The 72,089-nt window shown below is 38.1% G+C and overlaps 2 protein-coding genes across 2 annotated transcripts; both read left to right on the forward strand.

The window, feature by feature from the left end:
- Positions 1–20,599: 20,599 nt before the first annotated feature.
- Positions 20,600–35,327, forward strand: LOC134801839 (homeobox protein six1-like). The gene is made up of 7 exons (XM_063774474.1): positions 20,600–20,768; positions 24,794–24,905; positions 27,064–27,502; positions 28,494–28,651; positions 29,798–29,927; positions 30,823–30,945; positions 35,102–35,327. Exons 2-7 carry the CDS (start codon positions 24,809–24,811, stop codon positions 35,223–35,225), a joined length of 1,071 nt encoding a protein of 356 aa, XP_063630544.1. The 5' UTR covers positions 20,600–20,768; positions 24,794–24,808; the 3' UTR covers positions 35,226–35,327.
- A 12,194-nt stretch (positions 35,328–47,521) lies between these two features.
- LOC134801999 (beclin-1-like protein) lies at positions 47,522–49,070 on the forward strand. Its single transcript, XM_063774616.1, has one exon. The coding sequence runs from the start codon at positions 47,719–47,721 to the stop codon at positions 49,000–49,002; it is 1,284 nt and encodes a 427-aa protein (XP_063630686.1). The 5' UTR covers positions 47,522–47,718; the 3' UTR covers positions 49,003–49,070.
- Positions 49,071–72,089: the final 23,019 nt, after the last annotated feature.

The following is a 72,089-nucleotide window of genomic DNA, read 5'->3' on the forward strand; positions in this document are numbered from 1 at the left end:
GTTGTTTTTGAAAATTCTAGGATAGTAACAAAGGGTTCCTTACTAGATATTCAAATGCTATAGTTCGTGTTTTTAGCATTAGAAAAAAGGTAAACAATCTTAATGTGTCTTTTAATTGAAAAACACGTGTTAAAAATAAGTCACGGCAAATATGTCACAATTATGAATTTAATACGAACATTTATACTCTTCTGCTTTCATAAGTAATAGTTACTGATTTTTAAAAAGCGTTTCTAAATTAAAAGACATGTCAAGATCGCTTACCTTCTATCTAATGCTAAAAAAAACGAACTATAGGAATGTAGGTATATACAGTTACAAAACACGTTTAAGATATTATTGAAGGTACCTATTACATACTACTTAAGTGGAATAATAATTTAAAAAATAGTCAAAACGTATAGGTATTACATATTTTAAAACCCATCCGGATGTAGTACAAAAATAACGTTTAACCTTTAATTGGCGCGAGGGCGCATGCGTGATAGATTTATTGCCACAAAAACTACTAACTTTCTAGACAGCGTAGTGTGGACATGTTTTTGACTGGGTAAAGTGGTATCCAGACGGGACTGATCATATCGGTCGATTTGATCAGAAATGAATTTGGCGGCCATCTCCCATTTTATTAGATTTATGGTGATATTAGAGCCCTCTAAATTGAAAAAAAAAATGCCCCAGAACGAAACTACTGGCGTCACAAATTGGTATTCTTGCGTCCGCACCTCATTTTATCGGTAATATCGGTCATTAGCGGCGGTTGAATTCGGCGAGCCAAATTGGCGTTTGCGTCCGCACCTCCTGATTCGATCGGGCAATTTAATCGGATTGGCGAAAAATTGACTAATCTGGATACGCCTTCAGTGTGTAACGTCTCCGATTCAGCTACACTAGGGCATATCTATTAAATTCTTAGAGGATATAACCAAACGGAGACGCCATGTCTGTAATTTTCGGTACAAAATAGTCTGCCGATTTTTGCGGGGGACGGGCACGTCAAATGTACGGTATGTAGGTATGCGTAACGTAAAAATAGCCATGTCAGGTAAACGTCACTCCATATAATGTGTATGACCATTGGCCGCCTATTTTCGATAGAGGGGAACGCCTGTTAATGGCTACTCTGTTTGGTTATATCCTCTAAGGTTAAATTAATCACTTTTAAAACGCTATATGTCAAAATAATCCATTTTATTCCAAAAATGCCTTTCATCATTTTTGAGAAGAGCATAGGTACTTTTCAAATTGCTTGATCGATTTCTATCAAACATAGCTAAAGCCCCCTCCAGACTATGCGCGTGAATCGCGGGCGAAGCCGCGAACGCAAGTGTGGAGTCGATTTTCGCAGACAGCGAAATCGACTCTACACTCGCGTTCGCGGCTTCGCCCGCGATTCACGCGCATAGTCTGGAGGGGGCTTAAGAACCACCGCAAGGAGACTCGCTTAGGTACACGTTAAAAAACCGCATCGAAATCGGTCCATCCGTTGGAGAGCTACGCCGAGGCCACAGATAGACACACAAACAGACAGACATTGGCTCGGCTTTGTCTCTGCCGACATTTCATAGTTTACTGCCCTAGGTATGTAATCACTACACCTTATAAAACAAAGCTCGCCGCGTCTGCCTGTTTGTGTGTTTGTTTTTGTTCGCGATAAACTCAAAAACTACTGAACCTTTAGACCTAAGATCAATAGAGTGATTCTTGAGGAAGGTTTAGGCGTTTAATTTGTTAAGGTTTTGTGTAACCTGTGCGAAGCCGGGGCGGGTCGCTAGTAGGTATTATAGGTACTATAACAGCGCATATCCTCTTTAATCTCATCATTGATAACTTTCCACCCCATTCCTAAAAAACATACCCAGTAGCTATAACGAGGCATCGGTGTCAAATGTCAATAAAACACAAAAATACCACAAAAAGAGTAATTTCTCCAAAAAGGGTAACTTTTTGTACAAATTCCTAAAGAATCCCCAAGTCATGTACGGAATGCGAAATAGCGTGTTAGTTTTTTGCTAATTTGTCTCAAGTTTTTGCTGCCATTTTGAAATTGTCTTAACACCTCATTTCTGTCACATATTTGGAGTTAATTATGATTAAAATGTTGGGAATATGTTTTGAAAATTGGTTTTAAATTTTAGTGGTTTTGCGTTGAATACCTATGATTTATTATTTTGTAATACTTTTTCATGTCCCTACTTACCTACGGAGCAATCGATTGCACAGAAATACATTGTAACTCTGAAAAGTCTAGATGGTCCATGGTATAATAATATACTCCGCCTGGTACTCTATTCCGAGATTCGCGTATGACCTAACTGACACGGGCCTACGTCATCATGCTGTTTACAGGTTCTCAAACTTTAAAATGTGGGAGAATTTTAACCAACGGTGAAAATTATTTTAACGGCAACAATTTTAAGTTATTCATGTAGAAACATAGTAAAATAAAACAAATCTAATGTATTAAATTAAACTTTGTTTATCTATACAAGACAAACGTTTGAAAAACTAATTCACAGTTACACATTAATTACCAAGCTTACAGCGTGAAAAGTTTGGAAAACACTGCGACTGCTGACACTGAGCGAGAAGGAAATAACAATTAACACGCGTTCGACAAGGATGGCGGTCAGGGCATGAAGTTATCTAGATCCGAATTGTCAAATGTGACAGCGCTATCCTGTGTTGTCAGTAGTGTAAACAGAATTACCCGAACGTCTGAAATTTCTGTCGTGAATCGGAAGATATTGCTAACGAATAATTAAAAATGACGTGTTATTGTAAAATTTAAGATAAAATACATATAAATGAATATTTTAACTTATTAACCATAGGTATAATGTACCCATGTAACATGTTATGTTGAAATAAAGTGGCAATGTTATTGTGACGTAGGCCCGTGTCACTCTGGGAATAGAAGACCATGTTTTATTAGACCATGAGATGGTCAAACCAATTTGTCAGTTAGTAAAAGCCAGGAAAACTATACTCATCCTTTTCTTTTGGGTGCTAGTACTAGTGTAAGACGAAGATAGTATGATTATCTCTGTCTATGATTAAAATGAGACAGTCCTTTGACAAACTATATGTACATTTTAGTAGGTAAATGTTTTTATTTTGGTATTCATGTGACAAGGTGTACACCCACGTCTGTCGTGTTTTAAAAGTTATCAGACTATTCAACTCAAAACCTACATGATTATAATTTATAACACTATGTAGACTAGGGTTCCGTACCCAAAGGGTAAAAATGGGACCCTATTACTAAGACTCCTCTGTCCGTCCGTCCGTCCGTCCGTCTGTCACCAGGCTGTATCCCGTGATAGCTAGGCAGTTGAAATTTTCACAGATGATGTATTTCTGTTGCCGCTATAACAACAAATATTAAAAAGTACGGAACCCTCGGTGGGCGAGTCCGACTCGCACTTCTCCGGTTTTTTTATATAAATTCAGTGTAATAACTAGATTCATCTTCGTTGAGTGAATCGAATAGATGTACCTTCTACCTACCTACTTATAGTAACAGCACCAGTCATGGGACATTTAAGAGGAAATTTGGAGTATTTATGATATTTCCCTTGTACATGTAAATGGTCTTCCGTTTAGCGTGTTAAAAGATGAAAGTCCTATCCGCCTTTCATGTGTTAGGCGTGTTGTATCAAAGATACTGCAATGAGTTTCCACATAATTAACAAATTAAAACTATGCTTTTTTTCTCCAGTCATGTACACCAAAGCTCCAGTAATGGGCCCCCGGTAATGGACGTGGATCCAGTAATGGGCCCCCTATAATGGACATTGCTCTATCAGTATAAAATTTTGAAATGGGGAATAAGTTATGGCAAAAAAATCAATTTTTGGTATAAGCTTTTATCGCTGAATGTATTTTTCTTTCCACAGCCAATTATTATTGTATTAGATTCATCGAGACAATTCTAATATACCCAAACACAATTAGTTAGGGTTTATTGCGATAAAGTTCCCATGGCCACCTCCTGTCTCCATCATCAGATCAAGTCCATGTTATCATAATATTGCATTATCATCCGATTTGCATACTTAATTACGTACTTACACAGAATTTCAACTGAATCGGAAATCGAAAAGTGGGTCAAATTCAGCTACCAAGATTTGACCCACACTAACTAACAAGGCAAGTTAAATAAAAGTTTGGAAAAACGATATTAATTTATCCTAAGTCCGAGAATACCTCCTGGTTGACATATTTCGTAACTACATTTTACTTCTGTATTGTTTAAACATGAAATTATGGCATGCCAAGCATCATTATGTCAATTGTCCCATCATAGGAGGTATGCAGTTTTACAGCTCCTATAATGGGATTGGGCCAAATACCACTATTTTTGTATATCTGTGGAGTCACAACATAGTGTGTTGTATACCTTATCTCATGGTAAATGCAATTAACAAAACACATTCTAGTTTTCATCAACTAACTACTACTACTAAGTAACTCACCTCTTTTAGCGAAGTTGTTAAGAATTTTTAGTGATATTTTTTTTCAGTGGCACGACAACTTTTGGGTTGACGCACATTTCTTAAAAAATAACCGAATTTAATAAAAATTCAAACATAATCAGCTCTAGGACTCTTATTTATGATAAAAATATATCCAGTGTTTATAAACTACTTTTATATACTTATTTTAGAGGAATTGTGTTTTTTTGTCCCATTACTGGTTCCGTGTCCATTATAGGGTATACTACTATACAATGGGTAGGTTATTTAATAGGTATTTAATTTTAGTTTAGTAAGTACCTATCCACTTTTCTATACCTACCTACAGCTATTATAGCGACTCGGGTGTTAATGTTAAGTTGCGGTACTGTGTATTTTGTCAAGTGTCGTCATTACAAAACATTGAAACTATAATTAACTCCTAACATATTTTAATTGTTTTTTAAATCAATTATTAATAGCTTGTGTCACATGTCAAACGATTTTGACGGGACAGTTGCATTTCGCGCGCCGTCGGCGGCCGGTGGAGCGTGAACCGGATGGTCTATTATTCTCGTGTCATGACTAATAACATTGTTAGGAAATAGGTCGACAATTTGTTACAAGATGATCATCTCCGTCCAGACATCTCACAAAGATCTGGGGTCCCCCTGGCAACAATCTCAAAAACCCAACCAAGTGTGTGTCGCATCAGTATCACGCATAATAGAGGGTTTCGTAACTTCATACAATACAAAAAGCCATACAAAAGAGCGTATCTTTGCGGCACTTACGTCGTCATATTAGAAGATCAGTTTTTTGAGAAAAACCCAACCGATCATATTCGAAAGAATTTTTATGGAAAGTAGGTATTTATTTTTAAAGTTTTTTCGGTTCATAAGTTGGCTACGGACCCTCTAATAAACTATAGATTAACAAAGCAGTTTGATTTGATAGAGTATTTTTGTCGTGTTTTGCTGTTTTGACGCGTAGCCTTTGAGAGGTACCGCGAAAACCGAAATTCGTAAATTGCGGAGATCTTTCTCTTTTACTCTAATGAAGGCGTAATTAGAGTAACAGAGAAAGATGCCCGCAATTTTGCGAACTTCGATTTTTACGCTAACTGTATTCATAATTTTTTTAGAATTTAACTGCTTATCGTTACCGCGTAGTTATTTCTTATCAATAAAACGAACTTTATATTTCTAGCGTACATACTTAGGTACTCGCACATAAGTATGTAATTATGTATGTATATATAATACGAGACTTATGTGAAGATTCTTCAAAGCCAGTTAGATACGGAATTCACATTGTGTAACTCAACACCCCGATAAGGCAGTTTCACATGGCGTCATTTCACCAACCATGTGAACAGTGTAACTTGACCTTTATATCGAATCATAATCACTGAACCTTATGTTATTACCAGGAAATAAGGTTGATTTTGCAATGGAAGTTATATTCTCTTGTAAAATGGTATGAGTTTAGTGAAATTAGTTGGTGGTCTTTGTTTTATGCTGATGAATGATATTGTTTGAGTAAAGCCGCATGTTTTGCTGTCTGTACGAGAACATATTTTATTTGTTTCCTATATTCTGTAATACGATATGAATGATATAAAATCTGACTGCGGCAAGAAAAAAGGACACGATTCTGCATTATTTTTCGATACGATGCTTATGTTGGTACATGACCGCCATGTCACGAATTGTATTATTTTAATATCTATATTTTGATGCTCTTTGAATGACATTAGACATTGCATCAGTGATATTGCATGGTCACTTTTAAGAGAAGTGTCGAAAAAGTCGTCAAAATCACTGGGTAGGTATTATACTTTAAATTCTGATATAGATTTCTTTAAAATGACCTTATGCACGGATAGTGGGATAATAGCTCGCAAGACCCCTAAGTCACTTGTTCAAAATACTGAATACATTTACTGACCCGAATGAAATAGAATAATTCTGAACGACTTAATCCACTAAGAATCCAGTGATCTCTATCGAATGTTCCGAAAGATAGCGCAAATGCGCGCTAATCTCTGCAAACATTGTAAATATTCGATTGTTACCTTCTGCAATCGATTGCATTTAAATTGCAATCTAAAATACACTTTAAAACTAACTGTATAAAGCTCTGTTTTCGATTTCAACTTATTTTTATAGTAGCAAACTTAACAAAATTACTATTGCAGCTAAATAACTTGTCACCACTCTTTATTACATACGAAACAAGCGTCAACATTGTTTAAACTCAACCAACTTAGCTGCAGATATAAATTTACTATCGATACCCATTCGCTCAGTTTGAATTTGGAATAGTTTTTTTTAAGATTAGGGGCAAAGGCGCGACTGTTAATCCTCAGTTACGAGTATCAGACAAAGGGACAATGGTTCGGGTGAAATGAACAGCTCTTTGTGAACTTGAATGAATGCGCAATAGTAGTTTAGGGACACTTGGGCTGGTGAGTGGTGAAACGGTGTAGCTCGCTTTTTGGTGGTAAGCACTTTAGTACAAGTGTTTCGGCTGTTCTCTGTTTTGGTTATGATTTGTAATAGTAACTTTAAAACCTCTTTAAAGTATTTTATGGGGATTACAACGAGTTATTATCAGCTTAAATTATAATAAGGTAACACTAAGGGATAATAAAATTCAGCGTTTCAAAAAAAAATTAGATTTCTGTCATTTTTGCCAATAAAGTATTTATGTAAGTATACTAGTAGGATAGTTAGCAAAATACGTAACCTAATTCACTTTCATTGTGTCAATAAAAAATGAACAAGGAAAAAACTGCTAGTGTTTTATTTTTATTTTTGAGTTCTGTATTTGTATCTTGTGTTTTGCAAGATGCAAGTGTCTATGATATGGAATGATCGAACGAAAATATAGTTTCTTAAAAAAAACTATATGTAAAAATTAATCATAAGTTTGCACATAGTACAGTCGGTTCCCTTTTGTATAGAATTAGAATGGCAACTTGGGTACCCACTTAAGTTGTGGCACCGATCGTACTTACATTTCTAACTAAACTTCGCAGATAAACAAAGTTGCAACCGCATACCACTCACCCAAAATGGCCGCTCAATTTGTCAATTCCACAGACACAATATTGCGCATTTCACCCCCGTTGCGGTGGCAACAATGGCCCAACAATGCGTTTTGTGCGCGTCAACACGCCCTAATGCAGTGCTTGACGTGTAAGAGATTAACTTGCGAGTTTATTGAGATATTTCATTATGTTGACATGTGTTTCGTGGGTGTATGGTGCGTAGATTTTAACACGATACCAGGCGTGGCTCACTCCGCGATTTCGTCGCGTCGCAACAAGTAGTTACAAGTACATCCGTCCCACACCAATTTTGGTGGCTAGCCATAAGCCGCGCGTGGCGCTTGCGCCACCTAGCGGCCATATCTGTCCTAATCGTAACAGACGCGTTTTGTTAGAGAGTGAATCTTCTGTACCTAGTACTATTATTTATTCTGTGACGATACCTAAATAGTTATAGAAATTAAAGATTTTTCATTAAAAGTAGATACAGTAAAAGCTATCTGGACAAGGTTGAGTACTAATTGCACAAAAGTATCGAATAAAGTAAGGAGTGAATTATAATTGAAGAGCACAATATATTAAGGAAATATGTACCTGGAATATTTCCAGGTACATTTGATCTTATTTGTAGAGCTATAAGAGCGTGTCATATGTTTTTGCGGCCTTCGAAGAGTAACATATTATTGCAGGTGACTGTAAGTACCTACCTAATCTTTTGGTCTTGAAGTTGGCTGTTAAACTTGCTATCGGTTCGAAAAAAGAACACGTAATTTAAAAACCGGGCAAGTGCGAGTCGGACTCGCGCACGAAGGGTTCCGTACCATAATGCGAAAAACGGCAAAAAAAACGGTCACCCATCCAAGTACTGACCCCGCCCCACGTTGCTTAACTTCGGTCAAATATCACGTTTGTTGTGTGGGAGCCCCACTTAAATCTTTATTTTATTCTGTTTTAGTATTTGTTGTTATAGCGGCAACAGAAATACATCATCTGTGAAATTTTCAACTGTCTAGCTATCACGGTTCGTGAGATACAGCCTGGTGACAGACAGACGGACGGACGGACGGACAGCGGAGTCTTAGTAATAGGGTCCCGTTTTACCCTTTGGGTACGGAACCCTAAAAATCCCGCTATACTGTGTAGGCGCTACTTCCCATAGAAAATTTGAATTTCGCGCCTTTTTCTACTGACAAGTTGCGTGCTTTTCAGTATAATTAGGTATTTAATGTACGTGTTGTCTTTAGGAATTTCGTACTTAGGATATTTGATTTTAGAAGTAATGCTACGGACCCAATATCTGCACAACAAAAACAACACCAAAAACAGATATAATCACCTAATCCTCTAAAAGATAAACAGCAACCAGAAAGCTTTACACATTCGCGGATTATTCGCCTCTCCACACTACATTATCTTTCTACATCTTTAGTGAATATATTCGTTCTCACGAATGATTTAGCATTTTGAGATAGGAAAAGGAAATAGATTTGGGTGATATGTGTGACAGAACATGGACAGAACATGCATTTTACAGATTGGCCCAACATAACGTAGAACAGCGGTCGGCAACAGGCGGCCCGCGGGTCCATGCGGCCCACTTGCGGCCCGCGAGCCCCCCTGGCTATTCTGTATGTAATATTGTTAAAAGACTGTCTGATAAAGTCACACATATTAACAAAGTGCGGCCCGCGTCAACTTCGTTAACTACTATGTGGCCCCTTGGCTGCTAAACGGTTGCGGACCGCTGACGTAGAGGCTCCAGTGCCCGACACAGCTCCAATAATCGACATTTTCAATCATAATGTCATAGCAATAAAGTTGACAGCAGGGTGTCGAATATTGGGTCTTAACATGTCGATTATTGAGATGTTTACGCTAAATTGACAATTCTTCTTACTGCGGCATATTGTTGTTAATTTTAAGAAACATTTGCGTTTCCAAATCAAATGAGTGTATTTTGAACATAATAAGTACCTACGTTATGTTTTGAAATTTTTATTTATAATGACATTTTGGAAAATTTGGTGTATCTATAAGTAAGAAAAATATATGTACCTACCTAAAAATACTTGGCAACGTATTTTTGGGCAAAGCTGTACAACCAAGATTCAAAAGGTTCTCAAATCAATATAGTGAAATTGTCTGTACCTTTGAAATGCTTTAAAATTTTTTGAAAAGCTTTAGAGTCAGACAAACTCCATGTAGGTAATGTGCACTGACAAAGTGTGGCAACGTCGTTATTAATGTCAATTCCTATGAAAATATGACGCTTATAATGACAATGACACTCTCAGACCTTGTTCTGTTCTAGTCAGTGGAAAGTTAGATGGACCCTACCATTTTTAGGGTTCCGTACCCAAAGGGTGAAAACGGGACCCTATTATTAAGACTCCACTGTCCGTCTGTCTGTCACCAGGCTGTATCTCATGAACCGTGATAGCTAGACAGTTAAAATTTTCACAGATGATGTAAATACATCATCTCTGTGAATACAGAAATCTGTTGCCGCTATAATAACAAAATATCTGGGAGACCGAGCTTTGCTCGGAAAGCATTTAAAAACTCAAAAATGCGCGTTTTTCCTAGCTAGATCGATTTTCGCCCTCGAAAACCCCCATATAGCAAATCGTTAGAGCCGTTTCCGAGATTCCCGAATATACCTATATGTATAAATAAACAAGAATTGCACGTTTAAAGGTATTAGATACCTACTAAAAAGTACGGAGCCATCGGTGGGCGAGTCCGACTCGCACTTGTCCGGTTTTTTCCTTAAACAACAGTAAGCAGCAGTCACACCTTCAGACAAACGATTTTTTTTTTAAAGATCCGCTTGAAACCTAACACCTATAAATGCACACCTGACCGTCGCCGGCTCCTAATTGGTGGAAATGCCGCGAGGGTGAGAGCGCCGCGCTCTGATTGGTGGAGCCCAGACGGGGGTGGATCGGCTCAAATTACTCGTTATTAAGCCAGATTGGAGTGATTTAGGGATTTTGTGAGGGTGTAGGGTTAACAAGGGGTGGAATTTCGGTTTGAGTTATTTAATTTGTTTTTCTTAACAATCGTTAATAACCTTAGTATGCAGCTGGTGGCAGTTTTTAACACATTCACTGCCAGCGACCCGCTAGGCTGGTATACAAATCGCAGTCACTTTTCGCTACAAAAGGGAAAAACCGTGTTATTCACTACGCTGGTAGTGCGTAGCACGAGGGCCGGATTATAAGGTCTTTGGCTTTCCCGTTAATTTTGAACCCTGAATTAACGGAACCAGTGTGAAAACCACCTTAATTTACATGACTTCCTCAAAAAAAAAAGTATTTAAAGGAAAAAGGAAAAAAATCACACCTTCGAACGAAAAGGAAACTCATGACCTTTTGTACAACCCCTCACTCACTCTCTCTCTACCCAAGCGAGCTACCGACGAATCTTCCTCATTTCGTTTGCGACAGTATCTCATCCGCGAGATAGACTAGCCGTCTCTCTTTAATAGGGAATATTACGCAAAACTCTGCGTAGAGGGCGTCACCAGCACAACCGCTGGGTCTACCGCGAAACCAGAAAATCGAAAGTTCTGTTTCTGCCCGTATCACTCTTGCCTATTCGATATATTAGAGGTAGATAACGAAATTTCGATTTTCGCGTTTCCCGGTAGGTCACCTGTAAACAAACCGCCTTGATGCATCAATGTCATACATAATAGTGAAACCTTGTCAAAAAACTGTTTAAGGCCTAATAGTATGTATAAGTTACTCTATGGTTTACTAGGTGCACTAGTGGTGCACTCTGGCGGCAGAATATTGCAGTATTTGTAGTAATACTCTCTATTAGGTAATATACAGTTAGTAAAAAACCGGCCAAGTTCCCACCGAGGGTTCCGTACTTTTTAGTATTTGTTATTATAGCGGCAACAGAAAAACATCATCTGTGAAAATTTCAACTTTCTGGCTATTACGGTTACAGTTACGGAGATACAGCCTGGTGACAGACAGACGGACGGACAGCGGACAGCGGAGTCTTAGTAATTAGGGTCCCGTTTTTACCCTTTGGGTACGGAGCCCTAAAAACGGGTAGTCTATCCCGCGGGCGAGATACTGTCGCGACATTCGCGACCCTCCTTTGCTTGCCTACTGCTTAGTACAAAATTAATACTCTATTCATTTCTAATATTATTATGTATCTAATTTTAAAAGCCTCGGTAGAGAGTACCATTTTGTACCATTTGGAGTTGAAACTCTAGGTCCATGGGGTCCCAGCGCGCATAAGTTGTTTGTAGAAATCGCGAAGCGTCTGGTTGACGTAACTGATGACCGAAGGGCTGGCGGCTACCTCGCACAATGTATCAGCATTGCGATACAGCGAGGAAATGCCGCCAGTATCCTTGGTACTCAGTACAATGCCTCAGGGGCCTATTTTAGATTTAAGCTAGTTAATAATTTCGTTTAGTAGTACCACTGTATATATTTGTATGTAAATAAATTATAAATTTTTTAAAACGATCACTTATCGTATCGACAGGTATTAATAGGTATCAAGTGGATCCCATATAAAACAGTTGTTGACATAACACCGCGGCACGGGGCTGATCGAAAAGGAGCGACGCCGCGGGTGGCACCAGCGGATTTGGGCAGGCGCCATCTTCATAAAGGCCGCTTTAGATGTGGCTAATTTAAACGAAAAAGACGGGAAAAAGCGAACTATTATGAAAATATGATATTTCATAATGACAATAAATATGGTAAAATGTAGGTACCTGCTGTATTAAATTAAATATTTAAAAACCCCTACGCTATATTATATTATTGCCAAACAATTTATTTCATGTCATAAATGCCTTACATCTTTTTGGAAAAGTGCTGATACTTTTCAAATGCTGGATCGATTTCTATCATACATAGCTAAGAACCACCGCAAGGAAACTCGCTTTCACGTAAAAAAACGCATCGAAATCGGTCCATCCGCTGGAGAGCTACGACGAGATCGCCACAGACAGACAGACATTGGTGTCAAACATATAACACCCCTCTTTTTTGGTTAAAAACAAAACAGTATTAACCTGTACCTACCTACTTACCTAAACCGACTGCATTTTCATCAAAACATAAGTATTACGAAGCAAAACTGCAGTGTCATATGACCGTCGCAAGTTCTTTGATATTTGAACGCGGATACCTACGTAACTAAAATAAAAACGCAACAAGATTAGGTATATAAGCGCAAGAAACGGAAACCGACTTGTTTACAATAAACAATAAGTATAATACCTACTAAATATATTATATCAATATTATAACAGGCCTTTATCATCTGTGTCAGATGTTTTAAGTAGCATCCTGGTTACTGAAATCTGTACTAATATTCAATGCCAAAATAACATAACTGTCTGTCTGTAACTTCTTCACGCTTAAACAACTGAATCGATTTTAATAAAATTTGGTATGGAAATAGTTTGAGGACCGGGGAAGGACATTGGACAGTTTTTGACAATCATCACCACTCCACGCAGACGATGTTGCGGGCAGAATCTATTACCAAAATAATACCCAAAATTTAAAGGCCTAAATCTTAAAACATAAGTAGCGGTTTACTTTATAAAAGTTACCAAAATATCGCTACTCTGTTCTAACTTAACTACCTGTTTTCTAACTCAGCGTCATAATTTGTTCTCTTTTAAACTAGGTACCAAGTAATATTCCATAATTTTAAATCTAGGTTAAAATTAAAAGTCAACAAGTGTAGTTCATTCACTTCTCTAACCTCAATAACAAAAGTAAACAAATTCATTCATAAAGAAAATAACTCCGTAAACGTAAATTTACGTGTGATATTTCGAAATAGAAGAAATGCATACAAACAATACCTACTTATTTAAATAGGTACCTAACTTATGTAGGACGAATTGCGTGATGTAGATTTACGATAGGTACAGCCCTAGTGCATAATTATTTTCCATCGTATTTTCACGCAAACGTACGAACGTGTCTTGCTATTTCAGACAATCTCGGCACAAAAATTCACAGATTTCGTGCCTCACACGACTATCGAGCACATTGGAAATGAATCTACGGAATTCGAAAAAATATTGTCGCTGAGCGACGAGAAAGTCTGGATAAGGAAAAAGATACAAAATAAAACTACAACGTTGAATGATAATTATTTTATTCTTAGACTAACACAAGTAGTAGGACATAACGCATGTGAACAAACAAATTGCAAAATTTCCACACGCGTATCCAAGTTTGAATAATTGTCGCCGTGGCGCATAAGTATAGGTACATATTTCATTTTTCGATTAATAAGCAGGATATATTAATGTTCAAAGTACAAGAAAATTATTACACGGCAAATCCGTAGTCAACTCGAGAAGTGGTGATCGGCAGCGGCGCCAGCGGCCCATTTGCTGCAAGATATGAAATTTTCTTGACAGCAGTTTGACGCGACGAGAGATGACCATAACAGCGTTTGTCTATGTTGCACCAAACCTGAGTTCCAATAGGTACCACCAGGGTTCAGCATCAGCTATCTTGGGTAATGCTCATCATGACGAATCGGGTGTCCAAAACAGCGTGTGCCTATGTTGCACCAAACCTGAGTTCCGCTAGGTACAACCAGGGTTCAGCATCAGCTCTATCTTGGGTACTACTCTCCTAAGTGCTCATCAAGACGAGTCGGATGACCAAAACAGCGTGTGCCTATGTTGCAACAAACCTGAGTTCCTTTAGGTACAGCCAGGGTTCAGCATCAGCTCTATCTTGGGTACTACTCTCCTAAGTGCTCATCGAGACGAGTCCGATGACCAAAACAGCGTGTGTATATGTTGTATTAAACCCGAGCTCCACTAGGTACTGCCAGGGTTCTAGCATCAGCTATCTGCTAGCAGTCGCCAGCAACATGCTGAGGTGCGACCATTTCGTGGCACTTTTTCTTTTTTATGTTTCTCTGTATAAGTTTTTAATTTGTGTTCTCCCTCTCCCTCTCCCTCTCCCTCTCCCTCTCCCTCTCCCTCTCCCTCTCCCTCTCCCTCTCCCTCTCCCTCTCCCTCTCCCTCTCCCTCTCCCTCTCCCTCTCCCTCTCCCTCTCCCTCTCCCTCTCCCTCTCCCTCTCCCTCTCCCTCTCCCTCTCCCTCTCCCTCTCCCTCTCCCTCTCCCTCTCCCTCTCCCTCTCCCTCTCCCTCTCCCTCTCCCTCTCCCTCTCCCTCTCCCTCTCCCTCTCCCTCTCCCTCTCCCTCTCCCTCTCCCTCTCCCTCTCCCTCTCCCTCTCCCTCTCCCTCTCCCTCTCCCTCTCCCTCTCCCTCTCCCTCTCCCTCTCCCTCTCCCTCTCCCTCTCCCTCTCCTCTCCCTCTCCCTCTCCCTCTCCCTCTCCCTCTCCCTCTCCCTCTCCCTCTCCCTCTCCCTCTCCCTCTCCCTCTCCCTCTCCCTCTCCCTCTCCCTCTCCCCTCTCCCTCTCCCTCTCCCTCTCCCTCTCCCTCTCCCTCTCCCTCTCCCTCTCCCTCTCCCTCTCCCTCTCCCTCTCCCTCTCCCTCTCCCTCTCCCTCTCCCTCTCCCTCTCCCTCTCCCTCTCCCTCTCCCTCTCCCTCTCCCTCTCCCTCTCCCTCTCCCTCTCCCTCTCCCTCTCCCTCTCCCTCTCCCTCTCCCTCTCCCTCTCCCTCTCCCTCTCCCTCTCCCTCTCCCTCTCCCTCTCCCTCTCCCTCTCCCTCTCCCTCTCCCTCTCCCCTCTCCCTCTCCCTCTCCCTCTCCCTCTCCCTCTCCCTCTCCCTCTCCCTCTCCCTCTACCTCTACCTCTACCTCTGCCTCTATCTCTATTTCCACCACCACAAGAATGCATAGATTGTCGAATAGTGCGTTATCTACGCCCGTCTCAAACAGGATAGATAGAGTTAGACCAAGAAAAATCTGCAGCGATTTTGAAAGCCCACGCAGTGCAAGTGTTATTCTGCCGTCATAATCCCGATAATTCACAACAAACACCGATAACGAACTCTGCGAAACATGAAGTCATAAATGTCCTGTGAAAAATGTCGTTCTACTTTTTGACTATTTTAAGGTTAGGCTACAGGGCAAACCCTTAACCCGATCGTCTTTGTTTTAGGCTCAAATTGTAGCTGACTAAATTGTCCAGAGCCGTTTTTCTCAAATTTTTGATATCATTCTTCGTTTCCAAATTATCGAGCACCAAAATCAAAAATTCGGAAAAAATTGAATTTTATTTTCACTATTTCGACCATAACTTTTTTTGTTTTTGACTTTCTCGAATAATTATTTTTGCACCTTACAGCTCTCGTGATTATGCGTCTTTTGAGCCTATTTTTAATATCATATCTTCACAACTTTCCGAGATATAAGGGGATCGCACTTTTTCGTGAAATCGGACCGTATACTGGAGCGAACGAAAAGACATTTCCAATGTCAAAAGTACCTACTGAGGTTCACTGAGGCAGCATGTCAAATACGAATGTTTCTGAGAAAATACGATGGAAAACAATTATGCACTACTTACATATGTAATACTTCCATAAAACGAGTCCTCGGACACAAGAACACGCCATTTTACCCGGTCCTGCGCGGATTCACGCCAGTTTTCACTAGGTAACTTATTTTCCTAACCTAACGTAACCTAACCATTACATGTAAATATAGTACATATCTATCCAATTCTACATATACTAACACACTATGGACCACAGACAGCAATCGGCTGACGCAAATATGCTCTCTTTACAGCACGCACGATCTTTTCCCGGCTTCATTATGACTTCTTCAATACCTAAATAACCCCACCATACCTTGTATATAGTCTGTATCTTTAGGTATTTAAATAAAAGTAAGCAAACGATTTGTAAATTTTCGGGTTGTTACAAGATTTATTGGTTAACTAACCAAATACAAAACCGCCTGGATCTGTCACTGTCACTGAACGACCTGACTTTAACCTACATTATTTGATCATGTAATGTTTTCATTTACCCTCAACTGGCTTAAGGAGCCATTTGAGGGTAGATTTTGTTTACATTTATTGAAATACCTAAAGATACAGACTATAGGTATTTTCCACTTTAAATTCCTGAAGTTCATGTAGTTTCGTATAACACATTGCTTTATTCGTTCTCAGGCGCTTCCACGTAGCCGCCTGTTACGTAAACTTGACACCGGAATGATGCAAACAAACTGTTCTACAGAACGGGCTGGAAATTAGGGCTCGGAAACCGTTTTATTTTTCAAACCGGTTTCCTTCATTCACCCAGGAGCGAAAAGTATTTCGTTTCCGTTTGCGGTTACCGGTTAAAGAACTGTTCTATAGAGATACTGATTAATGCCAAATCCGCTCGCCTTCCGTTTTCGTGGAACGAAATTAACCGGTTAAATTGAAAATATCGAAGCGAGATATAACGAGTAAGTATTGCTATCTCTTTCATGTATGACAACGAGTTTAACCGAGAGTCTCCGAAAGCCAAGAGTAACCAGTATTATATCGTTCCATGCGAACCATAAAATTTCGTTCCCTCTTGTTACCGGTTAGTAGAGAGAACGCATTTTTTTAGTTCGCGCTCCATCAATTAACCGGTTTTTTAATAACCGAAATAATATAACGGTTTTGGAACGATATTAACAGGTATTTCAATACCGGTTCCGAGCCCTGCTGGAAATTCAGGCGTAACGCCTATTACAGTACATAATGGTGCTACTTTAACGCCCTAGAGCGGGATTAAGGACAATACGTGCCTATGTCAAAAATTTTAAGGACCACATGTCCTGTAAAACGTTGTACAATACACGCGCGAAAAGGTAATTTGCAACTCGTGTCGATATAAAAAACTCCCTTAGGTCGCGCGTGTTTCAATTTATCGCCACTCGTTGAAAATTTCCTACTTCTTGCACTTATACAAGTAATGAACTATTTCAATACACCAGTACGGATATGACGGTGGTTCTTGTCTACGTGACAGCGTGATAAAACGGTGTCCGTCACTTTCTATCCCATGGTGTTAAACAGTGACAGTTATTTTATCACGTGGATAAAGATGGATAAAGCTATCCATAATACGCCGGCAGCTCGTATAGACTCTTTTATTCGCCGAAAAATTATGAGAAAGTTTTGCATTTTATCAACAAGAGTCTCAAAGCAGTTAGATGCAAATTTGAGTTGTTTCCTCAGGTTGGCTGGTGGAATTGACTTTATAAGTGATGATTATCAATTAAAAATATTTAATCAATTTTGATATTTAATAGAAATATTTAGAAAATTTAGATTAGATTTGTAATATTTTACAGTTAGTATTTTCCTCGCGTTGGTGCGTTGAAAAATGTTGTGTTTCAATCGGCAGCAGTTTGTTTAACCTTTGTGCCTTGAAACCCTCGCAACGCTTAAGACTCCACATTCAAAACACTCGCTACGCTCGTGGTTAAGGCGGTCGGCTATTGGGTCAAATCAAACATAGATTTCGAGATGAAATATGCAACACAAATCAAATTATTGTAATTAACATACAAGATATATACAGTGGTAACTAAACGAAATTAATAACTAGCTTAAATCTAAAATAGGCCCCTGAGGCATTGTACTTAGGATGCTAGCGGCATTTCCTCGCTGTATCGCAATGCTGATATGTTGTGCGAGGGTATTTGACTACTATTCAAATCAGTTCCTTTTTAGGGTTCCGTACCCAAAGGGTAAAACGGGACCCTATTACTAAGACTCCGCTGTCCGTCCGTCCGTCCGTCCATCCGTCCGTCTGTCACCAGGCTGTATCTAGTGATCTGTGATAGCTAGACAGCTGAAATTTTCACAGATGATGTATTTATGTTGCCGCTATAAACTAACTAAAAACAGAATAAAATAAAGATTTAAGTGGGGTTCCCATACAACAAACGTGATTTTTTTGCCGTTTTTTGCGTAATGGTACGGAACCCTTCGTGCGCGAGTCCGACTCGCACTTGGCCGGTCTTGTTTCGAACTGTCAAAACGATTTTGCTACTTAGGAATTTATATGAAACACTAGCATGTGACGTCACAATAAAATTACCTACCTACTCTTTATAGTTTTATACGGGTTTTAAAATATAAATTGTGTCTAAAAATAACTGCTGTCTACGTTTCTCTATTAATGATCTGATGCTTAATTTATTTCATGCATAGTCGAACGAGCGAGCGAAGCGAAGTGAAGTTCTTACATTCGACTTTGAACACACGGCTGGCTCCAGGGGCACGTCCCAGCATTTCGATGTTTTTAAGCTGAACTATCAGAGGATAGTTTGATACTCGATAACTTAAGTAAAAATGTTCTAATTTAAATGAAATTGGGTGAACGTATAGTTGAGGGCATTATATTGTAGTCATTAAATTTTGAGCTGGCTCGAACAAGAGGTTATTGAGCTAGAAGAGCTGAAAATGCTAAAAAGCTATTTGTGAGGGGTCTTGCTATTCTGGTCATTTTAATTTCAAGAAAGTATGGTCGAGTTTGGTATCAAATGAAAGTTTACACATTTATTATTTTAGGTTGTATTGTAGGAACAATTGCTTCATAAGTCAGAAACGCGCATGTGACACCCTTAATATATAAACATCCATAGACTACGAAAACCGCTCAGCGTTACTTGTTAGTCTCTATAGGCTACGGTGACTAAAATCGAGAAAAAAACTGTTTAAAAATTGAATTTAGCAAGGAGCAAGTACCAGAGCCTCATGAGTTACGAGGAGGTGTCGTTGACCAACCCGCCGTGGGGCGCGGGGCGCGGCGGCTGGGCGCGTACCAGTATGAAGGTATCGCGGCTATATACTCGCGTATCTTAGCTGTATACTTTTGGTTTGGTTTGTTTGTATGATTCTACTAGTTTAAAGACTTTAAAGTATTATTTTTGTTGACTTGTAGAAAAAATATTGTATACAATAGTGATGTAGTCAAGCTTTTCAGTCTCGTGACTACTTGGGCAACTCAGCAAGCTTCGTTGCCTGAACACGGTGCTCGACTGAAGAGATCTCTATTATATCGCGATTGTATGAAATACTATTTTTTATATGAAGATTTTTTCTTAAATGATTAAAATTTTGGAATCCATGATGGCGGCCATGCATTATGTCATAAAAGTCGTCATGGATGTCGTTTTATAGGTTTTAGGGGCCCCGATTTCGAAAATGATTACTATTTTGGAATCCAAAATGGCGGCCATGCAGTATGTCATAAAAGTCATTATGGATGTCGGCTTATAGGTTTTAGGGGACTCCGATTTCGAAAATGATGACCATTTAGGAATCCAAAATGGCGGCCATGCAGTATGTCATAAAAGTCGTCATGGATGTCGTTTTACAGGTTTTAGGGGGCGCAGATTTCGAAAATGATGACCATTTTGGAATCCAAGATGGCGGCCACGCATAATGTCATAAAATTCGTCATTGATGTCGTTTTATAGGTTTTAGTGGGCGCAGATTTCGAAAATGATAACCATTTTGGAATCCAAAATGGGGGCCATGCCATGTTTTATGCATTAAATTCGTCATGCTCGCTTTATAGGTCATCGTCATCGTTTTCGAAATCTGCACACCTGTTTCAAATAAGGTATAGAAGCATTCTAGTAAATCAACAACATCTATATTCTATATCTACTATCGAAATGTACTTTTGATAGTAGTAGTATGAAATGTAATCTGAAAGGAATCAAGTAATGCATTCCTGTAATGAGGAATCGACATTGATTCCAATTACTAGTAATTGTAATATTTGAAAAATATATTACTGATTCCTCAAATGGAATTGTACTTAGTAATTCGGTATTGTTAGATTACAAAGTAATCTGGGACTCGGTAATCAGATTGCAAAGTAATTTCAAGTAATCGTGGAATTAGGAATCAATTACGAAATACCCATCTCTAAGACTAAGTAGCACTGCATTCAATAAAATTGATCTTTTTGGCGAACCGCGAGTTCTCAGTTCGGGGCGAACTACTAGTTAAAATAATTTATTTTAAATATAGTCAAATACCCTATAAAATATTGTTCTTAAAAAAATTCGAATGGTCAAACTGGTCAAAGCACGATTCTCTTCAAAAAGGCGCGAGGCGGGACCATAGAGGTCATTAAAAAAAGTTTATTTTTCATCGCGCATTCAGCCAGCAAGGCCCCGCCCCGCTCTTGCCGTCTCGCTCGCGGCTTGAAAGCCTACACCTTGTCATTTGACCCTCAGTGCTCGCTGTGTGAGGGTGTGTGACAGTTATTTTTGTGTTGAAAAGTGTTTGTGATTTTGTGCAAGATAATAATAGTGTTTGAGGTGAGATTGTTTTTATTTAAATTTGGGGTTTAGTTAATAGGGTTTTTTTCATAAGAAATTAAAAAGTTATATTTGTTTGTAATTTTAAACTAAAATAATTTATTATCATATTCTCTTTATTTATTTCTCATCTTAAGTTAGGTTATTTTATAATATGAATATAAAAACACTTACAAAACAATAAAAATTAATATAAACACATTATAAAAAACCTAACCTAGGGTGCCGCCACCAGATTATCATATTATTATTATCATATCAATATTTATTTTAATTCCGTTTTATTGGTCGCTACCGCATTAAAAAAAATTGTACCTTCACGGTTTTTACACGTTTCTGAATTTGCACGATGAAAAGATTTTTTTTTAAATAACCTCTTGCACAATCTAATATTTTGGCCCTAATCTGGACGAAATGAACGGTAACTATCACCTTTGCATTCATTTAATAGAACTAGCGACCCGCCCCGGCTTTGCACGGGTTACACAAAAGCTTAACAAATTATACACCTAAACCATCCTCAAGAATCACTATATTAATAGGTGAAAACCGCATGAAAGTACATAGTTATAAGTCTCAATTAAACAAAAAAAACCGGGCAAGTGCGAGTCGGACTCGCGCACGAAGGGTTCCGTACCATAATACAAAAAAAAAACAAAAAAAAAACGGACACCCATCCAAGTACTGACCACTCCCGACGTTGCTTAACTTTGGTCAAAAATCACGTTTGTTGTATGGGAGCCCCATTTAAATCTTTATTTTATTCTGTTTTTAGTATTTGTTGTTATAGCGGCAACAGAAATACATCATCTGTGAAAATTTCAACTGTCTAGCTATCACGGTTCGTGAGATACAGCCTGGTGACAGACGGACGGACGGACGGACGGACAGCGAAGTCTTAGTAATAGGGTCCCGTTTTACCCTTTGGGTACGGAACCCTAAAAATCACTCACGGTCGCTTCCAGTGCAAAGGTCCCAATATAAAGAATGACTCACGCTAGACCGGGCCGGGCCGGGCCGGAACTTCCGGCGCTCCAAGCACTACGTGATCAGCGATCAGCCGTCATAGAAACTGACATGTCGGACGTCTCGGCACGGGCCCGGCCCGGTCTAGCGTGAGTCATCTTTAAAGGTCAATACAACGCTCGCAGCACTTCCGTGTTGGATCTTTGCTCTAGAAACGACTCGGAGCGATGCTTAATAAAAAAATACATACTTAGATACATAGAAGACACCAGGAACAAATTTCGCGAAAAACAAACACACCTTTACCGCTAACTCAGGACCTTCAGCTTCGTAGGTAGGGTCCCGGCCGTCTTAAACTATACTGGGGCCCTTGGGCACATAAGAATTTACCAGTCAATTTGGGGCCCTTTTGGAAAGTAAAGAAAGCGAATCAAACTATCAATTTTCTACTATGATCTTCTGTTTATTATGGGTAATCAAATATAATATACTGTTACTGTCTGTCCTTATGGTAAAGACGGTACTGGTAGGATTATTCCTCATTACGAACTAGGCTAGACTAATAGTATGCCTTTTAAATCAAAAATAGTACATTGTGTTTTAAGGGCGGTAAACAAAAACTTACGAACGAGAGTGAATTGAAGGCCGAAGCCAGCGGCGGCGAGGGCAAAATTAACACGAGTTCGTAATTCCTGTACTGCCTGTGGCACACACAATATTTTACAGTACATATGGTGCTACTTTACCGCACTAGTGCGATAATTGGCACATTACGTCACTATGTCGAAAATTTAAAGGGCCATATGTACTGTAAAACGTTGTACGATACATGTGCGAATAGGTAATTCGCAACTCGTGTCGATTAAAAACACTCCCTTCGGTCGTGTTTTAATTTATCGCCACTCGTTGTAAATTTCCTATTTTTCGCACTTGTATCGTAATTCGTAATGTACTATTTCATCATACTTGTGAGGAATAACAAAGGGAAATAAATAAAACTTCTGCCTAATTTCGTACGTCCTAGGTCGAAATGTTAAGATTTACGTCCTATATTCGTTTGTATTACATATTTGTGTGTTATTATTTTATTAAGTAGGTAGATGAAATGCCGGATACGGCAAGGAAGGAAGAGAGAGAGATGGAATGTAGAGATTATGTAACGAAAATAGGTTTTAATCCAGAAGGTATCCTTTATATTTTGTATTGTTTTATCAAAAAAATGACCAACATAAGGCCTATTGGGGCAAGTGTAACCACGGGGACAGTGTACCTACTCTGGAAATAACCTAATTAAGGTAAAGGTTTTCCTTACCTACTTGGAAAAGTGCGGGCACTGCGGAAGGGTATTGTCTGAAAGAGTTCATTACCTTCTCTGTGGTAGATGTATTTGTTCAATCATTTTTTATTTATCAATAAGGATGATATCTGACTCTACATATATGTACATATAGCTGGTCAAGCAAATCTTGTCAGTAAAAAAAGGCGCGAAATTCAAATTTTCTATGGGACGATATCCCTTCGCGCCTACATTTTTCAAATTTGCCGCCTTTTTCTACTGACAAGATCTGCTTGACCAAGTATACCTACAGAGTATTATATGATCTGTGCCTACAGTATACAAATTACCTTGTATTTAGTGTCCATTATTACTACACTAGAAATCAATGAAAACAGGTCTATTTCCATGTAAATTCCTACAGAAAGTAACCCTTTTCACTGCTCTTTAGTATCTCTAGCTTGCCGCGTATGAAAGAAACCCGTGTAAAATCATTTGTTTATATTGAATATCCTCTTCGAATTACTTACCATTCAGTTATGAATAAGAAAGTATAGACATCCTATGATGTTTTGGCAACAAACTGGTATTTTACGTGGCTACCGAATATTTTCACTTTTCAGTTCATATTTTGACTTGGAGCGCGTGTGTTTTTACACATTATTCGGTCAGTTTTATGAATTAGGTTGCCTTTATTCACACGGTTTGTGATAAGTATGGTTGGCTACAGTATTGGTTTGGCTGTGAGCTACGGATTTTTTTACTACACCCGCTCGGAAAAGTTCTCTTTATTTTTTTAATACAGTGGGAAAATGTGTATTTTATCCTCTTCTTTTTCGCTTTAGAGCGCAAAGTGATTTGATTCCAATTTTTAGCACTTTCGTTTTGTCATTATAGTTCGTTTTTTTAGCATTAGAAAGAAAGTAAGCGATCTTGACATGTCTTTTAATTGAAAAACGCTTTTAAAAAATCAGTAAGTATTACTTATGAAACCAGAAGAATATAAGTGATCGTATTAGATTCATAATTGTTACATATTTGCTGTGACTTATTTTTAAAACGTGTTTTTCAATTAAAAGACACATCAAGATTGTTTACCTTTTTTCTAATGCTAAAAAAACGAACTATAGCCCATTGGCTATAGTTCGTTTTTTTCCCATTGGAATAGGTAGATTTGTAATATTTAGCACCCGTAGTAAGTTGGTGTGGTGAAAAAAATCGTGTTTTTCACTTTTTACTTTTGGGTTCTATGCGCACTGAAGTTATCGATTTTTCAAAACCTGGCGATGGTTACAGCCTAGTTTTTTGTTGCAATAACATTGAAAATGGCTTCCGTAAATTTAATTAGCATAATATACTAAAATTAAACACCGGTCTGAATTACCTGAGATTAAAAACTAAATGTTTCCACCAATCAACCCTAAAGTAATTATCTAAGCCAATCTAAGGGAGCTAGCGAAGCGTCTCATCGATGCTACGGATGACCAGAGGGCTGGTTACTTCCTTGCCCAGCGAATTGGCATCGCCATTCAACGCGGCAATGCCACCAGCCTTCTGGGCACCCTACCATCCGGCGCCGAGCTCGCTCCCATTTTTCACATGTGTATATAGTTGTTAGAGTTTAGTTTTAATTTTAAAGTTCAGTTTATTTATTTTGTTAATACTGTTTTGCTTTCATTAATAAATCTTATCCCAAGTACCCAGTTATCTAATCAGTAATTATTTTAAAAGCATATTCAGCCAGGTTTTAGGTTGTAATAAATCTGTTTTTTTTTTCTAACAGTAATCTCGTTCGGGGATGAAATCCACAGCCATGGAGTGCGGGAGCTGCCTCAGCCCCGCCAGCGACACAGACGAATCTGAGACCTCGCTGTTCCCCTTCGATAACCAGAAAGGTGGGTAGCATTTCACTACTTTAGGTCAGGAAATGAATGCTCAAAAAAAGGTGTAGAGGGAAATGCTAATAACACAATTTTTGACTCCGTAACTTTGTTTGGACTAGTTAAGAGGTGAACATATCAAAAGTCCCCGGCCGTAGCCCCGGTGCTGGGGGGTAGAGGGGGGTTAGAAGGTCTCATTTTTCGGTTTCTCACTTATATCTTGGAAACTTTGCGTCTTAGCGACATGACTACTTAGGCAAACCGAAAGCTGATAAAATTTGTTACAAGTTTTATTTAGTCAAGTTTTTCGATATCTTGAATAGTTTTTGAGATATCCGCTCTTGAAAGTTTATTTATGGCTCTCAATTTTATCTTGATATCTACATGAGTGAAGCTACTAGGCCGTGTTTGGTATCATTTTCGTATAAATCGGGGGTGCTGAATTCATTTATCCGGTATCACATTGAAACTACTGGTTTACAAACGATCTTCCTAGACTTATATCGACCGGGAAATGGTCTATGGACCGTGATTACCTTTTGTATTGTTTTCGAGCTCCCGATATTTCGACGCAGTTACATGCATCTTGTTCATAGGTAACTGAAGATAGCGAGTCCGGTCGATATAAGTTCCACGATCTTGTGGCTAACGGGCTATCGAAAAAATTATACATTTTGAAAGGCTTTATCTCGGAAAATATTAGATGTACAGAGACAATTCTAGTGTCTTATTGTAGCAAATTTAGTCTACTTTAAAAACGCCCTAGGAAGTTACTATCAAAAACTAGTACTTTAGGTTTATAATCGCCCAAATCTAAAAAAAATTGCGGTTTATTCGATTTTTGACAAAGTTGCGTTCGGCGCTCGAGGTCACAAACTTGGGTTATTCCATGGTATAATAATATACTCCGCCTGGTACTCCATTCCGAGATTCGCGTATGACCTAACTGACACGCGCCTACGTCATCATGCTGTTTACAGGTTCCCAAACTTTGAAATGTGGGAGAATTTTAACCAACGGTGAAAATTATTTTAACGGCATTAATTTTAAGTTATTCATGTAGAAACATAGTAAAATAAAACAAATCTAATGTATTAAATTAAACTTTATTTATCTATACAAGACAAACGTTTAAAAAACTAATTCACAGTTACACATTAATTACCAAGCTTACGACGTGAAAAGTTTGGAAAACACTGCGACTGCTGACACTGAGCGAGAAGGAAATAACAATTAACACGCGTTCGACAAGGATGACGGTCAGGGCATGAAGTTATCTAGATCCGAATTGTCAAATGTCCACAGCGCTATCCTGTGTTGCCAGTAGTATAAACAGAATTACCCGAAAGTCTGAAATTTCTTTCGTGAATCGGAAGATATTGCTAACGAGTAATTAAAAATGACGTGTTATTGTAAAATTTAAGCTAAAATACATATAAATGAACATTATAAAATTATAAAGAAATATTTTAACTTATTAACCATAGGTATAATGTACCCATGTAACATGTTATGTTGAAATAAAGTGGCAATGTTATTGTGACGTAATCGCGTGTCACTCTGGGAATGGAAGACCATGTTTTATTAGACCATGGGTTATTCATTGGGCCAACATCATAAACAAGTCTGCAAAAAATCAGAACTACCGAATTTAACGCAAACGCAAAATGTATAATTTTACTGTAGGCAAAAAGAATAGATAGTATAGAGGGGTCCTGTCATTGTAAATTTTGTAGTCACTGTAAATTTACTGCCATCTATCGACACACGACTAAAACTCAAAATGAAAACGTATAAAGTTATCAAGAAATGTATATATATGGATAAATGATTTTATAATTTTTATATCATTTTGATCCATGTTCATTCACTGATATCTATGTGTTAAAATTGTTAAATATGAAACGGTGTCGTCACGCCATCTAGCCGAGGATAGGCTAAAGGTGTGTGCGGCATCTATTCGAGAAAATCGAGAATGACTTTTACTTGAATTCCGAGGCACGTTTTTTCCTTAGACTTTATTCGTCTTATACGAAGTTACATATGTCTTTGCTGTAGGTATTACTAGTGAAACTAACCGTGAATCATTCAAAACTGTTAAAGATTCCTGTTTATTCAGCATCATTTTTGCTTGAAAACTTAAAAATGTAGCCTAACGAAACATTTCTTTTAGACACCAACAAAATGGCCTTCGACAACTACCTAACCCCACAACGCAACAAAAAGTTCCGCGACTGCTACGAAACCAAACTACCCTACGTCCGCGAATTCAAAGAACTGGTCGAACGCTTCAAAAACAACGACGATGAAACATTCGACGATCGCATGCGTTCCAATTTCAATGAGGAAATGAATTATGCTCAAAACGAATCGAACCTAACGCTGCTGCGTATGACGGAACAGACTTTCGAAGTCCCAGTAGAAAGGGAAAGAGTAACGCAGTCGTACTTCGCTGAAAATGAGAATACTAGACGGTGTTTAAACTTCAATTTTGAGCAAGTCCAGTGTGTATGTGAGGCGTTGCAGCAGAAGGGTGATATAGAGAAATTGTCGGAGTTTCTGTGGAGTTTACCGCCGAGTGAGTTGCTTCGTGGAAGCGAAACAGTACTCAGGTATGTTTTCCTTGAAATGAGTGAATAGGAGGATGTGCGGGTCAGTTTTCATGATAATGGGAAAGTCTTTTCATGGAAATATGATGAATATTGTGTGTCGTAATAAAAAAAAAACATTTGAAGTCGGGATTTAACTTGCTATGTTACTCAATGTAATATGTACGAGAGTAGTTATTCGGTATCTACATTAAATTACGCTACTTAAACAGGATTTTAAAAGTTCGCTCACCACAATCATAGAGTAGAGGGTGTTTTTTCAAGCTTTAGCCATATTATGCGAGGTGATTAGGTCGGTCGTACTCATAGAAGGTAGGATCGTATAGAAGTGGTATACGCGTGCGGCGCGTGCCTCCGTGAGGGACAAAACATACGCAAATGCGACACTGTGATTGGTCGAATTTATTTGTTGCCCACCATTATCCATACTAAAAAAATGGTGGGGAACAAAAAATATGTGAGACTGTGATAAGTACAAACAATAATAGCGCTTTCTCTGCTACTCCTACTGAAAGATACGTAAGACTATCCCGTTCTGTCAGTTATCCCGACCACTCATGCCCAATTCAGTTAAATACTAGATTCATGGTCGTACTGAACGACTTGTACTATGAAACCAACTAAGAAATCGCGAAAAAAATTGTCTTGTCTATGGGAGACCGAAAAAACTTTTCCCCAATTTAGCATTGGTCGCATGCAAAATAGTAAACCCGCAAAATATGGTGAATCTTAAAAAAATTAAATGCAGTAATTTTAGTAATGGTATGTTTAACTAAAGTCTGACCAGTAATATAGTAATATATAATCATTGTTAAGAGGGCGCTGTTATTCTCATGTATAGGATGACAGTTCAGTATAGTATGAAAAAATTAGTTCCAGTGAAATTCCGCAACATGGCGCATGATCATATATTTCTGGTCAGGCTTTACATGTAAATATATATTGTAAATACATGGCTAAAATAACGCGAATCTAAACTAAAATAAATTTTCAGAGCCCGTGCTTTAGTAGCGTACCATAGAGGAGCGTTTCAAGAGCTATACGCCATATTGGAGGCGCACGCTTTCCCGCCAAAACACCACAACGCCCTACAGACTCTATGGTTCAAGGCTCACTACAAGGAGGCTGAGAAAGTTCGGGGAAGGAAACTGGGTAAGACCATAGAGAATATTTCAAATTATAGCTGGTCAAGCAAATCTTGTCAGTAAAAAAAGGCGCGAAATTCAAATTTTGTATGGGAAGATATCCCTTCGCGCCTACATTTTTCAAATTTGCCGCCTTTTTCTACTGACAAGATCTGATTGACCAACTTATACTACCTATATTTTAATAAAAACTTATAAATTATTTAATTAGATACAGTTCGTGGAATTTTGGTACGAAATACAAAATTCTTATGGAAATATGACGCCCATGGTGGCCAAGTAAGTGTAAAGTGAGCTTAAACGGACATACATATAAGTAGAAAAGTTTAATAAAAGTTTTTTTTAAGAAGCAAATTTCAATAGACAATATCTGCCAGGAGATATCTTTGTCTTTATTTTTTTTTTAATTACTATCAACTGTCTCTTTATAGGTTTAAAACTTTAAAGTAGGTATTACCTATCTAACTACTTTAGATTTACTCGCATGGTTTTAGGCGTAAAAGTATCAGAAAGAAAGACAGATCACAGAATTTCTCATAAAATTTATAATAAGTAACCGTTATTATATGTTTTTGCAGTTTTAGGTTTGGAAATAAGTATTTTATAATTCATTCATGCATTTCGATTATCTCACCTACGCATTGCGTATAGGGTATTTGACTACTAGTCAAATTAGTTTCTTTTTTCGAACTGTCAAATCGATTTTGCTACTATGGAATTTATATGAAACACTGCATGTGACGACATGTGACGTCACAATCAAATTACCTACTCTTTATACTTTTTAATAATAGAAATTGTGTCTAAAAATAACTGCTGTCTACTTTTCTCTATTAATCTTCTGGTGCTTTATTTCATGTAAGTATGGTGTAATACATAGTTATTTACGATACAAGTGCGGATAAGAGGAAATTCGAAACGAGTGGCGATACATTAAAACACGACCGAATAAGGGAGTGTTTTAAATCGACACGAGTTGTGAATTACCTATTCGCACGTGTATCGTACAACGTTTTACAGTACATATAGCCCTTTAAACTTTTGACATACGCACGAAAAGTGATATTTTACGCACTAGATAGTGCGGGAAAATAGGACCATATGTACTGTAAAATAATCTATTTTAAATACAGCGAAATACCCTATTGTACAGGTGCCGTGGATAAATACAGGCTCAGGAAGAAATATCCGCTACCAAAGACCATCTGGGATGGTGAAGAAACCGTGTATTGTTTTAAAGAGAAAAGCAGGAACGCATTGAAAGAATGCTACTACCGAAATAGGTAACAACTACATAGTTATTTATTTATATTAATCTTTATTGTACAAAAGAAAAACTTAAAAGGCGGACTTGATGCCTTAAGCATTCTCTACCAGTCAACCAGTACAGTACATATAAGTTAGTTATGGTACTAATAAAATTCGTTTTTTACGGGAAATTAATTAATTTACGGGAAATCAGCGTTGAAATATAATTTCCTTTTTACCACACCAGCTCGTAAAGGCTCTCTTTATTCTTCAAAAACTGACGAGGAAGTTGCATTTTATCCACAAGAGGGGCAAAGTAATTTTATGCAAATTCTAAGTTGCATACCTAGGGTCATTGCGCTAGTTTTCGTCCGGCTCTAGTTTACATCCACTTGACGAAATTTGAATATTTTTTAATATCTAAACAATATTTATCTATCTACATAAAAAATATATTTCGCAAGTAGCAAATTATAAATGAAATGTATTATTTGCTAATCCGTCAAGTGGACGGAAACTGACACCGGATTGTAAACTGACGTAATGACCCTACGCTCATTTCAAAATTTTCCTTTACCTACCGCTACCACTAGTTTGGCACTGACATAAACGCTAGCGTGAACGTAACTTACTTTCAAATCATCTCGCTCGTACTGACATATTAGTGCGAGCGAGATGTATAGAAAGTAAATTACGTAGACGTTGGCGTATATGTCAGTGTTGACACTGACATAGTACGGGTACAGTGCCCTGTTTATCAAACGCTTGTAACTTGTAATACAAGCGGATGTCACTTTTAGACAGCTTTTGTTAGAAAGGGACTTCCACTTATATTACAAGTTACAAGCTTTTGATAAAGTAAAGTCTCACTTTACTCCAAGTAAACAACAAATTCCTTGTATAATAAATAACAAATAACTATTTTGCTAGGTACCCAACACCAGACGAGAAGAGAGCTTTGGCGCGCAAAACGGGGCTGACTCTCACTCAAGTCTCTAACTGGTTCAAAAACCGTCGGCAGCGAGATAGGACACCACAGCAGATTAACAGACCGTAAGTATTTTCCTACTTTTAATCCAACGAACGAATGTACGAATGTATAGAAGTCTGACTAGAAGCTCAAAATTGACTTTACTCTGTCGTCTACCCAGGCCGGAGATCTTCGGCCAATTGTTCGTTGCCCTTGTCTCCCGCGCCCCACACGCGCCGGACACCCCGTATTTGTTACCACCGATTTTTATTGCACACGATATAATTGGCAGGTGAAAAGCAGTTGTAATTTCATTAAAAACACTGCTTTTCGTCTGGGGTTAATCCGCCGCAGATCTCCGTCCGTAACATATACGGGGTACAGAATAATTGACGGATATCTCCGGCCGGGGTCGATAGAGGTGTGCTTTTTTTGACAGCTTGGTAGACGACAGGTCACGGGAATTGTGTCGCAAGCGACTCTTTTGCAATGCTGCGTAAGAGGTTTGACATTTTTCGAAGTCAAAAATGTATGTATGTGTATATATGAGCTTCGTCTATATGTCGCAGGCATTTAGTAAGAATCCGCCGTTTACAAACGGCGTCGTCAATTTTCAAACGGCCACCAACTATTATTTGCCTGAAACAGAAGTTAAAAACAAATAAAGTCAAATTTATGACTTCCTTTGAAAGCTCCCTTGTTATCCTTTGTCGGTCCACGTAGAGGTCACTTCAACATTAAAAAAAAAACAACGATGCTACAGGTTCAAAACAATATCATACTAAATTCAACCTTATCACTACCGCTTTGAGTTTAAATTTGATAAAGTTCCGATCTCATTTAGGGTCCTTTTCACTTGCAAAAGACGTTATGTTTATGAAATACTATAGCGTTCACTACGAGATAATTTGACGTTTATTCCCATGCGTTAAAGTTCATGTTTCATTGTCTCGTTGATTGTTTGGGCGTGCAGTATTTTGTTTTGATTATTTTAATTTGAAATATCGATAAGGCGATGTTTTTGGTGACTGAATTTGTACCAGTCCCTATGTACTATGTACCTACCCTAATGTTTGTTTTTATATGATGGCGGTAGGCTTGAAGTCGAGCTAGATTGTTAATGTTTAGTCTGCTGTTATTATGGACTTGAGTACCTAAACTTAGGTACCTAGTACATTCTGTTATTGATGTAAGTTATTTATCTCATTAGAATTTTCCACTTATCTACTCTAATAGAGTCTGTGCGGAAAGAGAAGAGTCGTGAAATATATTGGTTCCCATACATTCCACGACTGTTTTAGCTGGAAGAGATCCCTTATACATTACATACTCGTACATACAGGCTGGTCCAAACCTTGACGTCCAAGATTTTTTTTTAGATTCCTCACGTCGTGGGTTATCAGAATATACCCCATGTACGTTAGCCGATTTTTCGTAGTTTTCGAGTTATGATTTTTTTAACTTTTAACCGTTGTTACGAAATTCCGGGGTTCCCATACAGGGTGGCTAAAAATTAACTGCATTCCCGTTGCCAGGGAGGTTTTGGGATTTACTGAGCAACTTTTACTATGGGAACAACTCCGAAATCGTGAATTATTAAGTTAATGTTGTTAATGTTTTTTGGACAGTTGAGTTAAACGAAATCGATAATGCCCAAAAACAAGAAATAGGTAAATTTTACCCTCATTAACAGACACATGTTTAAACTTTAAACTAAATTCTAGTAACAAATTACTATCCCGCCCCCAAGTGACTTTTTTCTAAAGTTAATGTCCATTGTTTCAAACGCCAAGTCATTTATCACGGAGACACTTTGGGTCTGTTTGACCACATGTGCTTTTGAAAAGACCGGTAGCTTTGGACTTTATTTTGAGAAATATAAAAAAGATTTGAAAAACATTAACTCATCGGTTGTAACTTAAAGTAATAAATGTAGCAAGTAAAATCATTAAGATATTTCATTTGCATTCATCAGTCATAGATAAATAATTAATACAGTGTGTAAATCCAATACGGGCGAATATTTAAACGGTGGTTAGCATACGACCTAAGAAGTATAATGAGATAAATTTAGTTTAGAAAATAATTCGGACCGCAATATAAAGTTACGAGATACGAGCTTTTTAAAGTAATTGTCAACGCTTGTTGGCAGTTAGGTAGGTACTATAAAAAGCTCGTATATCGTAATGTCGTGTTATGTCTCGTAATGTTTGCTACTCGGTAAATTTTTTAAAATTAATTTCGGGGTCTTAATTAAGTGTAACGTATAAAACCTTCTTAATTAATGACCAGGTACACGGATAAATCATATACTCGTATCTGGTTTAATTTATTGCCCGTATTGGATTTCCACACGGTATAAGCTTAGAGTCATAAACTTCTAAGAAAATACTACTACTACCTACCTACTTAGAGCGGTCACTCCATACATCAGTACGGTTACCATCAGTTTGTCACTGACATAAACGCCGTCGAGAACGTAATTTACTTTCTATACATCCCGTTTGCACTAATATGCGAGTGCGAGCGAGATGTATAGAAAGTAAATTACGTTCTCGACGGCGTTTATGTCAGTGACAAACTGATGGTAACCGTACTGTTAAGTAAATAAATAATAAGTTATGTGAGACTTGTGAGAGGTATGGTAACACGTATTATCAATAAGTTTTAAATTTGCTTAAGACTTAATACTTATTACTTATGCTTACATTTTAATTACAATTGAGATTTCGCAAAGCTCGCTTAAAACTTATTTAGATCCATCTAGCCTCATACTAAACAAAGCTTGTACTATTCGATGATGTATTGACATACTAAATGTAGATAAATACCTATGTACTTAGATACATAAATAAATATGGTTGTCTGTAATAAGTCGGTTTACGGACGATAATTTTGCGTGATAACGTCATAAGAAAACATTAATTACCATTACATTACGTAACGTTACCACGGAGATTTGTCCACAACGTGACACTTTTTCGTGCATGCTACGTGTTCATCGATTTATATGACGTTATCACGTCAAAAATATTTGTGATAACCGAACAAACAAATAAGAGCACTCGTTTGTTTGTTTGTTGGGAATGGGATTTGAACCCGCGACCTCCTGCTTCGTAGGCAGGGTCATAAAACCGACTAGGCAAGGAGAGCGTAAGGCCGTAAAATTGGCTTGCCACTCTTGCCAGAGTATAGTACTAGAGTTAGACCAAAAAAGTCTACAGCGATTTTGATAGCCCACGCAGTGTTATTTTAAACGTCAAACTTCTATGAAATTATGACGTATAAATAACACTTGCACTGGTTGCACTGCGTGGGCTATCAAATTGGCTGCAGACTTTTCTTGGTCTAACTCGGTACTAGAGGTCCTTGTTCATTACGGACCCCTAAAAACAGGAACAAAACCAGACTGGCTGGAAAAAAAGAACTTGCAGTGGCTCTCATTGGTCAGTTTTGAATCTCGAATGTTTTTTTTCGGGTATTGTTTATAATTTATGTTACCTACCGGATTTTTATGTTCGAGACGTGCCGTTTCGTTGGGCGCTTTTATTTATTTGAACGTTTTGGGGTCATGTACCTTTTGGAGGTAGACGGTTCGATACGCTAATTAAGTAGCCAAATTGTAAAACTTTAAGCGATATGCGTTTAATTATTAATGCCAGGTTTTGGCAATTATTAGGTAAAGTTGACGAAATATAAAATGAGCCGATCTTGTTCAAACTTTTTCGACAGATCGGCTATATAATATTTCGTCTACCTTACCATTGTTTCTTTTTTTATGTAGGTGATTACTGATTACATGTAAGTACAATCACGCTCCGTAATAATTGTTGCGCCATTTAGGGTCCTAGTGAAATTGGTTGTTCTATACTTACGCTATAGAATTTCCACTTTAGCAAGAACCCTATATAGTATATGGCATAATAATCCCGTGTGGTGATTGTACATGCTAATGACTAATCGATTGAATTGGTTACACCTGCTTAGTCGACATTATAACTAAAGATGGTCAAGCAAATCTTGTCAGTAGAAAAAGGCGCCAAAATCAAATTTTCTATGAGACGATATCCCTTCGCGCCTATATTTTTCAAATTTGCCGCCTTTTTCTACTGACAAGATCTGCTATGACCAACTATAAATTGCATACGATTTGTTGCAATGTCTATAAAGCCCTTCAGGAGAGCCAGTGGTCATGACTACATGTCCAAATAAATCTAACAATAATATTTTTTATTTCAGAGAAATGCTCGTACCAGCGCAATACGCCGGCCCGCAAGGCGCTCTTGGTCCCGCCCTGCTACCCAACTCCTACTACCACCATCAGCTACAAGAACCTACCCATTATCTTAGCAATGGGGCATAAATTGATGTCTTACAGTGTTTCAAATAACCAGAGAGATGAGATACCAGCACAGTACGCCGGCCCGTAACCCCTCAAGGCGGACTTGCTCTTATTTTAGCAATGGCGCACAATTGGGGCATACAGCAAAGGTCGTTTCAAAATCCCTGTCATTGCGCTTATACTCTGGCAAACCCACCGTTTTGTGGGGCATTTATAATACGAGTATGGCAAGGGGCATTTGAAAATTATAGGCGCGAAGGATCGATCTCCCATACAAATTTTGAATTCCGCGCCCTTTTCTGTTGAAGTTGGCTTGCCAGAGAGTATACCTATATCAAATCGTATGCAATTTGTTGCAACGTCTGTAGAAGCCTTAAAACGTAGCCTCAATCCAAAGCCCACTGCACACTCGCGTTCGCGGCTTCGCGCCGCGATTCGCGCACGAGTGTGGAGCGGGCTCAAACTATTGCCATTTTTCACATCTTTGTAAAAATGCAAAAACAGTGCATTGTTGTAAATATTTTAAACTAGTTTTTAAGCAAAAAGATTTTATTTTGTTAACTCATATAAGTAATAGAACTGATTTAATTATTAGAGAGTTATATCCTACTATTTCTCATGTTTTACCTCATTTAGTACCTTCCAGTGTTAGCTTGTAAGTTTATATATTTTCTGACATACTTTTTATTGCTACAATTATATTATATGCGACTAGAACATTTAAATTGGAATATTGTTTGTAAAGTAAATATAGAGACCGCAAAATTAAAGCTCTAATAGACGGGCGTACCGGGACCGAGACCTTGGTCCGGTCCAAGGCTTGTCCGATCGTATGGAAGGTGGTCTGCCGTACGTTCGTTAAGGACACACCTATGTTTGAGAGCGAGAAAGACATATTTTGACTGCACCAAGGTTGCGGTCCGGTGCGCCGTCTGTTATGGCTTTTAGTAATGTCGATGTTATAAGCCTCCTCCACACTCGTGCGCGAATCACGGCGCGAAGCCGCGAACGCGAGTGTGGGATCGATTTCGCTGTCGCCCGCGATTCACGCGCATAGTCTGGAGGGGGCTATAGACCTTTGAATAAGGTTAGCCAGAAACCTTAGTGTCTACAGCCCCCTCCACACTCGTGCGCGAATCGCGGCGCGAAGCCGCGTACGCGAGTGTGGCGTCGATTTTCGCAGACAGCGAAATCGACTCCACACTCGCGTTCGCGGCTTCGCCCGCGATTCACGCGCATAGTCTGGAGGGGGCTTACCACGAAAATCGAAATTTCGTGGTAGACCCTCTATGGTCAGCATTTCGTGTCTATTTTGACTAAAAGGCGATCTTCACTTCTTTATTTTAATTTTTTTAATTCCTATTATTTTTTAATCAGACAAATTCTGTTCTTTCTTTCTTCAAAATCATCATTATTCTTAAGAGCCTAGCTCTTGTCGGTGGATACAGTAATGATATTAATTTTGTATGATATACAGTTTGTCCGTGCGCGACACGATTTTTAGTTAATGACAATAATGACCTTATATTAGTTATATTTAATACGGCAAGATGTTGATATCAACAAAAAAGGCAGAAAAAAATAGGTGTGGAACATTGGGTAGGTAGCTAGTAACTACAATAGGTAAGTGCCCCAACTTGAGTACCCACTTAGCCATACAAAACTGGATAGAGTCAGACCGAGAAAAGTCTGCAGCGATTTTGATAGCCTACGTAGTGCAAGGGTCATTTTAAACGTCAACATTCTATGACATTATGAAGTGTAAATAACTTGCACTGCGTGGGCTATCAAAATCGCTGCGGACTTTTTTTGGTCTAACTCTACTTATTCATACTTACTTAACTATACCTAGCTACATTTTTTTCGCGCCTTTTTCTATTGCCCTCTTTGGTTTAATTTATTAGCCACGGAAAATGTGGAAATTGGCCACTTATGAAGCTAATAATTTGTGTGAACTTTAAGGTGCTGTTTATGTTTCAAATGATTACATGTATTCTAGTCTACAAGTGAAATAAAGTTCTTAAAGAATTATCATTTGTTTGATTTATAATATGAAAAACAATACTTACAAAGTTTTAAATTCTACTCAAAATTATTCACAAACTCCCATTTATTTTATTAGTAGAAACACAGTTTTCATTTTACAGTGAAACTTTTTATTCCTTTTCTCAATGATATATTACATATAATATAATATATATTATAACTACTCATACATAACCCAAGTAGCATGGAAGTGTCGGCAACATCAATATAGCAGCCAATTAAGAACTTAGAGTGATTTAAGGGACGTATAAGAGTGTTAGAAAAGATTTAAGCTGTATAAAAGGTACTTTACAGACATTATACAGCTCAAGCTGTATAAAATCATTATAAAGGATTCTGCGGAAGCATGGGGCGCTTTATCAGAATATAAAAAATCTACTATAAAACTAAAAGTGTTGTGAGAGACTACAAGCTAATTCTATCGTAAAAGCTGTATACAGGCTGTATTGTAGTAACACTTGGCACTTTTAGCTGTACAAAAGTATCTGTCAACTCCGTTTTAAAACATTAAGTGTTGTGAAACACTACAAGCTAATTTTATCGTAAAAGCTGTATACAGGCTGTATTGTAGTATCACTTGGCACTTGTAGCTGTACAAAGCTATTGCTTATGGCGTAATCTTACTCTCCTATAAGAATAGTAGTTGTATAACTTCTGTCTGTAAGGGTATTATAAAACCAAATGAAAAAATGGCAGCTATAGTACAGCTTTTTTCTGTATTACTGATAGAGTCGCTTATAACAATCTTTTAGCGTAATTTTACACTCGTATAAGTATAGTAGTGTAATGATTTCTGAAAATAAGTGTATTATAAAACTAAAGGAATATATGACAGTTATAGTACTTACAGGTTTTTTATTTGTTATACGGATCTCTAAAGAGTATTATAACTTATGTACGGAGAACCGAAATACAGCCAAACGAATACAAATATTCTATTATAAAGCTGTTTTAATTACAAAAGCTGTAAAAGACACTCCATTTATTAAACAGCACAGCTACTAAGATTATAATGCTCTCCAAATATCCTGTAGGCTGTTTAAAAATTGTCGCCATTTTACAATAAAAAAAAAAACCTATTTGTAAATATAATTAAAGAAATACTTGTAAATATTTAGCAGACTAACGCCGTGTTAATAACACATTTATTACGTTAAATAATACAATTTTAAGCTTATTTCAATACAGTTGTGTGGTAGCAAGAAGAGAAATCTAATCTTCAAGGATGGGTATTCCACAGCCGTCTTCAGATCCAAATCTTTCTATCCTTCTTCTCGTTCCTCTAATTCTTAGAGAGACAGCTCTGATGATTGATATTTGTATTTTGACTTTGATCCAGTTATATCAGCCGTTATATCAGGAAGCAGTATATCAGAATTAAACGTGAAGGTGAATTATGCTCTGGGAACTTTCAGGAGGTGGTTCCAGGCTAATAATTTGAAACTGAATGCCAAAAAGACCAATGTCATGTTATTTAGAACCACAGCCAAAAATAAAGATTCATTGCAGATTTCCCTTGTGGGTGATACGATAGAGCAGGTTGAGGCTGCCAAATTTTTAGGGGTTTATATTGATTCCTATTTAAACTGGAAGCCAGAATTATCCGCTGTGATAAACGCAGTAAACTGCGCATGCTATGCCCTCAGAAGTCTTAGGGATGAGTTGCGTCAGATTCAACTTAAAATGGTTTACCATGCACTGGTCGAATCCAAATTGCGTTATAGTATCCAACTTTGGGGAAACAGTTACAAATATAATGTGCAGGCTGCTCTCATTGCGCAGAAAAGAGCTATTAGAATAATGGCAAGGGTACCACAGGAGACTCCATGTAAACCTTATTTTTTAGACTTCAGAATCTTAACAGTTCCCAGCCTATACATACTGATTGTTCTCACGGACTTGGTTAAAAATCTGCACTTGATTGAAACCACAGAACAGAGGGATAGACGTTTAGCTTCTAGACGTAAAGATTTACCTCAGACCGTGAGTGCCAAACTTAAAGTAGTCAAGCACGCGGCTGGTTACCAGGCTATTGGACTATTTAATAAGTTACCTGTTGAGTTAAGAGCGCTCTTACAAGAAAAGTCGAAATAATGCAAAATTGATGATACTAGTCGACGAAATTCAGGACTTTGCGCTCATTATTAGAAACAATGAGTACGTGTTCCAGTAAAAGCGTCTTCTTATCTTTATAAATATCGTTGTAAATATTAGAAAAAGGACTTATTAAATTAGTAATGATTTTTTTTCTGATGGTCGTTTCCGAAAAACCCCGTGAAGCACTGAATGGCGAGCTCTTATTTGGAAATGTTGAGAATTTTACTCTGCTAAACCTGGCTATTTTGTATTACTAATACCCTGTACTTTAGGCATATCAAACTATATTTTTCCTACATACCTTTGAGAAAGAGAAAATCAAAGTAAAACGAACTCGATTTTCTCTCCGAAACAAGTGTCAATTCCTACGAAAATCTACTTAATATCGAAGTCATTTTCATACTCAAGCAATCTGCAACATTTGCTTATACTGTTGGTATACATTAGTGTTTATGAAATTCTACTATAATTTTTTGGCAATTTTTTGAAAACTACTCTATATTACCGATGACGCGCGCTGCGCCAGCTCAGTGCCGCGGCAGAGCTTGTAGAGGCAAGACGTGTGTCGGTCGGCTCCGCACATTTTCAACGGCGACGACGAGGTTTTTTATCATTGTGTGCGGCGGGCGCCGTGTAAAACGCTATACTGTGTGCGTGTAAACCGCAACGAGAGACTTTGATCCTAGCACCGTTTTTATAGTATTATAATTTATAATGGTACAGTTTAATAAACTACCGGACAGGATTAAAAATATTTGAAACGACCTGACATTCTATATGTATTTATTTGACTCAAGATAGTTTGACTCAGGGTCTGATGATGGAGCCGGAAGGTGGTCACCGGTATCAATCAACCATGCAACTAAACCACTTCGTGTTTAGGCTCGTTTTATTCATCTCAACAAGATCTTTGACACAAGATAGTACTCAGGGTCTGATGATGGAGCCGGAAGGTGGTCACCGGTACCAATCAACCATGCAACTAAACCACTTCGTGTTTGGGCTCGTTTGATTCGGCTCAACAAGATCTTTGACTTAAGATAGTACTCAGGGTCTGGTGATGGAGCCGGAAGGTGGTCACCAGTACCAATCAACAATGCAACTAAACCACTTCGTGTTTAGGCTCGTTTTATTCGTCTCAACAAGATCTTTGACTTAAGATAGTACTCAGGGTCTGATGATGGAGCCGGAAGGTGGTCACCGGTACCAATCAACCATGCAACTAAACCACTTCGTGTTTGGGCTCGTTTGATTCGTCTCAACAAGATCTTTGGCACAAGATAATACTCAGGGTCTGATGATGGAGCCGGAAGGTGGTCACCGGTACCAATCAACCATGCAACTAAACCACTTCGTGTTTAGGCTCGTTTGATTCGTCTCAACAAGATCTTTGACACAAGATAGTACTCAGGGTCTGATGATGGAGCCGGCAGGTGGTCACCGGTACCAATCAACCATGCCACTAAACCACTTCGTGTTTAGGCTCGTTTTATTCGTTTCTATAAGATCTTTGACACAAGATAGTACTCAGGGTCTGATGTTGGAGCCGGAAGGTGGTCACGGGTACCAATCAACCATGCAACTAAACCACTTCGTGTTTAGGCTCGTTTGATTCGTCTCAACAAGATCTTTGACTTAAGATAGTACTCAGGGTCTGATGATGGAGCCGGAAGGTGGTCACCGGTACCAATCAACCATGCAACTAAACCACTTCGTGTTTGGGCTCGTTTGATTCGTCTCAACAAGATCTTTGGCACAAGATAATACTCAGGGTCTGATGATGGAGCCGGAAGGTGGTCACCGGTACCAATCAACCATGCAACTAAACCACTTCGTGTTTAGGCTCGTTTGATTCGTCTCAACAAGATCTTTGACACAAGATAGTACTCAGGGTCTGATGATGGAGCCGGCAGGTGGTCACCGGTACCAATCAACCATGCCACTAAACCACTTCGTGTTTAGGCTCGTTTTATTCGTTTCTATAAGATCTTTGACACAAGATAGTACTCAGGGTCTGATGTTGGAGCCGGAAGGTGGTCACGGGTACCAATCAACCATGCAACTAAACCACTTCGTGTTTAGGCTCGTTTGATTCGTCTCAACAAGATCTTTGACACAAGTTAGTACTCAGGGTCTGATGATGGAGCTGGACTGTGGCCACGGGTACCAGTCTACCATGTAACTGAACCACTTCGTGTTTGGGCTCGTTTGATTTGTCGCAACAAAATCTTTGACACAAGGTAGTACTGAGGGTCTGATGATGGATCCGGAAGGTGGTCACCGGTACCAATCAACCATGCAACTAAACCACTTCGTGTTTGGCTTCGTTCGATTCGTCGCAACAAGATCTTTGACACAAGTTAGTACTCAGGGTCTGATGATGGAGCTGGACTGTGGCCACGGGTACCAGTCTACCATGTAACTGAACCACTTCGTGTTTGGGCTCGTTTGATTCGTCGCAATAAGATGTTTGACACAAGATACTACTCAGGGTCTGATGATGGAGCTGATGATGATAGACAGGTACCCGTCGCCACCTTCGCGCTCCATCATCAGACCCTGAGTACTACCTTGTGTCAAAGATCTTGTTGAGATGAATAAAACGTGCCTAAACACGAAATGGTTTAGTTGCATGGTTGATTGGTACCGGTGACCACCTTCCGGCTCCAACATCAGACCTTGAGTACTATCTTGTGTCAAAGATCTTGTTGAAACGAATAAAACGAGCCTAAACACGAAGTGGTTTAGTTGCATGGTTGATTGGTACCGGTGACCACCTTCCAGCTCCATCATCAGACTCTGAGTATCACCTAGTGTCAAAGATCTTGTTGAGACGAATCAAACGATCCTAAACACGATGTGGTTTAGTTGCATGGTTGATTGGTAATGGTACCTTCCAGCTCCATCATCAGACCCTGAGTACTGTCTTGTGTCAAAGATCTTGTGGAGACGAATCAAACGAGCCCAAACACGAAGTTGTTTAGTTACATGATAGACTGGTACCCGTGGCCACCTTCCAGCTCCATCATCAGACCCTGTGTATCTTCGTCAAAGATCTTGTTGAGACGAATCAAACGAGCCTAATCATGTTACTACATGGTTGATTGGTATCCGTGACCACCTTAATCATCATCAGATCCTCAGTACCAGTTCGTTTTTAAACCCTCGTTGATACAAACTTTACAACCTATAGGTACCAAATGCAATGACGAAACATGTAAATAAGCGAGTAGGTACCTATAATTTCTTTCGAGTAATATACCTTCATAAGTACAAGTATGGGGCTATTCATAAATTACGTCGTTTCAAATGGGAGGAGTGGGGGGGGGGTCTGGACATCGGATGATGGTAACATGACGTAGGAGGAAATAGATTCATCCGAAGCTTGATTTTTGGATGATTTGAGGGGTGGGGGGGGGGTCAAAAATCGTCAAAAATAGATGACGTAATTTATGAACAGCCCCTATGTACATTTGCACTGCATTTAGTATTTTCGTACTTACCAAATAACAGTTTTAGAACTTTAAAAGGTAAGTACAGTTAGTGTTGTTATGGTTGATTTCAATATGCTTCGCGAAGGATCAAGAATGTTTAATCCATCATTGTAGTGCGAGTGTGGTAGAAGGGATCGGCGTACTGAGCTCGCACGGCCTGCCGCAGCGCGTAAAATACCTAAACTCGCTCAACGCCGAAATGTAATAGCGCTCTTAAAGTCACACACGAATAGCCTCATTTTCAGAAACAAGTTGAAGTCTTTCTTGCTAGAGAAGTGCTACTATTCCGTAGAGGAATTTGAGAATGAACGAAATTCTGACATATAAAATTAAAATTATAATGCAGTTGTTATTAATGGCTAAACTTACAGTTTGACATCCTATGTTTATAATTCCTAATAGGGTATTTGATTGTATTTAAAATAAATTATTTTACACCATGCATGAAATAAAGCACCAGAAGATTAATAGAGAAACGTAGATAGCAGTTACTTTTAGATACAGTTTCTATTTTTAAACCCATACAAAACTATAAAGAGTAGGTAATTTTGATTGTGACGTCACATGCTAGTGTTTCATATAAGTAACTTCCATAGTAGCAAAATTGCTTTGACGGTTCGAAAAAAGAAACTGATCTGACTAGTGGTCAAATACCCTATTCCCATTTTACTAATTTTGTGTGTATTTATGTTTTAATTTTAATATTAGCTGCATGTTTGTTTGTTGTTGTTGTTGTTCTTGTAGTTTTAAGTTATTTATAACATAATTCAAACACAATGTAAAATTGTTTTATGAATAAATGAAATGAATAAGAAATAAGTTGATTATTTGTGAGTATGGTTTCGACCATTTTTCATGGAGCTTAAGGGATGTTCTTTTTATGAAGGATTCATATTCCGTTCCAACAGCGCCATCACAGGAGACCACAAGAGGAGTGAATGAGGCTCTGAGATCTTCTGCAGCCAGGTCGTATTTGCGATGTTTTTCGCGAGCGTGTATTTGGGCAATCGTGGGCCATGTGAGTAGACCATACGAGGCGGCGTCGGCATTTACAATGCGAACGTCAAAGAACGCCTTCCTCGCTGGCTCCCATACACTTTCCAGTAGTAAGTCGCTTATTAGCCCTGGTTGATCTAAGGTTGCGGCTCGCATTATTGGCTCAGTAGTAGCCGAACCCCATGCTGGTTCAGCCCAACTTTTGATATCGTCTCTGTGTTGGTCGTGGCCTCTTTTTATGAGCCCTCCCTTCTTGCAATTAAGTGCATGGTTTAGGTTGAAGTTATTTTCACCACAGCCATCGCAGGTTAGTGGCAGGCTAGAAGGTTCATGCCCGTATCTGATCGCAAGGCCGTCACGAAACTGCGTTGCTGTTAGGTCGGTATCATCAGCTTTGGTCGGTAGTACTGTTAGCCACTGTAATGATTTTTTGTTAATTACCCTTTGGATGCAATTCTTTGTTTTTATTGTTAGCTTATCCATGATTGATTCTAATTCGTGTTGTTCATTATTTTCTCGTTTTTTTCTTTCTTCTTTTAAAGTTTCATATACATGTTTTTGATGGTCTTCTATGTTAATTTCATCGCCGGTTCGAATTGCATCTATTAGTATTTTGTTGGCATTTAATGATATTGCATGTGAGGTTTTAGCTTGCTTTGTGGGATCATTAATTGCAAGGCCTCCGAGCCTCGCTGGAAGAGCAAAGAGTTCATGTTCTATAGATGTTATTTCTCTGCCTAGTATGGAGGGTGTTAAATGAGTCTTGATTGCGTTCTTTAGGTTATTGTAGTCTTCGTCTGTTCCAGTAGTCACTCTTTGTAGGTATTGCCACTCGCATTGTAGTGATTTAGTTAATGCGGTATGTACAGCTTGAGGATATTTTTCACAAGCTTTTGTTATTCTAAGGATGCAATCAATCCAATTTTTTGTTTTTTGTCGTATATAGTCGGTTTTATCGCTTATGTCTCCAATAAAACTTCCTAAAAATCGATGTGCTTTTACAATTTTGATTCCCAATTTATCGAATTTTTGTTTGGCAATATCTGTAAGGCCTTCTTTGACTATTAGATAGCTCTTTGTAGGCTCAGGGTAGTAGCCATATCTGGGTCCTTCTTTCATTAGCAGCTTAAACCATTTTAGTATAATTACCAGCTAAAATAAATTGTTTAGCCTTAGAATTAATATTTATAAATATTTTTGATACTCTAACCTTAAAAACAAACAGTAACTTTACCGATTTTTGATATTTTCCTTATGGTTTCTCTTTGTTATTTTGCAGGCGCGTAAATATTTTGCCAGAAAAGATACACAGGTTCACAATAAATAATAATCCGCACTTACCAATAATGTAATATTCCATTCAAGTCCTGTATAATATTTACTTTTACTTTTACCATCCACTATAACACTTTATTGTCGCCATTACTATATTACGAATGAACAAGATTAAGACATTTTAGTTTCTTAAATGATTATTATTCTCTTGTAATTCTTTCTTATAACTCATTTAAAACTTATATCGTACTTATAAGAGATTATCTGTAGTGTTAAGGTTTCCTGTTACACCGAAATATAGCTGTAATGCAGCTATTATGCAGCTTATGTATTGCTTATACAGCTACTCTACAGCTCTAATAACGCCAAAGGCTGTATAATTTGGGCCCTTTTTTTACTTATAAGGGCTGTATAAGCGCTTATACAGCCTTTGTACAGCCTAACTGTACAGCTTATAGTATACAAATAAACTTTAATACAGCTTATATACAGCTTGCAATGCTACTTGGGAAGGATTTTTATTTTTGTACCTACACTAATAAAGTAAAAATATATAATGTATAAGCAAATCTTGTCAGTAGAAAAAGGCGCGAAATTCAAATTTTCTATGAGACCATATCCCGTTGCGCCTACATTTTTCAAATTTGCCGCCTTTTTCTACTGACAAGATCTGCTTGGCCAGCTATACATACTTACATTTTTAAACCACAATCTGATAAATCTTTAAAATCATAAGCTTGTTCCACACTCGTGCGCGAAGCCGCGAACGCGAGTGTGGAGTCGATTTCGCTGATCTGCGAAATGTGGAGCGGCCTGTACATATCAGTGGGGGCCGTTTTATAAACACTTGTAATCTTTATTATAACATAGTGAAAGTCTCTATTTAACTCAATTTTAAGAAAGAGATTCTTTTTTATTGGGGCGCCCCAAGGTCGCGGTGCGGTAGTCTGTTACGGATTTTATTTGTTTCTTCGAGCAACACCGGCTTCCGACACATCGGAAGGGAGGGTCCCAAGCTTCGAGCAACACCGGCTTCCGACACATCGGAAGGGAGGGGCCCAAGCGATATCTCACCGTACAAATCTTTCTGCCATTTTTCTCGGGGGGAAAGGTGCACACAGTCGCACTTCTCACACACTTACATACAAAATCCAATCTGTAATGACGACACAAATACATAGAAAATGACACACGTCAAAGACAAATCTTGCAAACCTCGATCTCTTTTTGTGTACGGACGAGTGACAAGTGTCACAACACGCACACTAACACATTTTCGATGAAGTATGTTATTGTATTCTGAGAGATGAGAAGTCGGATTTGTCGCTCGACCGATCCGCAATTTGTACTGAGCGACCAAAATCGATAAATCCAACAATTACATGTGACTAAAATATAATAATTGTGTTTGAATGTAATTAAACGTATGATATGCAAAAAAAAAGTTACAAGTGAAATGTAACACTTTCTTTTTGTAAATTTGATGTCCCCGACCTCTTTTTATAACAAAAAACCGAGCAAACAGGCATTTTTGTGCAGCAGTGTTCACGCGCGCGTCTGGACTCGGTCTAGTGAAAAATCCAAGTGCAACTAGTTTTATTACCCGCGCTAGATTAGATTGACGCGCTAATCTTGTACCTCGGCAGAGGGGAAATAGTGCGAATGCCGCCTCCCTTCCGTGTTGCTCGAAGGGCCCAAGCGATACCTCACCGTACAAATCTTTCTGCAATTTTTCGCGGGGGGAAAGGTGCACACAGTCGCACTTCTCACACACTTACATACAAAATCCAATCTGTAATGACGACACGAATACATAGAAAATGACACACGTCAAAGACAAATCTTGCAAACCTCGATCTCTTTTTGTGTACGGACGAGTGACAAGTGTCACAACACGCACACTAACACATTTTCGTTGAAGTATGTAATTGTATTCTGAGAGATGAGAAGTCGGATTTGTCGCTCGACCGATCCGCAATTTGTACTGAGCGAGCAAAATCGATAAATCCAACAATTACATGAGACTAAAATATAATAATTGTGTTTGAATGTAATTAAACGTATGATATGTAAAAAAAAATATTACATGTGAAATGTAACACTTTCTTTTTGTAAATTTGATGTCTCCGACCTCTTTTTATAACAAAAAACCGAGCAAACAGGCATTTTTGTGCAGCAGTGTTCACGCGCGCGTCTGGACTCGGTCTAGTGAAAAATCCAAGTGCAACTAGTTTTATTACCCGCGCTAGATTAGATTGACGCGCTAATCTTGTACCTCGGCAGAGGGGAAATAGTGCGAATACCGCCTCCCTTCCGTGTTGCTCGAAGATTTGTTTGCTTTTTAGTACAGCAGTATTATCGTTGCCTCAAACAAACCTACATGCGCCAACTGTCAGCCTGTCACTCCTGCGTCATTACTCAGAAATGTCATAATAAAATTGCAGATTTGCTGTGCTAATTTTCTTTGTTCGGAAAATCAATTCTAACTATAATAGAAATAACTATCACCAACGACACGTTAGACCAAATTATTACGATATTAATAGTTTAATTTATCATCAGTGGACATTTTGATTAAATGACGCAATTGCGGAAGTAGATCAAAGATGAGCGATTCGAAATCTTTCGTGAATTTTTCCTGCCAGCGATGTCTTCAGCCTTTAAAGTTAGATGAGTCTCTGAACAATTTGGGGGAGCATACTATAGCAGATTTGACGCTGCAGATTCGTCGTAATAATGAGACGGATTTGGACATGCAATCGTCGAGCTTGGAGCATTATGTGCCACCATTTCGTATGTCTGAGTCAGGGAATGGAGCTAACGGGTTCATGGTGATATCGGATGGTTGGGAAACTACCTCAGTAGGCCACCAGTTGCACGTTAAAGCGACTTTATTTGACTGCTTATCGAACAATTCTGATGTGGATCATCCATTGTGTGATGAATGCACGGACACGCTTCTAGAGCTTATGGATAACCAGTTGCGATCAACTGAAGCGGAATGGAAAGACTATAACGACTATTTAAAAAAGCTTGAGAATGATAAAGAAGATTTAAACTTGGAAGGGCTTGAGAAAGAACTTGAAGACATGAAGCAGGAACAAGACAGGCTTTTAAAAGAGTTATCGTCGTTGCAAAAAGAAGAAAAGGCTATGAAAGATGAAATTGAGATTCAAGAGAAGGAGAAGGAGAGATTGGAAAAAGAGCAGGATGTCTATTGGAGGGAATATACAAGATATCGCAAAGATTTGATGATTACTGAAGATCAGATGAAGTTTTATGAATGTCAGCTTGCTTATACTCAAACTCAGCTGGAGAAGCTTAAAAAGACGAATATTTTCAAAGCAACATTCCATATTTCGGATTCAGGGCAATTCGGCATTATAAATAACTTTAGACTTGGACGATTACCTACGGCTCCCGTTGACTGGTCAGAAATTAATGCAGCTTGGGGCCAAACTGTGTTACTACTCTCGTCCTTAGCCAAGAAAATAAATTTCTGCTTTCAGCGATACCGTCTTGTGCCATACGGCAATCACTCTTACATAGAAGTATTAGAAGATCAGAAGGTGTTACCATTATATGGTTCTGGCGGCTTCCGGTTTCTATGGGATACGAAATTTGATGCCGCAATGGTAGCTTTTCTGGATTGCTTGCAACAATTTAAGGAACAAGTTGAAATGGGAAATACGGGCTTTTGTCTTCCGTACCGAATAGACAAGGGAAAGATTGAGGACACAGCATCCCCTCCTCATGCGTATTCTATCAAAATACAGTTTAACTCGGAGGAACATTGGACGAAAGCTTTGAAATATATGCTGACGAATTTAAAATGGGCGTTGACATGGATATCGTCTCAGTTTAGCGAGGATAAGATAGAACATCAATAGTACCTTAATTCACTGTGATATTAGCTTGTATTGTACATTTTAGTGAATAAATGTTACATAATATTGTTGTTTTGAACTTGTGGTACAGTTCACATTATATTGTCAAGTGCCAGAAGTGTATTGTTGTATGATTGATCTATAAAATAAAAATCATTTTTACTAATGTACCACATTCAAATAAATAAATAAATGATTGATTGATTGAAAAAGTAAGCTCATTGGCAGATCATTCAGATTAAACTTCGGAAATTGTTATTCTATAGGCTCAACTCTAAAATATGTGACTTGCATACTTTCAGCCATGTTTCATTTTAGGTGATTTTTTTGCATTGCTTTTATTCTATATAGGGTAAATCGTCAATTACTGGCCACCCTAAACTAAAAATGAATTCTATTCACCTATAAATATAATTAATTTTAGTATAAGGTTTCAATACCTGGCCATCCTTTAAAAACTAGCCACCTTATACTAAAATGAATTCTGTTTATAGGTGCATAGAATTCATTTTTAGTTTAGGGTGGCCAGTTACTAACAGGTGGCCAGTTATTGACGGATTACCCTACATAATTAACTCCAATGTGTATATTGTAAATAATCAAAGTGTAAGTTGATGCTTAATTAGATATTCAATTTTGAGATTGACTCTGATGGCAGATGTGGGTAGTTGACTTGTTATTATTGTTATTTTATACTCTGTATCTTTAGGTATTTCAATAAAAGTAAACAAAATCTACACTCAAATGGCTCCTTTATCTCGTTGAGGGTAGATGAAAACATTACATGATCAAATAATGTAGGCTAAAGTCAGGTCGTTCAGTGACTGATCCAGGCGGCTGGTTATAAATGTTATAACTACCCGAAAATGGACAAATTGTTTGTTTACTTTTTTTTAATACCTGTAGATACAGACATAGGACAGAAATGGTTGAGAAATGCCTTTAATTAAACATGTAATATCATTATGAACATTATTTAGCTGTGACTATTGTAAGATTTGTAAGAGGCTTGTTATGAAAATAAATAATTATCAAATACTAAAATTAGCTTCTTTTTTTAAAATCTGACCTCTATTCCTTGACTCCAAGATCCCTGGTACAAGCTAGTTTTTGTGAAAGGTGAAAATATAAAGGTCCCTCTCCTACTATTTGACGTTTCTTGGCGTTTAAATTGTTTTCGGAGTTCCTATTTAAATTTGGGAACGTAGAAATTAAAAAGAAAATACATCTGCACTCCTTTAATCTATTACTTGTAGCAACTTGTAGATGCAAAACTGCATGGTTGCAGAAATTTGGAGGGGTGTTGGAAAATTGTAGAAAAACCTCACAGGAAATGAAGCAAATTCTGTAAAGGTACACATTTGTAAGGTCACTGTGGGCATGTCCGTCTACAAGGCAAGTCCGTCAACACGTTATAACTTTTGAATTTGAAGGCGTATGCGACTTTGGAGTCCAGTCGAGTAACCAGTTTTTCACGCTAGTTCCGTCACTGTAAAACAGATGGCACTGTGACAACCAACTTCAGAGCAATCCGCCTCAACAAGTAATTTCGTGTTTTGAACTCGAAGTCATAGTGCGACAACCGTTCGAAAATTTTTTTTAAAAATAGTTTTTGAAAAGATTGTGCATCAGAAAGTAACTACGTAGGTAGCATAAGAACCAGTTGTCTTTATTCTATTTTTAAAATATCAGAAATTAGCTTAGTTTTGTAATTATACGTTCCACAATTGATCATATTAAAATTTGACTAAGTTGGAAAGTCCGTCTATTATGTTCAAGGCAAGTCCGTACTTTCGTTAAATCAGAGATTACCAACTGTTTTTGCGACTTTAATATTATAACCATTTGATATAAGGTATCAAAAAATCCTCCTGACTTTGCACATGATGTTACTTTATTAAATTTTGATCTCAGTAAATTAAAAGAAACGATTAAAATTCATTTTAAAATTACTATTGATCTTTTATTTCGGAAATCAAAAAAATAATTATGTTTAAATATTTGCCAAAAAAGGTTTACCACCCCATCTTGGTAGTATATGGCGACTTGCCTTTGTTTTAGAAAAATGGTGTTTATTTCGAATCTGAACCGTATATTGACAAGTTTAAAATACACTTTTCATTGTCTTGATCCGTTCTTTTTAGGAATTTGACTACGAACATATATACACACCCATAGATTGGCTGATATCATAACTAGACGGACTTCCCTTAAACTGCACGGGAAGTCCGTCTACTCGCCGAATTTTAAAAAATGTCATTGTTTTTGCTTAATTTGTGCTTGAAATGATCTGTCACTAAGGCTAAACTATTAATTATTAAATTCTTCATCGTATGCAATTACAAGCAGTAACATAGGTGAATAATTACCGGAACTAGATCACTCCAAAGTCAAAAAAAAAAAAGTATGCCGGACTTCGCCACAGTGACCTTAAATACATATCTCGTTCAATGCAATTGTGTGTGTGCAAATTCTCTTTGTACACAATACAAAATTTTTGTGCTAACTCAATATCTTATAAAAGCGACATCTATGCAAGCAAGTCAGAACTGGCAGAGTTCCCTGGTATTCCACATCTGATCCGCAACCGCAACAGTGAAGAAGTACCAAAGTCTATTCACAGATGGCGTAAAATTTAACATTTGCAATTTCGCTCTGCAATTTTATATTGGGTATAAAATTATCTTATAGTTACAATTGGGATTTAATTTGTGTATCTTGTTCCTGTTATTCCACAGATGCCACAACATCTAATGGTCCACAAGAAACCACATGTTTTCAAATCTCATTATGCGTTTGTTTCGCCTGGAGGCTGATTCGAACATACAAATTGAGATTAAATCAATTTAAGTTTGACATTACTTGGTCGTACATGTCGCTCATATTTTTTAAATTTGCTCTATTTTCTACTGAAGGAAATTGCTTGTCAGAGTATAGTTACGAGGTAAATTTTGTTGTAATTAGCATCATAGTGCAGAAACGAAAACTTTTAATTACATTTTTTCGCGTAATTATATAGATGGTCAAGCAAATCTTGTCAGTAGAAAAAGGCGCGCAATTCAAATTTTCTATGACACAATATCCCTTCGCGCCTACATTTTTCAAATTTGCCGCCTTTTTCTACTGACAATATCTGCTTGACCAACTATAGTTCGTTTTTTAGGGTTCCGTACCCAAAGGGTAAAACGGGACCCTATTACTAAGACTTCGCTGTCCGTCCGTCCGTCCGTCCGTCCGTCCGTCCGTCTGTCACCAGGCTGTATCTCACGAACCGTGATAGCTAGACAGTTGAAATTTTCACAGATGATGTATTTCTGTTGCCGCTATAACAACAAATACTAAAAACAGAATAAAATAAAGATTTAAATGGGGCTCCCATACAACAAACGTGATTTTTGACCAAAGTTAAGCAACGTCGGGAGTGGTCAGTACTTGGATGGGTGACCGTTTTTTTTTTGCTTTTTTTTCGTTTTTTTTTTGCATTATGCTACGGAACCCTTCGTGCGCGAGTCCGACTTGCACTTGCCCGGTTTTTTAACATTAGAAAAAAGGTAAACAATCTTGACGTGTCTTTTTATTGAAAAACTCTTTTGAAAAATAAGTAACGGCAAGTATGTAACAATTATGAATCATATACGATTATTTATTACATTATTTTATAAGTAATAGTTGGTAATAGTTACTGTTTTTCAATTAGGTAATAGACACGTCAAGATCGCGTAGTCTTTTTCTAATGCTAAAAAACATACTACACTCGTAGTACGAGTGTGAATGTGAACTAAGGTATCGATAGTATGTTTGTACACTTTCCTCTTCAAGTATTAATTTTTCTCATACGACAGCTAAATGTCACCATAGTTGGCAACTTTGCTCATCTAGCGGTGCGGATTCCATCAAAGTTGCGTTATTGATCTGCTAACTTTGATCAGCCGTATGTTGGTACAGTTGATTATATATGTGGTAAGGGGCTATTCATAAATTACGTCATTTCAAATTAGGGGGGGGGGGGTCTGAACATCGGATGACGGTAGCATGAAGTAGGAGGAAATGGGGTCATTTGAAGCATGATTTTTGGATGATTATAGGGGGGGGGGGGTCAAAAATCGTCAAAAATCGATGACGTAATTTATGGACAGCCCCTAAGTAGTGATGTGCCGTTACCGGTAAAATACCCAAGGTGGTAAAATACCCAGTAATGTTACCGGTAAGATTACCCAGAATCAGTAATTTACGGTAATATTCAAATTAAGTAAATGTCAACATAAGTTGTTTTACATTAAATCATTACTTGTCAACAAATGCATCATACGAAGTGCAAAAAATCAACATAGGTTTACTTTTCTAGTAAATTCCCAAAACTACTGGTAATTTTCCCAATGTTACTCGGTATTTTACCAATATTACTAGGAAGTATTCCCCTTGTCTGGGCAAGTTTATTTTATTTATTTTATTTATTTTATTTATTTTATTTATTTTATTTATTTTATTTATTTTATTTATTTTATTTATTTTATTTATTTTATTTATTTTATTTATTTTATTTATTTTATTTATTTTATTTATTTTATTTATTTTATTTATTTTATTTATTTTATTTATTTTATTTATTTTATTTATTTTATTTATTTTATTTATTTTATTTATTTTATTTATTTTATTTATTTTATTTATTTTATTTATTTTATTTATTTTATTTATTTTATTTATTTTATTTATTTTATTTATTTTATTTATTTTATTTATTTTATTTATTTTATTTATTTTATTTATTTTATTTATTTTATTTATTTTATTTATTTTATTTATTTTATTTATTTTATTTATTTTATTTATTTTATTTATTTTATTTATTTTATTTATTTTATTTATTTTATTTATTTTATTTATTTTATTTATTTTATTTATTTTATTTATTTTATTTATTTTATTTATTTTATTTATTTTATTTATTTTATTTATTTTATTTATTTTATTTATTTTATTTATTTTATTTATTTTATTTATTTTATTTATTTTATTTATTTTATTTATTTTATTTATTTTATTTATTTTATTTATTTTATTTATTTTATTTATTTTATTAAACCATTTCTACATGTTTTAAATTAAATTAATTCAGTTATAACGTAAGCGTTCAAGTACGAGTATATTACCCGCTTTTGGGAATATTACCGGGAAGAATGGTAATTTACTGGTAATATTCCCAAATGGTAAAATACCGGTAATGGTATTTTACTCTCGGCACATCACTAGTGGTAAGCTGTTGATCTTGCGAGTTTGCTACTGAATCCTACTAATATTGCAAATGTGAAAGTTTGTTTTTGGATATCGCTACTATAAAAGTAATCGTGAAAGTACCTAACTCAGGCAGAGTTACTTTTGCGATAACTTTTGCAGTACTGATAAATCCACTACTTGACGCTGGATGTCGACTACGAAAATAATCCGAATTTTAGTAAGAAAACTGACGTATGGAGTTAGCAATCTATTCTTATTTCTCTATGCTACCTAAAAAATGAATCGTGGTAAAATCGCCTCTAGTATTAGTGGGGAGACACTCCTGACTTCGGGCAAACCCGGCTCCGTTCGACTCAGCATTGCTCCGAGCAATTATTAGGGTTGACACAACTTGACGTCCCTTTGCGTGCACGGCCACAGATACGATAATTACTTGAATTTTGACAACCCTAAATAGTCGAAAGGGATACTGCCATAAGTTAGAAAGGGATATCATGATTCGACCCTGAATCGCTGTCAAACTTCGGTTTTGTAGGAAGTGTCCTTTCTGTACGGTAGTACTATTACTTATTCTTATTCTTTATTACTTATTATTATGGAGCGCTGGTGGCCTAGCGGTAAGAGCGTGCGGCTTGCAATCTGGAGGTCGCGGGTTTAAACCCCGGCTCGTACCAATGAGTTTTTCGGAACTTATGTACGAAATATCATTTGATATTTACCAGCCGCTCTTCGGTGAAGGAAAACATCGTGAGGAAACCGGACTAATCCCAATAAGCCCTAGTTGACCCTCTGGGTTGTAAGGTCAGATGGCAGTCGCTTTCGTAAAAACTAGTGCCAACGCAATTCCTGGGATTAGTTGCCAAGCGGACCCCAGGCTTCCATGAGCCGTGGCGAAAGGCCGGGACAACGCGAGGAAGATATAGTACTATTACTTATTCTGTGGTATTAGATATATACCTATGTATTTTATTCTGTAGTATTAGATGCCTATCAGAAATAAGTATTCCTATGTACAGGTAAAGCCATCAAAGGTACAAAGCCATTAAGTTTTACAACCTTCTCCTATAATTATAGGTTTATGTCCCAAACGATATCCGTAATAGCCCCATAACAGTAAAGGTGGAATAAAATAGTCGCCGATTTCGATCTGCCTCAGATTTTTTGGATAATAAACCGGCCGAGAGCATGTCGGGCCATGCTCAGTGTAGGAGGTCTGTAGTTTTCCCTGTCACAATATTAAGGATTCTTTTTTTATTGAAAACTTTCCAAATAGCTGAATCGGCAAATAAAATTTAAATAATTTTCGAACCTCACGAAATTTCAAGAGAATCGGTTGAGTAATGCGACCAGGGGGCCGATTGTTGAATTTAGACCGCTCGATTTCGTGTATTTCGTTCAATAATATCTCCAGTACCCGGCATTTAAATTCTACTAATAGAATTGAAAACGAGTGGTCAATACCACTCGATTCCCAATTTCTATCGCTCGTATTTCAAAAATTAGCATTTCGCTGTTTTCCACCGATTTTCAAGTGACGAAATCGAACGCTCGAAATTCAAAAATCGGCCCCCAGTGCCCTGTTTATCAAAAGCTTGTGACTTGTAATTTGTAATACAAGCGGATGTCACTTTTTGACAGCTTTTGTTAGAAAGGGACTTCCACTTGTATTACTAGTTACAAAACGTAACTATCTATTCTCTTTGCTAGCTACAAGCTTTTCAGAAACGGGGCCCTATAGAGAACATCCAGACATACGAAATAATTTTTGCCTAAGTTGAAACGGCGACTTTCGCTTTCGCTCCGTCAAGAAGCAAAAGGGAGTAGGTCTATTTTCATAGCACTTAAGTATTTTAACATCATCATCTCAGCCATAAGACGTCCACTGCTGAACATAGGCCTCCCCCTTGGACCTCCATACGTGTATTTTAACAAGTATTTTAACAAGTTTGTTGTTATTAGACCCATTTTAGCCACGGTTCAAGAGTATTTTTTACTACCTCCCTATAGGATAGGTACCGGTGCGATTTTTTGCAAAAAATACTTGTAAAAAAAATAGTTTTTCAAGACCCCTATTCTTTTTGAAAGACCTACGTGTATGGGGGATAGGTACTTTACGTGTATAAGTGGTAATTTTTAGGGTTCCGTACCCAAAGGGTAAAACGGGACCCTATTACTAAGACACCGCTGTCCGTCTGTCCGTCTGTCTGTCACCAGGCTGTATCTCATGAACCGTGATAGCTAGACAGTTGAAATTTTGGGTTGCAAGTTGACTACGTTACGTAACCCTAAAAATCGGGCAAGTGCGAGTCGGACTCGCGCACGAAGGGTTCCGTACCATAATGCAAAAAAAAAAACAAAAAAAAAACGGTCACCCATCCAAGTACTGACCACTCCCGACGTTGCTTAACTTTGGTCAAAAATCACGTTTGTTGTATGGGAGCCCCATTTAAATCTTTATTTTATTCTGTTTTTAGTATTTGTTGTTATAGCGGCAACAGAAATACATCATCTGTGAAAATTTCAACTGTCTAGCTATCACGGTTCGTGAGATACAGCCTGGTGACAGACGGACGGACGGACGGACGGACAGCGAAGTCTTAATAATAGGGTCCCGTTTTACCCTTTGGGTACGGAACCCTAAAAATGGGGTTAAGGTTTACTAGCGTCTGCCTATGATTTGACTTATAGGGCTATTTCACTTAGGAAAATGCCCAGCTTTTTGCCTATTTGTTTTAGGTCTAGCGTGAAAAATGCGCACTGAGCTTTTTACAAAAGACCGGCAATTTTGAGGTTTTGGTCCCTTGCAGTGTATTTCTGCCGCTTGGGAGTCCGCAGTACCAAGCAGTAGGTACCTAAGCTCGGCCAAATTTCACCTTCCTATACAAACGGAGTTTCGTTCTCATTATAAAACTGCGAGTTCGATTGTAATGAAACTTTGCACATACAATGACATGAGGTATGTAATTAGTTTATGAGCTATACAGGGTGGCTAAAAAATAACTGCATTGCCGTTTCCAGGGAGGTTTTGGGATTATACTGAGCAACTTTTACTATGGGATCGACCCAGAAATCGCAAAAATTATTTGGCTGTTTCATACATTTTGGCTGGTCCATTTTCTATGGGAGGGTAATTTTTATTTCGCGGTTTCGGGGTTGGTCCCATAGTAAAAGTTGCTCAGTGTAATCCCAAAACCTCCCTGGCAACTTATTTTTTAGCCACCGTGTATAAACTAATCACAGGATACCTTATCCTATTGTAAGTACAAAGTTTCAGAGCAATCTAGCTAGTCGTTTTAAAATGAGAGCGTAACTACGTTTGTATGGAGAACCGAGCTCGGTGCGATAGAGAGGGAATGCGATCAAGTTCACGCAGTCGCTAACGTAAATATCAAAATTGTCAAATGCCAACTCATGGTACGGCTACAGAACTCAGGGCGCCTTAACGGTGCGATATATTACTGCGATAGCGGTAAACGGTCGCCTAATGGCCTGAACATAATAATCTACATGTTAGTCGATTATTGTATAATTAAAGATATACAGGGTGTTAAATCTAAGTGGTAGTTAGCGAAAATCAGGGACTATTGAGATCAAGATTAAAATTTCGAAAAATATGACTCACGCGAATAGAACGGCCCGGGTCCGGACTACACGTGAAGTCGTGATAAAACAAATCCTAGTATTTAATTATATACATAGGTAGGTACCATACATTTGATAAATTAGTAGGTAAAAAACGAAAAATTGTTGAAATAATAACAGATTTTTTAAGACCATGGTATTCAATTTTTTCATTTTTAGACATATAATCAATGACATCCGCATTATGCGGATGCTCCGCATCGATTTCATGCGGATGCGGATGCAGATGCGGATGTTGAAAATCATGCGGATGTTCCGCGGATGCGGATGCGGATGCGAATATCCGCAACATCCCTAGTCTGTATAATTATACAATTAATGTTGTATAATTTACCTATTTTCGGTTAAATTGGCACTGGCTACAGTAAACCTTCTGTTTGTGCAGCTTTAATTTAAGAAGCCCGCTCTTAAGAAACATCTTTAAACAAAATAAACCCATTTAAAAGGCGGAAGGGTCATTTAAAACGGATAAATTTAATTTGGGAAACAATTAAAATTGTTGAGTTAATACACCATCGAGTTATTACGGTTGAAATTATATAAGACAAAGGAGAATAAACAATAGTACTAGGTACAGAAGGTTCACTCCAAATTAATTGTTTTTTTGTTTTTTTTATTCCAGTAATAACTTCCATAAAATTGCAATAAAATAAAATTAAAATTAAACTATTCGACTGTACATACAATTAAATTATTCACTAACGTCTAAAAATAATACATAAATACAAATTAAAAGTTAATATTAACTAGCCTTAGGTGCGTATCGCTCCGACCGGTGACCGGTTTGTGGTAGGTCCTCCAGCGCTCATGAAGCGGGCTACCGTCCCACTCCCTCACTGCGGACAGCAGCGTATTGGAGGATGCATTTATCGCCTTTCTGGCGGCGGCGCTCCTCGCTCTCAGCAGCGCGCCCCAGCCCGGCGCGCGCCCCTTCGCGAACATGGCGCTCGCGCTGCACCAGCGCGCAGCGCAGCAGCCGGAACAACGCCCGCCACGCGTTATTATACTGTACGCGCATGTCTCCCACTGCTGGACAGGTGTAATCCGACCACAACTCCACTGTGTAGACGCAAGTACAAAAACTCAGGAATAGCTGCCGTTTCACGTCGTCGCTGCATTTGGCGAATCTTCTGGCTAGCATGTTCGCTCGTACTGCAATAGCTCGTCCAAAGAGTAGTATAATATATATAGCACAGTTTACTTTCTAACAAAACTCGTCTATTACGACAGATATGGCAAGGTGGCGCAAGCGCTAGCAGGTCCGTTCCATAGCGGTGAGCGGCAACTACGACTGCTAGACACAGTACCGTCTTTACCGTGCCCAGGGCCCCCATCCTCAGGGGGCCCCGAAGGACAGACAGTAATAGTACAATAATAATAATTCTTTATTGTGCACTACTAAAGAAAAGTACGTAAGTAATAAAAAAAAAGACAGGACTTATATTTGATTACCCATAATAAATAGATGATCATAGTAGAAAAATGTTAGTTTAATTAGCTTTCTTTACTTTCCATAAGGGCCCCAAATTCTTATGTGCCCAGGGCCCCCCCAGCATAGTTTAAGACGGCCCTGGCTAGACACCAAAACTGGTGTGGGCCGCATGTACTTGCAGCGACGCGACAAAATCGCGGAGTGAGCCACGCCTGGCTCCAATTTCACCACGGTGACAGGTGCGACAATTGTAAAACATCACTGTTGCTGACGTCACAGGCATCCATGGGCTACGGTTACCGCTTACCATCGGGCGGGCCGTATTCCTGTTTGCCACCATCATTGTTTTATTTAAAAAAACTTTATTATATCGGAATAAAACAGATATCTCTCTTGCTAAGTTTATGACAATTGTCACAAGAAACACTACAATTGTCACGAAATTCCGACATATAACTCATTACCTGTCAAGAATTACATACAATTCTTCTAAACCTTGACAATTGTCAGAAACTTCGCAAAAGAAATGTCTGTTTTTTTCCGATATAATAAAGTTTTTTTAAATAATACAATGATAGTGGCAAACAGGAATACGGCCCGCCCGATGGTAAGTGGTAACCGTAGCCCATGGATGCCTGTCACGTCAGCAACAGTGATTTTACAATTGTCGCACCTGTCACCGTGGTGAAATTGGGGCCTGGTATTACCAAGAGCCGCGTTGTTTTTGATATAAAATAGCTAGTGATATAGGTAGTAGAGGGGGCAGAGGAACAAATTTGATGTAGAAGTATGTTTTCATAATAATTGAGATAAAACGTGAAAATCCGCACTACGGCCATATCTTTTGTTTCCTTCTAAGTTACTGGCTTTACGCCGTCTCTTAAGAATGTCTCTCGAAAAGTTTTTTTTTGTGTAATCATGATTAAAATTAAACATACCGACGGATTAGACCCTTTTGCTTTGGGGTCAAAATTCCTCTTTCGGGTTAATAAATATTAATAAACATAATTAAGATTTCAATTTTATTATTTGCAAATATACCTAAGCTGTGTGGTTAGGACCCTGAGTGTACTTAATCATGAAAATATAATAAAATTACCTACCCAAAGTAAGTCCACTAGCACATAAACGTATTATATAGGGCCCTTTCACAGGCACTTTGCTTAGACGGTATGTCCTAATCAAAAACGCCGTAAGTGAGTAGGAAGCTTGTGAAGATACGGCCATTTTGGCCATCGCAGGGCAAGGGTTAACAAGATAAACTGCGCCCGTGCCTTTGCCTGCCTTAACCAGATTACTCTTACACCAAGCCACAGCTTAAGGCGTATCCAGATTAGTCAATTTTTCGCCAATCTGATGAGGTGCGGACGCAAGAATACCAATTTGTGCCGCCATTATTTTCGTTCTGGGGCATTTTTTCAATTTAGAGGGCACTAATATCACCATAAATCTTAAATTGGAGATTGACGCCAATTTCATTTCATGATGATGATGATTTTCATGATGTCTGGATACCGTTTTAGTTATTAGAAAAAAGTTCGGTCCTCAAGTTGCCGAGCAATTGGTTGTTAACGAAAATCGGTTGAAAAAGTTCGTCCTGCGGAGGACAGGAGAACGTACATTAATTAAATCATTTTTGTCCAGTAGGGCTAAGATGATCGGTTTTAGGATTCCGTACCCAAAGGGTAAAAATGTCTGTCTGTCCGTCTGGCCGTCAGTCCATCTGTCGGTCACCAGGCTGTATCTACTGAACCGTGATAGCTAGACAGTTGAAAGTTTCACAGATGATGTATTTCTGTTGCCGCTATAACAACAAATACTAAAAAGTACGGAACCCTCAGTGGGCTAGTCTGAATCGCACTTGTCCGGTTTTTTTATCATCTGTCATCTTGCCTGACAAGTTTTAACAAGTAATAGGTATGTAAGTGCGAAAGTGACGCATGACATGATAATAAAAATGCGACCAAGATACCGCCGCGCGCCGTAGGATGAAACGGGTCAATAGCTTAAGCAAATTTGTTATAAGGTGCAGACACGTTGTGAACCGACATTGTCACAATCAAAAATGTCACGCAAGGTCAATGCGGCCAAATCCGTCTGCGGAAAATTCAGTATAAGGGCGCTTTTGACGTGATAACGTCTTATTAATCGATGAACACCGGTAGCATGCACGAAAAATTGTCACGTTGTGGACAGATCTCCATGGTAACGTTGTGGACAGATCTCAATGGTAATGTTACGGCCACGTTTTCTTATGACGTTATCACGCAAAATTATCGTCCGTAAACCGACTTTATAGACAACCATATTTTTTTTTATCTAACAATAAACGGTTGTCATCTTTATCGACAAACCAGCTTTTTGTTTCTGCAGTCGGAGTAGTGCTCTAAAGGCCCCAGTACACAATGGGCCATCGCCGGCCACTCCAAGGGACGCATTTATGCGTTAGAGCGAGCAAGTGATATTGCTATCTCATTCTACCGCATGGCTGCGTCCCTTGGAGTGGCCGGCGATGGCCCATTGTGTACTGGGGCCTTAATGCCTACGGTTGAAAAAAAATAAGAAAAATACGCCCGTGTGCGGAATTTCCCTCAAACGGATTTGGCCACACTATTGCAAGGTGTTTAAAAAGGATCACGTAACACTCACAGTGACCTCTCTGTTAGTAAGAATGCTAAGCTGATAGTGCAGGCAACTTTGCAGAATATTTTAAACCCCCATGCATAATGCATGGCTTAAAATTGATGGCGAAAGAATTATGAATTTTGGGTGGGAGTCACACTCACACACACAACTACGAGTATTATAATGGGTAGCCTATTTATTTATTATAATGCAATTAATTAAATATAAAACATTAAATAAGCTTAAAAATAATAATACAAACTATCTATAAATATACTTAAAATAAAGGGACTATAATTAAAAAACGTCCTCCAAGTCACTGCCGATGGGCAGTGTGCCCAGAAGGCTGGCCGCATTGCCACGTTGAATGGCAATGCTAATGCGTTGAGCAAAATACTGGCCAGCCCTCTGGTCCCTTTTGGCGTCTATAACTGATTGTTATGCCATTTAGGGTTCTTGCTAAATTGGAAATTCTATAGCGTAAGTATTGAACAACTAATTTAGCTAAGACCCTAAATGGCGCAACAATCGCGGAGCGTGATGGTGTACACTGTACAACATAATATCCTGTTTGGGTAGAATTTTGCAAGCTAAAAGACACACTTCCTATTATTCGATTTAGCTTCATCTTAACATACATATATAAGTTGGGTGACAATTCAATATTATGATACCATCGAGCTGATCTGATGATGAAGACAGGAGGTGGCCATAGGAACTCTGTGATAAAACAACGCAACCTAATTGTGTCGCGGCTGAGCGAAGAAAAAGGGCTAAGTACAGCCGCATCGGCCAAGAATATAGCTTTACCCCTTTTGGTGTGGAAACACTCGGCCCATGGGGTCCCAGTGCCCTGAAATTTTTCGGAGCGATATCAAAGAGACTGGTGGATGTGACTGGGGACCGTAGCGCTGGCAGCTTCCTCGCACAGCGCATAAGCATTGCAATTCAGCGTGGTAATGCTGCCAGCGTCTACGGGACCTTGCCGAGGGGTGATTTTTTATTGTAGTTTAGGTTTAAGGATGTTTTATTTTTATTAATTTAGAATAGTTAGATACTTTTAGTTTATAAGTTTTTATACAATATTTATATTTATTTGTTTAATGGTTCAATATACCGGTTTGGCCTAGTCGGTAGTGACCCTGCCTATGAAGCCGATGGTCCCGGGTTCGAATCCTGGTAAGGGCATTTATTTGTATGATGATACAGATATTTGTTCCTGAGTCATGGTTGTTTTCTATGTATTTAAGTATTTATATATTATATATATCGTTGTCTGAGTACCCACAACACAAGCCTTCTTGAGCTTACCGTGGGGCTTAGTCAATTTGTGTATAAATGTCCTATAATATTTATTTATTTATTTATTTATTTATTTATTTAATATCTAATAAATTAATCTACATAAATATTGATTGTGTTTAGGTTTGTTAGAACTGTCTCGATGAGTATTAGTTGCCTGTTGACAGAAAAGTACAGTCAGCGATAAAAGTTTGTTTCAAAATTTTAATTTTGACAAAAAAACATTTTTTAAAGGTGTCGCCAAAACAAATACAGTGCGGAATAAAGGATCGATAATCACGCTAGACTGGGCCGGAACTTCCGGCGCTTCGTTTTCTATGGAAAGTACCACGTGATCACCGATCAGCCGTCATAGAACATGACATATCGGACGCCTCGTGAGTCATCCTTAAAGCTACGGAAACCAACACAGATGCAGGAGTATGAATATTGTCATTACTGTACGCGCGTTCATAAAATCATACTCATAATGTCGTGTGGGTTAGGGTCTGAGTCATGGAAGAAAACGGAAACAATAAAAAAAAAAGTTATACTTACTGCATTTTTGAGAAAACCGGCCAAGATCATGTCGGGCCATGCTCAGTGTAGGCTTCCATAGTTACCCCCCATAACATACCTAGACATTTGGGGCGCACCCGGGAGTAAAATTGTGTAAAAAATTAACGGTTTTAATTTTTTTGAATATAACATTACAAAAATGAAACAAAACAATTGCGAATTAATTTTTTTTGGATGAATTTTGCAAATAAATTCATCCATTAATTCAATGGTGTTATTGAACATGTTTATTGAATAAATATTGTAAAAAAAATGTTCACGATCCTACCGACTGCGCCAGGTCAGGAGATATATAAATGACCATAAAAGGATGACTCACGTTAGACCGGGCCGTGTCCGGGCCGGAGCTTCCGGCGCTTACTGGTCTAGGACTTGACAGGCGATCACGTGATGCTTTCCATATGAAACGATGCTCCGGAAGCTCCGACCCGGACACGGCCCGATCTAGCGTGAGCCATCCTTTATGACAAGTATAGCCGCGCACGTAGCTCTAATAAACCTATTTTGTGTAAAGATTGACAAATTATTCAAGTAAGATTCAAGGTAAAAGTAGTAGTAGTAACAATAATAGTAGTAATCATGTCAGAGTATATGTTATTATAAATAATCTCTTATGAATCACGCCGGAACCACAGCCGCGATGCTCTTTGCATAAAATACGAGACTTCGCGACGATGTGTGCTAAAGACTGCGTTATGACAAGTAGGGGAGACCGAGGAGAGTTGAAACAGAGGTAAGTTGAAACAACGTCATTTTTGAGACATCTATAACTGATGTCGTGGTGGAAAAAACGATTAGCCGCTTCTTACCATCTGTTGGTCCCTCCTCCTTGCCTCAAGACGGTTATAAATAGAGATGCAACGGATAGTTGTTTGGCCGGATACTGGATACCGGATATTCGGCCTGACCATCGGCCGAATATCCGGTATCCGGCCGCCGAATATTCGGCCGGCGGAACTATACCTTCATTTCGGTTTTTCAGGTGCGCATTGTGCAGGTTTGACCTGTTTCCTAGTGAACGTTCGCGCGGACTCATTTCTAGGTTCGAAATGAGTGCGCGTGCAAGTCAGTGGAATGTTTAAATTGTTTTAAAATAAACGAGTACGATTATGACCATGACTGTTTCTTAAATTCAAATTGTTTACTCCGAAATCAAGCAATGTTAATATCCGGTATCCAGCCGGATAGTAGGTCACTATCCGGTATCCGGCCGGATGTTAAAATAATGGCCAATTAGGCCGGATACCGGATAGTAACCGAATATCCGTGCATCTCTAGTTATAAATACCGCAAAATTGGTTTTAACTTACCTCTATTTTAACTCGCCTCGGTCTCCCAGTCGCGCACGTACTCTAATAAACACATTTTGTTAAAAACATACAATTTATTCGAGTAAGATTCAAGGTAAAAGTAGTAGTGGGAACAATAATAGTAGTAATCATGTCAGAGTAAGTATATGTTATTATAAATAACCTCGTATGAATCACGCCGGAACCACTGTCGCGGCTAACGCGAGTTGATAGATGCTCTTTGCATAAAATACGAGACTTCGCGACGATGTGTGCTAAAGACTGCGTTATGACAAGTACAGTCGCGCACGTAACTCTGTTAAACATATTTTATTTAAATTGTACAACTCTTCTGTTGACGTTGTAGTTGGTGTTGGTGTTGTTTTAACGGTCTCCTAGCTTTGTCGGTACTGACCCTGTCTGCAAAGCAGGAGGTCCCAGGTTCGAATCCTAGTAAGGGCATTTGTTTATGACATTCATTCGTTTATCATTTGTATTAATCCAGAGTTATGAATGTTTTGATTTTCTTAACTTCGAGATGTCTACAGGAAAGTCGTGAACGAATTAACCATACTATAAAATGTATATGACTCATAATATACATCAATCTTCATAAAGTTAAGAAACTTCATAAAACATATTATAAAATTAAGACTGGAATGAAACCTAAAAATTTAATATATCATTATCATATCATATCATACCATTTATTCAAACCAAACAAACTTACGAAACATAACAAACTAACTGTACTTATAATATATAAGACTTATGTCCCGTTCCGGGTGTCACCTGACCCAAACGTGTCAAAAATGCTAGCGGCATAGCCGCGTTGCACATGCACAGCCAGCGATATTCCCTGGACCAGGAAAGAGCCGGAACGGGGGTCGCTGTCCCTATCCCTCAAACGCCGCCCCAATGTTTTACTCTACCATGAGTTCCGTAAATGACAGTCGATAATGAGAACGTTAAGGAAAATGTATGGAGTAATTGTACAGTGCCTCTACCGGTCACCTATAGAACTAAGGTAAGTATAAGCAGGCGTGGCTCACTCCGCGATTTCGTCGCTTTGCAACAGGTAGCTACAAGTACATCCGTTCCACACCAATTTTGGTCGCTAACCACAAGCCTCGCGTGGCACTGTCGCCACCTAGCGGCCATATCTGTCCTGATCATAACAGACGCGTTTTGTTAGAGAGTGAGTCTGCTGTAGGTACCTAGTACTATTATTTATTCTGTGGTATAAGGTAAGTATTTTGGCCTCCGCACACCAAGCCCCCCCAGTTTCTATATTTATATCTTCTGAAAAGAAAATGTTTATTATAATATTAACAACATCTTGACATCTACGTTGTGGCTCGTTTTTTTCACTAAGACTTTTCTCCTTAAACTGTGTAAAAGTTCTCCATAATGGGATGTAACTCCGAGCAACCTTGTCACTGTAAGAGCTAACACGGGAACACATTTACACACCCATTATGTTAATTATTACTTTTAAGAGTTTACAGTAAAGTTATAATATAGGTACTTTATTACCATGTCACAAGGAGTCTAAAATAGCTCTATTTTATAAATGGATATCTGGGAGACCGAGCTTTGCTCGGAAAACATATAAAAACTTTTCCCAGAGATAAGACCTAGGCTAGATCGATTAATCGCCGCCGAAAATCTCAATATAGCAAATTTCATCGAAATCGTTAGAGCCGTTACCGAGATCCCCGAAATATACAGGCTGGCCCATTTAGATCGGTCAGTATGGGAAAATCTGAAACTATAAGACATACGATGATCTATTCTTAGGAACCATGTCGTCGATTTTAGTAACAAGAAAAACTGCATTCATACATTTAAAAAAATGTGTACTCGGAAATCGAACCCGACGTTTTGAAAAACAAAACGAACACTATTTCTATTTAGATATCGATTGTGTAGGTCTTAAGCAGTAAATGTTACTATGAAACATGATGTCTGAAATGAATAAAATGCATTGTTTTTATTATATCCTTTAATTTATTTTAGTTAATTTTCGAGATGACCACCATTTTTAACCGACTTCAATTTCATAGAAGGAGGAGGTTCTGTATTCGGTTGTGGCTATTTTCTTTTTTTTTTTTCTATGTACGTTCACCGATTACTCCGACATCCGTAGTCCGATATGAGTAATTCTTTTTTGTTTGAAAGGAGCTACCTCCGAGTTGGTCCCATTTTAATTTGGTTCTGTTCTGATGATGGGATCCATGAGGAATTGAGTGAACTCCTCAATTTTTAAAGGCACATGCATGGTGTTTTGGGCGTTTTCTTAAGCAACTTGAGCATTTTGTCCCGAAAACCACCAATTTGATGAAGTAGACCTGATGATGATGATTATTTTGATGATAATGATGATGATTTCTTTAAATGTAAGTATGTTCAGCGATTACTCCGGCACCTGTGATCCGATTTGAGTAATTCTTTTTTTGTTTGGAAGAAGTTACCTCCAAGATGTTTCCGTATTATTTTTGGTTCTGGTCTGATGATGGAATTCATGAGGAATTGAGGGACCTCCTAAATTTTTAAAGGCACGTGTTAAGTGATTTCGGGGTTTTCTAAAGTAACTCGATCATTTGCTTCCGAAAACCACCAATTTGATGTACTGCAACTGTAGCCTTACCACGAGTTTGACATTGACATATTCGCTAACGTCTTATGCATCTAAATGTAACTTTTTATGCATCTCGCTCACACTAAGGTTAGTACGAGCGAGAGGCATAGGAAGTAAGTTACACACATGCTAGCGAATATATCAATGTCAAACTCGTGGTAAGCTGGTAAGGCTACTGATCGGGGGTTAGGATTAGAAGTTAAGGGGTCAGGGATTAAGGGGTCGGGGAATGGCGGTTGAAGGGTTGCTGGTTCAGGATCGAGGGGTTCCTGGATCAGGGGTTGATGTGCTGTGAGGTTGAGTGATCGGGGGGCTGATGGATTGGGTTAGTGGCGGGGCGGGCGGATGGATTTAGTTGACAGGAATTATAATTTCCCAGACGGACTCGAGAAAATTCCTGATGACATATTTACTAAAGTAATAGGTACACGAATTTAGTGTTAAACATGATCTTGTTTTTCATTCATGCGTCGCGCTCTTAACAATGCGTTAAAACTAAAAATGGTAAAATAAAAAACTTTTTACAAAAAAAATGAAACCGACTTCAAAAAGGATGAAATAAAATATGGCTACAAATATAATGACCACCAAAAAATACTTTGGTACCCTAAATAAAAAAATCATGCTTACCAAAAAATATTAATGAACACCAAAAAAATAAGGCCTAAAAATACAAAAGTACCACCATTTTAATTACGACTGCACTTCAAATTGTATTCAAATACCAAATATATTGAATGATCACCAAAAATCATTAATGATCACCAAATCTTGAAGACCAAATTAATGCGATATTTTCACCTAAATAAACCACTATGATTACCAAAAAATGTATACATATTACCAAATAAAGTAAACTGATGCCAAAATTAATTACTAGCCCCTCCCGCTCAACCCCCCGTAGCCCGCACCGCATACCTACCTAACCTAATCTACTTTTCTAGTAGCATTTCGTTATGCTACTAGAAAAGTAAGTTAAACTGCTATCACTTAAGTGGGTTAGGTTAGGTTAGCACTGCGACCCTTACAGAAACGAAATGGTACTAAAAAAGTAGGTTAGGTTAAATTTCAACTGCTACCCATACAGATACGAAACGCTACTAGAGAAGTGGGTTGGGTTAGGTTTGAACTGCGACCCTTACAGAAAAGAAATGCTACTAGAAAAGTGGGTTAGGTTAGGTTTGAACTGCGACCCATACAGAAACGAAATGCTACTAGAAAAGTGGGTTAGGTTAGGTTTGAACTGCGACCCTTGCAGAAAAGAAATGCTACTAGAAAAGTGGGTTAGGTTAGGTTTGAACTGTGACCCTTACAGAAACAAAATGCTACTAGAAAAGTGGGTTAGGTTAGGTTAGAACTGCGACTGTTACAGAAATAAAATGCTACTAGAAAAAGGTGACGAAGTGGATTAATTAATTTAATAGGATAACGATATATTAAATATTTGCACATTTTAAATTAAAATGTGGTTACAATTTTTGTGATCATTTACTATTTTTGCGTTTACAATGATTATTTTGGAGTAATTTGCTTTAGTAGGATAGCAAGATTTAAAAATTTGGTTATCATTTTACATTAAAATGGAGTTCTAATTTTGGTGGTCATTTACTATTTTTGGGTTTACAATGATTATTTTGGTGTCAATTTCTTTAATAGAATAGCAAGATGTAAAAATTTGGTTATCATTTCACATTAAAATGGGGTTTGAAATTTGGTAATCATTGACTATTTTTGGGTTAATAATGATTAGTTTGGTGTCATTTCCGTTAAAAGGATAGTAAAATGTAATAAAATTGGTAATCATTTCACATTAAAATGGTGTTATAAATTTGGTGATCATTCATGATTTTAGGGTGGTAAAATAGATTTTTTTGGTATTAAATTTTACTAAATCTGGTGATCAGTTAAATAGCAGCCATAAAATATTATCCTTTTTTATGTCTATGCGTTACCAACTGATATGTTTGAAGTCGGTGCCAAGCCAAGTAGTAACAATACCAGTCAAAAATAATCAGCTTTATATGGCTATAAATCCAATTAGAACTGTACTAATAACTATTATAAATCTGTAAAGAATTCTGTCTGCCTCTTTGTCGCCTTTTCATGGCTAAACAACTGAACCGCTTTAGGTGAAATTTGGCAAGAAGGTAAATTCCTTGAATTATTTTATATTTTGAAATGTAGTCCTCTGGATAAGGGACGGGAAATAACTCAGTCCCAATCCCACACTTGCATGCTATAGACCAGCGGCCGGCAACAGGCGGCCCGCGAGCCTCCCTGGTTATTTTGTATGTAATATTGACAAACGACAATGTCTACTAAAGTCACAAATAATACCAAAGTGCGGCCCGCGATAACTTCGTTAACTACTATGTGGCCCTTGGCTGCTAAAAGGTTGCCTGCCGACCGCTGCTATAGACTGTTCGAGCATTAGTAAGAAATGCTCTTTAAAAAATACGACTGCAAAAAATGCATTTATATTTACACTAATGTGCCGACAAACATGGTACGGACTGTGCGAAGAAGGTTTGATCGTGTGTTCTGAGGTGTGTTCTTAGGTCCAGTCGACGTCAATGATATGTTTACACTTTTGCACCTTACTCCTTTGTAATAAGGCGAAAAGTGTAAACATATTTTTAACATCGACTCTACCTACAGAAAGTACGTTCATTGTCGTCGTGTAAGGCAATCCAACGTAGGTAAATCCTTATCGAATCGCACCAAAGTCATGGTATGCTTCAAAATTTGGCTTGGCACCGATTTCAAACATATCAGTTGGTAACGCATAGACATAAAAAAGGATAATATTTTATTTCATACTTTTTGAAGTCGGTTTCATTTTTTTGTAAAAAGTTTTTATTTTCAATACATTTTACATAAAAAAAATTAAATGTAATGAATGCAGTTTATCTTGTTACTAAAATGGTTCCTAAGAAGAGATCGTCGTTTTATAGTTTCAGATTTTCCCACACTGACCGATCTAAATGGGCCACCCTGTATATATAAATAAATATACAAGAATTGCTCGTTTAAAAGTATTAGATTATTAGATTAATGTCCACTTTTTTGTGAAGTTGGAGGCTCGTAAGTTCTCCATTTATTTATTTAAACTTTATTGCACAAAATACAAATAAAATGTACAAATGGCGGACTTAATGCCTAAAGGCATTCTCTCCATTCCTGCTGTACCAATATTAAAAACCGACAAGTGCGAGTCGGACTCGCCCACCGAGGGTTCCTTACTATAGTATTTATTGTTATAGCGGCAACAGAAATACATCATCTGTGAAAATTTCAACTGCTTTCACGGTCCATGAGACACAGCCTGCTGACAGACAGACATACAGTGGAGTGGGAATAGGGTCCCGTTTTTACCCTTTGGGTACGGAACCCTAAAAAGCACTTGCAAATCACCTCGTCTATTTTAATATGAAAATTTCTATCTCAAGTACGCATGGCGGCCGGGAAACAATGCGTTCTCGTCGCTTGTTCGTTTTCAATGCATTTAAATGACTACTTTCCGGTTCATGCATATTCAACTGTTATGATTATATCTCACACATTTTTTTGCTAAATTTATCCGTGTTGAATAAGTATGCCAATAAAATCCAATTCTAAAAACGCTCTGTACCTTCTGTTTGATCTGACTATACATATTTGTCAAAATCTGACCCTCTACAGGCGTGGGTCACTCCGCGATTACGTCGCTTTGCAACAAGTACATCCGTCCCACACCAATTTTGGTGGCTAGCCATAGGCCGCGCGTGGCGCTTGCGCCACCTAGCGGCCATATCTGTCCTAATCGTAACAGACGCGTTTTGTTAGAGAGTGAATCTTCTGTACCTAGTACTATTATTTATTCTGTGCCCTCTAGCATGACTACCGTTCTCGCGCGCTGCGCTGCCTCTCTGTCGATCGAATATGCAAGAGTGATAGAGGGGTGTCCTTCCGAATCCCTAACAACGTTTGTCCTAAAGTCACTTACCCTAACTGGTTTGTCCTAATGGGCACATGCTCTAACGATCAATTGTCATAACGATTATTTTCCATAATGTAATGGTTAACCTAAGACTCATTTGTCCTAAGCATTTGTACCATAACTATCAAGATCCCTAATTTTTTTTACAATATTCTTCCAAATTCCTAACAATGTTTGGCATAAAATAACATGCTCTAACTGTTTTGACCTAATGGCTATTGCCCTAATGATCAATTGTCATAACAGTTACTTTTCCTATTGATCAATTATAGATGGTCAAGCAAATCTTGTCAGTAGAAAAAGGCGCGAAATTCAAATTTTCTATGAGACGATATCCTTTCGCGCCTACATTTTTCAAATTTGCCGCCTTTTTCTACTGACAAG

This window comes from Cydia splendana, chromosome 23 (genome assembly GCF_910591565.1).
Source record: "Cydia splendana chromosome 23, ilCydSple1.2, whole genome shotgun sequence".
In the NCBI taxonomy this organism is placed as follows: domain Eukaryota; kingdom Metazoa; phylum Arthropoda; class Insecta; order Lepidoptera; family Tortricidae; genus Cydia; species Cydia splendana.

Bases quoted from the DNA above. Each gene is read 5' to 3' on its own strand.
- LOC134801839 (XM_063774474.1), top strand. From the start codon at position 24,809: ATGAAATCCACAGCCATGGAGTGCGGGAGCTGCCTCAGCCCCGCCAGC. The intron at 24,906-27,063 runs GTGGGTAGCATT...CATTTCTTTTAG, and splicing joins CCCCTTCGATAACCAGAAAG to ACACCAACAAAATGGCCTTC. The intron at 30,946-35,101 runs GTAAGTATTTTC...TTTTTATTTCAG, and splicing joins CCACAGCAGATTAACAGACC to AGAAATGCTCGTACCAGCGC.
- LOC134801999 (XM_063774616.1), top strand. From the start codon at position 47,719: ATGAGCGATTCGAAATCTTTCGTGAATTTTTCCTGCCAGCGATGTCTT.